The following is a 63,454-nucleotide window of genomic DNA, read 5'->3' as shown; positions in this document are numbered from 1 at the left end:
AGCTCTGCTTTGGGGATGTATGTCCAGGCAGCACAGCTGTCCACTGAAGCTGGGAGAGGGCAAGGGAGCTGCAAAAGTCATGATCAAAAGCAGGCTGGTGGCACCACAAGGACTAAAGGATTCCCAGGGGCCTGAGGCTGAGCAGAGGCCCAGGAGAGAAAGAAACAGAGAGAGGGGCTGCAGAAGCATGGCTGCTGTGAAATAGGCAGCAGGAGGCGTGGTGATGCTGCTGGGACTGCACCCCAAACCAGCCTCAGCAACACCTTTGAAAACTTACCTATGGCACGTACTCAGGATACTAATATCAGTAACAGTTAATAAAAGTGGTTGGTACTTGCTATGTGTTGGGCACTGCTCTAAAATCTTTTCATGCATTATCTCATTTAGCCCTTATGAATGCCCTATGCAAATGATATTGTGGTTGTCTCCCCCAGCCTCTACCACACTCCACCTCCATGGTGTAGCAAACTTGCCATTTGAGTAGGGTCAACCCTAGTCCCAGCTCTAAGTGTAGGAGTTGGCCCTGGTTGAAATGGGCCAATCAGGCCAATCCCATCACTCATGCCTGAGAAATTCCTTCTGTTTGGTCCAAACAAAGTATAGGACAAAATTTGGTTTAATGATGAGGTAAGAGAAGACCCCTCTTTTTTCTTTGTGCTAGATTGTGATATGTGCAGGTGTGAGGGACCGCTGGGATTGCTGGTAGCTGTCTTAGGATCACAGGTGAGCCATAGTGATGATGAACCAACATATCAGGAGGGCAAAGCCAAGAGAATCACAGAGAACAATCTGAATCCCCGATCAAACTATTCCTGAAACCCCCATGACCTTCAGATTTTCAGTCCTGTGAATTAATGAAGTCCATTATTGTTTAAGAGAGTTGAGTTGAATAGATTTTATTTTATTTTGGTAACTTGCAACTGCAAGTATCCAAACATATGTGGAATACAAGGCCCAGGGAAGTTAAATAAGTTCAAGTAAGATAAGTAGTAAGTAACGGAACTGGGATTTAAACCAAGGCAATACAAATCCAGAGTCAGTGCTCTTACAACAGTGTCAGCAAAACCAACGTTGGGTGCATACTGACCATGCACCAGCTCTCTGCTTCATCACTTTTTGTGTTATCTCACTGCATCCTCCAACAGCCTTTGGAGGTGGAAACTGCTATTATTCCTGTTTTTACAGATGAGGTAACCGATGCTTAAAACAGATTAAGTAACATGCTCACCATCCTGTAGCTCTTACGCAATAGAATATGGTTTGAATCCAGGTCTCTATGTTCAGAGTCTGTGTGAGACCCAGGGTGCTGGTCCTTCTTGCCAATCTGGTGAGCAGAGGCTGCCGAAGAATGACCTGGGACAGTCTGTTCCACTCCTTTAGAGGATGAATTTATTTCCAATTGTTTTATGCAGGTCAGTCCCATCTCTCCACGGAGACTGAAAAAAAAGGCGAGCATTAGAGGGAGGTGGGAGGCCGATGTTAGCCTGATGTTAGGAAGAACATTCCTATTATTTCAGTAATAGAGTGAGCTTCCTGAGGGAGCCTGAGATCTCTGTGGCTGGGAAGCCAGCAGGCCAGGCTTGCAGAGACCAGTGTTCCTGCACGACATGGATGCCGGGCTTAATAAAGGAAAGCCTGACGTTCTATATTCCTTAAGCCTTCCCCTCTCCAGGCCTCAGTTTCCCCATCTGTACAGTGGTTGGGGCAGAACTAGGTGAGGGCTGAGGTCTCATCCAGCTCTAACATTCGAGAATTCTGGAATTCCTGCAGGCAGTACTCCAGGCCCCAACCTCTGGCTGAGAGAACAGAGATGCGGCTGTTTGGCCAGCTTGGTAGAACAGTGGAGCTTATTGAACTCGCGGTTCCCTGAACAGAAACAGCTGAACAGCACACACAGAGAAGATAAATTCATCTGTGCGTCTGGTGAGAGTCACTGTAAAAAATGCAGTGCTGAGGGCCATCCAAGTGGAACCCATTTTCAACTCTGGGCTGCGACAGTGTGCCCAAATGACAGGAACAGCACGCTGGGATTGTCCCGCCAAAGCCAGCGAGAGGATGGTGGTCTTGCAGATAACAGTCCTCATTGACACCACAGTGACAAGCAGCCTTATGCAGTGGGGGCTCCTTAAAGCAGTTCCACTTCCCTTGCACGGCTGGTTGGGCTATGTTTGCAAAGCAAGGAAAGTCCTTTTAGAAATTTGCCTTGAATTAAACCTAACCCATTGTTGTTCAAGTGGCCAAAAGGTATTTATTTCAACAATATAAACACCACCCTCACAAAATTGTGAGCCCAGAATTAGAGTAGGGAGGCCTGGGGTCTCCTTCCCTGGATATCTTCAGGTGGGACTAGGCCGGGAGGTGGACAAGATGACATCATAAATTTTCTAGTGGTCACTCTGGGACTTTCACTCCACCCTTTGTTCTAATGACTAATGTGTGACTATTTTTAATGTGCTTTGGCATTTGCAATCCCATTTGACTTTCACTACACTCCTCTAAAATAAAAGGATAGCATTATGTAGATAAATAGTAGATAGATAATATTATGCCCACCTTAAAGGGGAGAAAGTGGAGTTCAGAGAGGTTAAGCGTTATGGCCCCTCAGTTAGCAGATGATGGCTCTGAGGCTTGAACCTAATGCCCCACAGCCCCAAATTCTGCACCTTTTTTCTAGGGCACACTGACATCCCTCCACCCTCATTTTGGGGGTCATGGAAGACCGATTTCTTCAGGCTGCTTTTCCATTTGTTTGGGGACAATTTAGAGCCACTGGAGCTGGATTAAAAACTTTGTAAGTGCCAAGCTTTGAAAAAATTGATATTCAAAATAAAAGCAATTTGAATAATAAAGTAAGTGTAAAGAAGGCCAACGAAGTTCTGACTTGTGCCATGATGGTTACTTTGATGTTTCAAAAAACCAAAATATCAGAAATTAAATTGTTAATTTTTCACATAGCACCTCTGCCTTCCCGGTGTTTTAACCATCCAGCCCTGAGCACTTCCCACCATCACAGGCTCTCGGGCCCTTCAGTTGCACTGCTCTGCACTGAGAGGAAGTCTCTGGAGATGTCTGTGAAATCGGCCAGGGTGCCAGGGTAGGAAGATAGCCCGTGTCAGAGCAGGAGGTGACTGCTAAGCAGAGACCAGGCACACCTGAGAGGGGTTCTGTGCATATGTGGGGCCTAGGAAAGCAGGAGGAACCAGGCTGCCTGGGAAAGCCTCCTACTCTTCCTTGCAAAGGGGGTGCAGGAAACAAGGTCGTGGAAACTGAGGCTCCTGCAGAGCTGTAAATTCTTCTCGGGCTTGGGAAATGCAGCAATGACTACCATCCCTGCCCTCAGGAAGGACATAGACCCCCCAAACGCAGAAAGGCCAGGGAAAAAGTGGGAGGTGGTGGAGATTCCCCACTCCTACTCCCTGGCGGAGCTGACTACATCCTCCAGAACTCCATAGGGCTAGGGGCTCCTTCCTGCACACTCTGATTTTTTCTAGACTCCAGCCTGGGGGTAAAAATGGTTGGAATTAAGTTCAGGGGTATCCATCAAGAATCTAACTGCCATATTTTCACGTTTTCCCTGTTCTTTGTTACCGCAGAGGCTGGAAGCATGCAATGGGAGGGATAAGAAAGAAGAAGATAGGGGAACAGCACCAGCAAGTGGTTGGGGAAATTCTGAGTCCTTTACTAACTGATAATTAATTGAATATTAATGATTAATAATTGCAAATTAATAAGAATTTGCAAAACTCTTTTAAGTATTGTAAAAATAAAGAGCTAATAAGTCTTTCATCCTCTGCCTCCAAAAGAAGTAAAACGTGTTTGTTTGGGAGAAGTAGCTTGCAGGCCCTCTAGTCTGATTCTCCCTGACATGGTCCCTCCTGCCCACACTATCTCCCTTGTCACTGAGCCACCGACTCTTTTAGAAATCCCTGGCATGATGGGGGCTGGCTTTTCTCTGACTGAGGGTGGGAGGGGCTAGAGACACTCTTTTGCTGGTGGAGCAGCCCAAGGTCCCTGATGACCCAGGGGATGGAGAGCTCCTTGTAAAGGTGGGAGCAGTGAACAAAGATGCCTTTGATCCAGGCCTTGGCAAAAGCTCTGAAGAGCCAGTGCCTTCGGCCCAGTCTCCTCACTGCCCTCATACCCCCAATGACTGCCTCGGGCAGACTACTGGCTCTGGCCTCTTATCCCCACATGGGTTTCTCATGCAGCTTTGTGCCCCTAATGCTGTAGTGAGGTGCCCAACTCATCTGAAACATCACCAGGGAAGGGGAAATCCCCTCAATGTCCTTTCATTCCTTTTCTTTCAATAGTAAAGACTTTGGAGTTTGACAGACCTGCTTTCAGTGCTAATTTCTGCCACTTGCTGGTCAAGTGATCCTGAGCAAATGACAGTCTCCCTGAGCCTAAGTTTCCTCATCTGTAAAATGGGAATTATGATATTACTAATTTTATTAATGCCTGGCACATAGTAAGCCCTCAACAGACATTGGCATCATGGTTATTGTTTCTGATATTCACCAAATGGGTCCATCGGATGGGAGAGCATCAGTCTGAGCCTGAGCTGGGCTCTTCATGGAACTGATAGGGTGTGTGGTTCCTCAACCTGAGGATATAGCAATGGGGGTCATGTGGGGAAACTTCAGGAACTAGGGGAAAGGTGAGGTTAACACCAACCTTAGATGACTGAGTGGACTGTAACGGCCATGTGTGTTCCACTTACAAAGGACTTGATTCATATAGCGTCCTAGAATGTTCAAGAAGTTTGCAAGAGATTCCTAAGTTTTGAAGGGGTTCAAGGGACCTATGAGAAGATGGCTAAACTTATGAAATCTTTGTCCAGCACATGTTTTGCATATCATTTCAGTGGGTTTATCTATGGCCCTCAGGTTTACTCCTACTCAAGCTCTTCTTTCTTACCTTACAGTTCAGAGTGAAGTCCAGAGGGGTTAAATAACTTGCCTGAGTTCCCACAGCTTGCTAGTGGCCTAGTTGTGACTTGAACCAGACTTTAATAGTCCTTTCTCTTCTTCCACTGGAAGGCAATGTCTCCATGCTGTTCTTTGGTCAAGGTTGTGTTTACTTCCTCTCCTGGGCACTGGGAAGATTTGCAAGTGCCACCAAAATGGACTGCCTGGGGTCCTGAGGAGGTTGTTCAAGGGTTAACTCAGGTGGGTCCAGGGTTGGGTAAAAGGGACGGAGAAAAGCAAAGCCAGAGCCCAAGCTAAGAGCCAAGAGGCACCCTGGACATGGTGTAGAAGGGTTAACAGGGCTGGAGTGTGGCTTTGTGTGTGTGTGTGCTTGAGAGCAATGCTGCATGTGCAAGGGTGCACGTCCCTCGCTTGCGCTTGTCGATGGTACAGAACCAAGACTGCAGGCCAGCCTGGGAGAGAGGTGCTGCGGTGCTCCCACTATGAATGGGCCTCTGTCTTCAAGGTTGTGTGAGCCTCTGTGTGCACAGGTCCCATTAACTCACCCTCAGCCACATGTGGAAAGGGGAGGAGAGGTCCAGAGAAGTCCAAACCACTCAGTGTCCTTCTGATTTTAGAATGAAGTAGAAGACACAGCAGAAAGAAATTACACAGACTCAATCTCATATATAGAATAGTCAACACACACACACCCCACCCTTCTGGTGCCCTGTCATAACCTACCTTATCTTCTCAACCCTATTGTCAACCTCCTGTTATCCAGCTGAGCACTTTTGGGGGGGAAATCTTCAGCTAATGTCCTAAAACATTCTAGAAAGCCGACCCTATTTGCTTTTGTGTCTGCCTCCCTTGTGCCCGTGAGTCTGGGTGTGGCTGCTCTTTTCCTGCCTCACGTGAGGCTCCACCATGCACACTCATACCTCCATCCCGTCGACTGGCCTCACTTGCACCACTGTGCCTGAGATGAACAGGCTTGGCTCAAGTCCTGTCCTAAACCCCATGTTCCCACCACCTCTTCTAGTCCTCTCTGAGCCAGCCCCTGTTGCCCTTGGCTGTGGTTTGTTTAATGGAGTGACTCCTGTCTGGGAGAAACTCAGAGCTCATTACACAGAGAGACAGTTGTCCAAGCTTGCTATTTTTTCACCAGAGAAGCCAAACCACAGCGATGGGCTCAGTGGCCTGGCTGGGTGCCTTCCACATTCCACCAACTGCTAGCCTGGCCTCCATGCCCCTGGCTGGCCCTGATTACCAGTGGCCTCTGGTTCAGGACTTCTAGTTACCCATTGGGAGACCGCCTGGGTTGGAGTCTGGTCCTCTACATGAGGGAGAATGGAGGTCTGGGTTCTGAGGAAGTAGCTGAGAGTGAGAGAGATACACTGGGGATCAAAGGATAGGCCCACAGAGACCAGTGACCATACCAGTCCCTCTGCCTGGCACAAAGTAGGTTCTAAAAGAATAAGTGAATAAATGGATGGATGAATGGATGGATGGGTAGGTAGATGGATTGATGGGTGGATGGATGGAGAGTTGGGTAGATGGGTGCATGAGTAAATAAATAAAGACTCTTAGATACCTGTAGAATTCTGATAAAAACCTAAGCTGACTCCCTGGCCCAAATATGGGAAAGAAGGAAGGAGAGACCTAGGTCTAGAAGGTGCAACCATCCTATCCCCGAATTTAAGGGAAATCTCTCAGCCCAGATCCTTTATGGTGTGTTTTTGAGACTCTTTTGGAGGTCTGGGGTTGGGTAAAACCAGCTTTTTCTCCATCTCTGTGTCTACTTCTCAGGCCTCTTTTTGCAGAGGCTGCTTTGTCCACTAGAAAAGGCACTCTACAGTTGGGCAGAGCACCAATGAGTCCAGGTGGAGGTAGATGGGAGGAGATGCAGCTCATGCTGCTGGGGTGACAGGTGTCATGAAACTGGGCCCTGGGACAACATAGTTTAGGCTGGGGCTAGAGCAAAGTGTTATGTGCTTGAACCAGGAGATGGAGGGAATTTCCAGCACCTAAAACACAGGCCTGGCATATAGTAGGAACTAAGTATTTATTTATTAAATGTATGAGTTAATAAATGAATGAATGAATGAAATATTTCTATGTCCTCTTCTCCCTGGCTGACACCCCACAATCCTTTTTCAGGGGGTAGATAGGATTCTCAAGAGCTCTGGACCACTGGGGACTTTCCTCTGAGGGTAGAATGAACCCGGGCCAGCAGCCCTGCTGAAGGAGAAAGGGCAATGTATGCACCATCTCCCCAAGCTCTCCTAGCCACCCCACTCACTACCCACGGCTCCCCTTCCTCTCTCCGCTCTACTTCCCCAGCCCTACCACCAGTTACTGTGGTGTTGATCCAGAAGCTGGGAGCACCAGGAGGGAGCACAGAAAGTTACCCTGTGTGTGTAGGAGTGAGTGTGTGTGTGAGACTGTGATCGTTTCAAGCCCCCATTGGCTGGGGTGTAGGATGGCACATGGGACTCGGGGCTGCGGGGGTGGAGGTTGGTCCTCTGGTGGAGAGAGTGGCTGGCTGACAGAGATGGGCAGTTCCACACCACCAAGGCAAGAGCTGTGGGGTGTGGGGAGTCATTTAAGAGTCCTGTTGTTCTGGCCAAAAGGTGCTGAGATCTCCAGTGAAGGAAGTGCTCAGAGCTCCTCAGGGGACCTTACTGCTGCAAAGTGCTCCTGAAGTTTGATCACTATTCTGTGCTGCAGTTTGCCTTGGCAGAGTCCAATGGGAGACTTCCCTCTGGATTAGATCTAGAAAGCCAGAGTTTTGAGGCCCAAAGAGGCTTGCCTCTCTTTCAGTGACAGTTGAGCCCATTTTCTGAGCAGACACAGGAGAGCTGTTGGCCCAGGGTAGGCAAGGAAAGGCTTCCTGAGCCAAGGGAAAACAATTAGGAGTAATTACCATCAAGAGAGGCCTCCAGTGAGGGGTGAGGGTGGGAAAGGCCATCTGTTTAAGAGGAAGATGAAAGTGGCAGACTGATTTGGGGAAGAAATAGGAGAGAGAGGGTGGGAGGAAGGGTTGAAAGAGAGCGTGTCCTGTATTTCTTCTCCAGTAAGAGAGGCAGGACCCCTCCCCCCTCAGTCTGTAGCCTGAACTAAATTCGCCTTTACAGGGCAGACAAGTTCAGTGTATGGGGGTGGGAGGTAGAGGAGAGAGGGAGGGCACAGGGCTCTGCATTCCTGGGATTCTCAAACCAGTAGGGATGGCAGAGGAGACTCCATACACAGGAGACAGAGCGTGAGACACAGACAGAAGTGAAAAGATAAAATGGAGCACCAGAAATGTCTCCAGAGGCCCTCTGTAGGGACGAGCTGATCTGCTGCATCTCACTACCTCACCAAGGTCAATCTTTAGGTTTCCTCTTTCTGAGGACCAGAGACCTTGAGGGAAAAGAGTTTTGCTAATGTGGGCATCCAAGAGCTGGGGATGAAAGTGGGAGACACAAGAAAAAGAATAGTTGGGGAAAGGGTTGTCATGGTTGCAGAGAATTCCTTGATACCCTCTGGAGAAGCCGAGAGAAAATTATCTCAAAGGCAGAGGGATCTTACCATTCCCCTTGACCTGCCAAACGAAGGGGAAAATACAAATAAGGACCTCAATCCTGCTCACAAGAGAAAAGAGGGATGGCGCGACTTTGTGGACCTCATTGAAGGTTCTTTCTTTGGTTTCACTTTAGAAGAGCCCCCGTGAAGTCCAGGGCAGGCATTTTCCCTGATGAGATGAAATGATGTTGGCTGTGTGGAAGCACCAGATCCTAGTGCTTTTAAGGGCTTTGGAGTCATGTGCTCTTGGCTTGGAGTCCCTGTTTCTATCACTGACAATCTGTGAGACTTTGGGCAATATTCAATCTCTATGCTCCTCATTTGCTCATCTGAGAAACAGGGATATTCATAGTACCTACATCATAGACTTGTGAGGATTAAATGAGGTAGTGCATGTAAAGAGTTTGGCATATAAGTCTGGAGCCAGGGTCTCAATAATGTTTACTGCTATTATTACTATTGGAAGAAGATAGCTCTAACTGCTAGGTGGACAATTAACTTGAAACCAGAGACCCTGAGGCTTCCAGTCATGAGGAGGTGAGAACTTGGCACAGTTCTATCTGGAGGCTATCAAAATGGAGGTCAAGCACAGCTTCACTTCATTCAGTTCATTCATTCCTTCAGTGTTCCCTCCTCCAACTGTTCTAGGCACCTGAGATACGTAAAGGACAGAACAGACATTTTTAGTGAGAGATGGATAGAACAAATCAGTCAGTAATATAGTTAGATGCAGACAAGTACCACAGAGAAAAAATGAGGGTGAGGAAGCTACTGAGTGTGAGAATTGGGGTGTGGGATGACATCCCACCAGAGCCTAGAGGAAGCAGTGAGTAGAATGGCCCTGAGGTGAAAGCAAGCGAGGCTTGTTAGACAAAAACCAGAGGCCAGTGTGGCTGAGGCTGAGTGGGCAGGGGAGCGGTAGGGACGCTACTAGAGAGGCGGTGTACTGACAGTGCAGGGCATTCAAGGCCACTGCAGACAGAGATAATCGGCTGGTGATGGGGTGATGGGAAATGGGAGGCAAGGAAGTCAAACATTTTTCCTGGGGTTCAAGAAGAGTGTCTAGAGAGCATTTCTTGAGGCACAGGCACCTCCACCCCCTTCCCTTCATAACTTACTATGGAGCCCAAGACCAGGCACCCAGGGAGCAGCTAGGGATAGAGGCTGACTGTGACTCCCAGTCGGGTACAGATCCCCACTCTGAGAGACAGTCTTTTCCCTGTTTGGTGATAGTGCAGAGCCAGGCAATTGTTAGCTATCTTTAACCACATTCGGGCATCAGAAAAAAGAGGGTGGCCAAAAGGTTTCCCTCCTTGCTCCAACCATTTTCAAATGGCTGAAAAATCCTAACCATGCCTAAAAATGTTAGAACTCAAGAACTTCCTGGAGACTACACGTTTCTCCTAACCCAACACAGATAAAACCATTTCTCCAACACAGTAGATTTGTGAAAAGTTGGTGCTTTCTCCTGTTTTACTCTTTTGATTGTGAGTTTTACAGGTAGCAGTGGGAAGTACTTCTTTAAGGTTATATTGTGAAGAGAAAGGCATGTGGGAGAGGTGCAAGGAGACAAGGGACGCAGTTAGCAGGGTGGCTTGGAAGTCCCGAGTGGTGTGTTTGGCCTCAGTAGGGTTCTCTGGCAGGCCCCACAGACACGTTTGGTTTTTAAAAGTGCCAGAGAGCCACAGATTTGCATGTTATTTGCGTTCCAGGCTTCACTTTCAGGTATGTGGAATGAAATGAATGAATGAACAGTATTCAGACTCTTGGTTAAAGGGTGGACTTAGAAATCCAGACCACACTGAGGATCCAATCACTGGTCCAGCTTGGATCAGGAGACATACACACAGACAGAGACAGAACAAACAGTCACAGAGACAGGGAGACAGTCTTAGAGAGACAAACACCATCAAGTCCCTTTTCCCAGGGAGTTCCCAGTTAAAACACGAAAGCAAAATCCACAAAATTTATCTTAAATAAATCAACTTTTTAAAAACTTGGGAGAATCACACATAGGCAGATAAAGGCAACATCATCCCTGACCGATCTCCACCTCTGCCCCTCCACCCTCCACTGCTGGCTTTGTTCTGAACCATGTGCCTATGAGTCTGCCTTATTGATAAGGAACATTGCTTGGTGTCTGCTTAGCCTCCCAAATTAGCTGGGCTATTAGGTCTATAGACTATAAGACCCTGGAGACAAGTCAACAACTATAAGACTCTGAGGACAAGGTGGCTTTTATTTCCTTGGTCAACCCATCTCTTCACTACATGCTTCAGGGTCCCCAAGTCCAGTGCTTAAACACATTCTTATTAATCACTTAGCACAAGGGGCTAAGAATATCAGGAAAGGCAAATGCCTTTGAAGGGAAGGGCAGAGAGAAGGGACCCAAAGTCTCAATCTGTATGGGATGTAAAATATCATTGGAAATAAACAGGATTGAGAAAACCACATTTCACAGGAAGATGTGTGGTTAGAAAAAATATTTTGATGAGTCCCTTGGGATAGAGACTGAGCCCCCTGAAGGGTATGCTGAACTGCTGTGGAAGGTGTTTTTGTTAAGGGCAGAATGGGGCATTAGGTTTGGGGCCAGAGATGAACTGTTTGGGACCACAAAAGCAGTTGCAAGCTGTCATGAGCACTCCTTCTTCCTCCTACCTCTATAATGTCACTTTTCTAAATACAGTAAATAAAGTTATCCATACCTCATCCCTGGCAGGCCAGAAAAGCAGCTTGCACTCCTGGTTCGAAAAAAAGCACCAAATCATTCATCTGCCCTCAGTGGCTACATCTTAGTCCATTCTTGATGTAAAATATGGATTCAATACAAATAATATGTGGAGCTGTATTATTTTGTGATTATAAGGACTGCAGATGTCCAGGTAAGAGATTTTAAGATAATGTGATCAGGGAAGGATTCGAGGAGATGGGATTTGGGTGTGTGTGCAGCAGGTATTGTGAAAGGAATAAAATAAATGGAGTGAGGGGTGCCCAGCAGACTGCACTCTGGGCTCCTTGTGCGCCACTCTCCCACTCTTTCCTTTCTTAGCACTTGTGTTCTGCAAAGGACAGGGAAATCTCCAGAAGTAATTGATGGCTATTTCTCAGCTTCAAATGAAGAAAAGTCTGCAGCTAGGGTCTGTTGTTTGGATAAGACTCTGACATAGGCCTTAACTCTAAAACCTAGCCAGTGTTAGTTCTGGCCTTTAACTTTGAATCTCCACCTTGACTGATTTCTATTCCCAGCAGCATTATCGCCCTTAATAATATTCCAGAATCTTAGAGTTTGATGATACCCTGGATGTCGGATACAACCACTCACACAATTGGAATGATCCCTGCCATCTCCCTGACAGGCCAGAAAGGTAGCCTGAACTAACATTTCTTCAAGTCTCATCTAGTTCAGTCTCCTACTTTCTCTTTTCTCTCCCACGGGAGATGCACGTATGAGTTCTCCCTTATTTTAATGGGTGACCAGCATGACCCTCTATCCCTTATTTCCCTCTTCACTTCCAAAGCTGGGAATGGTAATTAAGTGTTCTTTTGGGGGGGGGGGGACCGGTAAGGGGATCGTAACCCTTGGCTCGGTGTCGCCCGCACAACGCTCAGCCAGTGAGCGCACCGGCCATCACTATATAGGATCCGAACCCACGGCCTCGGCACTCCCAGCGCCGCTGCGCTCCCAGCACCGCACTCTCCCGAGTGAGCCACAGGGTCGGCCCTAATTAAGTGTTCTTAATAGACAGATGTTAGGATTCAGCACAGGTGAAATAAGGCTGTAGACTGTAAGGAAGGATGCTGGGCTGAGCCTTACTTGTCCCTTTCCAAATTTCAGGATGAATTAGAAGCTGTGGGACATTGTTCCTGGGCAGGAAAATATGGCACCTTACGCAGGAACTCAGCATGTAGCCTGAGTCAACAACAGGGCCTGAAAGCTTAAAATCTCCTTTGCAACTCTCTTGGGTATGTAAACTCCCAGGGTGAAAGCATCATATTCCCATGCAGGTGGAGCAAGGGAAAAGACAAACCCCAAATGTCAGTCATCTCTCCACTCTGGTAAGACATATTTAAGAGCTGGAGGGACGGCACAGAAGGGCCAATGGCTAAAACATTAAAAATATTGGGGCTCTTAAATGAACCCTCCCCTTCTCTACCCATTAAGAGCCTTTTATGGGCCATGTAAAACCAGGCGATGATAAACACGCTATGGGATGGGGTCAGTGGAAGTGCTTTTTCTGCTTTTCCAGGTTATCTCTGTTTCTACCCCAGGACCACTAAAACTTGTGGCAAACAATGCCGGGGACAGTGGGTAGAAGATGCTAGTATGATTACAGTGGCTAAATAGAGAAGTTGATACCACATAGAAGTATGAAAAACCTCATCTATAGAGGAGTAACCTAAAGAAAACGTCCAGGCTGGATGAAGGAAAAGTACTCTTACATTTAACCCTCAACAGGGCTCCTGGGAGCAACAGTGAGTCCTGGTGACAAATGGAATGTAACTAGCCTCTTCGCACCAGATCATGTGTCCTCGAATGGGCAGGAAAGATCTGATGTTCTCTGTACAGGGTCCAGGAATGACTGTTGGAACTGTGGTTTCTATTGAAGGCTCTATATTCGGCATCTAGTGCTTATCATCCCTCAAGTATTCCTTTTTAAAGGGAGGTAGGTGATTATAAACACTGAGAACAGGGGAAATGGCAAGATAGGAGAAAAGGAAAGCAATAGGCTTATGAAGTTGAAAGCAATTTAAATAAGATATTGGTAACATGCCCTTGGCCATGAAATGCAGGGCCCGCCCCCCACCCCCCATCAAAGCCCATCCTAAATGAAGGAGAAAGTTTCCAGATCATAGGCCTGCTCTTGTTAGCTAGCTCTCTGGAAAGAACGGCCCACTATATAATTCTGTATTTGGTTCCCCTTGAGCTACCCTGGGCCACAACCTATGTCTCAGCTTACCAGGTCTGAGGTGGTAGGGTGGTCTCAAGATCACTATTTCTACCTTGCACAAAACTATATTGGTCAGGAAAGGGGGCCAAGTTCAGACAGGCTTAACAATTCCTTATATATTTTTCAAAGTGCTTTTGTTGCATGTTTCATTTTCCACTACACATGGCAATAAATATTTGTTGCTTTGGTCTGTACAAAAAGTCTGTGAGGAAGGTAAGACAGATGTTAACTAAATGGACAAACAATAAATACAGAGAACTATGTTGTTCTGAGTCCCTCAGACAATAGTGAGAGAGCCTGAAAAACTTAGGTCATTGGAAACCATATCACCATCTTTCAACTTGTCACATAAATACACTAAGTACCAAGAATCAGACAATATTCCAGGAGTATTACAATGAGTCTGCAAGCCATATCTTTCTAAAAGAGAATGTGAAAGGTCCCAGCAACTCATATACATAAAGCTATTTATTTCCCACAGAAAACACCAAAAAAAGAAAAAAGAAAAAGAGAAAGGAGGAAGGAAGGGAGGGAGGGAGGAAGGAAGGAAGGAGAGAGAAAAGGAGAGAAAGAAAAACACACAAAAGGTGGTCTTCCCCCAAAAGGCAGGCAGTTATGAAAAAGGTAGGACATCTAGTTGCTGGAGTGGAAACAGTAACATTCAGTTAACAATGGAATATTTAAAAAAAATAGTTTTCTTTTCAAATTGTAACTGTGGCAAAACATAGAAAAATGTACTAAACAAGCTTGGTATAAAACAGAGTAAAATTTTCAAATAATCCCAGGGAGAAAGCACAATGCTGGAAAGGATTGGATACAAAGGGAGAGGAGAAAAGATTTCATACAAAACTACCTATTACAATACAGAAAAAAGTATAAAATGTTCCTATTTTGGAACTTAAGTACAAAATGACACTGGCATTGGATCATTTCACTGTCTAAGCCTGAGGATCTCTCAGTGGAAGTGGGGGGCTGGGGGGGGAGAGATGTTAAAAAGAACAAAAAGAATAGCAGTTTTTAAATCTCAAACTCCACCCGTTTTTCAGCTAAAAATCTCATCTTCCTCTGTAACCTCTACCCCTAAGCCAAAGTTCATCCAGGCCTCAAAATATTCTGTTAGAAAGTCCACAGACATTCTACACATAGGGGCTGGGATATCTGTGTGCTGGAATTTGGAAAATGAAAATAAAACTACAGGCTAAATGGTGAACACATTCAGTCTTAAAAAAAAAAGAAGCTCATCCCTGTGAAATATATATATATATTTAAATATATATATATATATATATATATATATATATTAAATTCTCTGTGGTTAGAAACATATTTAAACTAACTAGCCACAGCCAAACTAGACCTGCATTTATTCAACACTGGAATTCTATGCTAAAGACTGAGGTCCTTCTTGGTCAGAGAAATAGGCAACGGTAAAAGTGGTGCCTTGCTGCTCCACTGAACCACTCCCTGGGTGGGTCTTCCCCATATCATGTGTTTTTAGCACATACAAATCCTTGTTTTTAAGGAAAGTACTGTTGGAACTTTGAGGTCTGCCCAGGGCTCATGTACTGTGCCTCAGGAAGGGATAAAGCTTGATGATGAAACAGCCTTGTACAGAAGCAGATGGATTTCACATAGGGCATAGAAACAGGAAAAGTTGTGGAGGAGGGGGACTTAATGCATGTGCCCCGAAGTCCAGTTTAGTCACATTCCTGACTACACATCTTGAAAATCATATGTGTATGTATATGTGCACGTATATGCTGGTGGTTTTTATCCCTACCTTTTGCTCACGCCCCTTCCTGCTTCTTAGTAAGGCCTAAGCACAAGAGTTTATATGAAACCAAGATTCTTTCCAGGCTTTTCTCAGTCCCCTAACGAGGGACTGAGTGAGGCTAGAGCCCTTTGAAAACAAGACAGCAGAACTGAAGAAGTGAAAAGCAGTCTCTCTCTTCAGCTTAGGGATGTCCCTCACCCCTTTCACAGCACCAAAGTTTCTTTGCAAAAATATTATCTGAGATACAAAAGGAAAGGCAGATGTGCTTGTGAATGCATCTCGCCAGGGCCTGGTCCAGTATCAAGGGCTTTACAAGAACAGAGGGTTGGGAACAGTTGTTTGCAAGGTCTCTGGCTGTAGACAACAAAGAGCTGGTCCCCCACAAGGTCACTGTCTGCTAACTGAGGCAGTCTTCACAAGAGCTTTCGGTGGAGGATCTCCCAGACCATCCGCTTCCGGAAGTATGGCATGTGTTGCTGTAGGGACACAGAAACACCCTTTATTTTCATTTCTTTTACCTAGACCCAATTCCTCTTTTCCCGTAATCTTTTCTTTTCACGGTTTTCAACTAACATAGTCTCTGTTTCTGGTCTTTCAAATTGTTCATTCTTGATTATATGTGTTTTTTTTTCTTTTCACTGCTTTTTTCTACTGCTATTTTCCATTGCTGTAGCCTTAGAAATTATACTGCGCATTGCCAGAAGTCCCCAAGCTATGCTCAAATGTCTCCAAGAACTTTGAGAATGGTGACTATCCAGTCCACTATGTTGAACTTTTGAGAGGCTATGAGTCTGCAGCCTGAAAATAAAAAGCGCAATTCTTGGGGAAAGTGTTAAGGGAACTTAAGAGTAAGCTCAGTCTGGTCTAGACAAAGGGCTATGGTGGAAAAATATGGTAAAGCCACTGATTCAAACAGAAGTAAAGAGTTAACTGGAGAATCAGACATAATCTCTAGTCTCAATTCACTTTGGTCTCTGAAGGACCATGTGAACAGAAATGACCAATCATACACTAAGAGAAGACTGACCTGTCATCAAGTGAGGGGTCAGGGAGAGCAGCATAACAAATTATACCAGGAGACTGAGGTGTGGCCAGTTTCAAAACCTGACTTCTAACTAAGTACAGGAAAACTTGCTCTGGTCCCAGTCCTCTGTTCCTTACAGGATTTGAGGTGGGTTGGGGAGAAAGGCAGAGAAGACTCTGCTCTTGACCAGTATTCTTTTATTACAATATGTGATGTATGGTAACCCAGGATGTGGCCAATATCACTGTCTTCCTTGTGATGCGGCACAGGCAGTAACCAGTGTTATCAGTCATAGGCTGAAGCATGCTAATGGTCAGGGCAGAGTCCCAGAGGGAGAGCAAGTGGAGAGAAAAACATCTCTGTAGGGCAGCTTGGAGACAAGGTGAACCTACAGCTCCCTCCTGTAGGCTCAGCTCACCTGAGTGAAATTGATTGGTCTATCTTTGGTAATACAATCAGCATATTTGCAGGCAAACATCCCACAGTCACTTCCATTCATCTGCTGTGGAATTTCCTGAAAGACCAACAACAACAAGGTGACATCTTTCCAAGCTTCTTTCCTTCTTACATTAAAAACAAGAAACAAAGAATACAGATTTCACAGGTTTCTCTGAATTTTGAACAGATGACCCTGGTCTCCCACTCAGGACAACAGAGGCTCAAAGAAAAAAACACAGTATACTTCATTTAATATCACAGGAGAATATCTGACTTCCATGGCACCTAGGGGTATATAGGTTTTTATAAACTGGTCCCTCCCCCAACAGTCAACTAATCAGCAAATGTTTCCCGTAGGAGTGAAAAGCTTAGCAACAGCTGGGGAAAACCTAGTTCTACATAAGAAACACATTTCCAGTTTTCCCACAAATAGCTTAATCTATGTTCCCCAAGGAACCAAAACACCAAGCTGAAGGAATATCCTTTTAAATAGTTCCAGAAAAGGAAATTCCACAGCTTCCTTCAAAGTCTAAGTATCTCCCACTCTTGACAGGAAGTTCATTGATCTATCTGATAGATTGCCCCCATTTGTGCATGTTTTTGGTATTATTGAACTTTACTTAGATATAAAAGTTCGCTGAGAATCAAGCAGTAAAATCCTTTCCTCCCCAAACACCTTACTCTTAGGATTTCCATCTCATCAAGATGAAATGTACCTGGCTTTTCTTGCTGAAGAGTTGCCAGCCATTGGTGTCAAATTCTTTCCTTTTCTTGTCAATGCTTTCTTGCTTTAGGTATTGCCTAAGGAAATTGGGAGAGAATGAGATGATCTGTGGAGAACACTGATGGCGGCTGCCACCCTATGAATGGGGCTGACAATCCTTAAGAAGAGTTTCATCTGCTCTTCCGAGAAAAACAGTATACAGTGCTGAGCAGGGAATGCTGGGACTGCTAAGCTTCCTCCAGAGTTGTGAGTTTGCCTCTCACAACTCCTACAATTAATGCCTATTCTGTCAACCCAAGAGGAACATGACCTCTGTCTCTGATATGTAGGCTCTTTCTACCTACTGTTCCTCTTGAGGAATAATTTTTTATCCTTTCCCTTGGTTTATATGATCCTTTAGAACTCAATCTAATGGATGAAAAATGTTTCTCTAGCAATAGAAGTATTTATTTACTATTATTAGGCTTGGTTCTCTTGTGTGAAAATTCAATCTAAATCAACAATTTATTGAGTGCATACTTCATACAGAGCAGTCTTTTTTAAGTTTAAACTGCTCACCATTCAGGAACCTACCTCCTCCTGCCATCAGAGTGTTACAGTGAGGAATAGGTGTTTTAGAAAAAGATAACAGGTGGGGTATAAAGAGATTTGCATTCTGGTTCCCAGCTGAGCCACTAACTACTAGGACCTGGGCAAATCAAAGTCACCTCTGTGGGCCTCAACTTCTTCATCTGAAAAATTAGTAGGTCAGACTAAATGATTTCTAAGTAGTATCTATATCCCTATCTGCATATCCATTCTATATTTTAGTGCACTAGGACAATAATTACTCCCATTTGTGCGTGTTTTTGGTATTACTGAACTTTACTTAGATGTAAAATATCCATTCTTACTTAATATGAAGATTTTATTAATTACTCCAGTGAAGATATCAAACACTTGAGTTCCACTGCTGGAAAAACACAACATATACCTGACATTAAACTCTTCTGTCCTCAACTCCCTACTTACAAGAGGATCCTGCAGGCTTCATTGTTTATCCCTCCCATAGAATCATAATAGGTAATATTCTTCTTTCTAAAGTCCACAACCTAGGAATAAGAAAAAAATCTGTGTGTTATAAAATGAAGAAAATTAGTTTCCCAGCTCTTCCCTGCCCTGACCCATGGAACCTTCTGCCAGACTTCCTATGAAATCATGACAAGTTTGACTGAAACTCTGCAATATATTATGCTTAATGTGCAGAGGAAAGAAGAATGAGAGGATTATTTATTGTATTAGCTCATTTCTGTTGCTTATAACAAAATACCTGGAACTAAATAATTTATAAGGAAAAACGACATTTATTGCTTACAGTTTCTGAGGCTGGGAAGTCCAAAGTCCATCTGGTGGTGGTGACAGTGACCCAGGGATCTCACATTGCAAGATGGTGGAAGCAGAGAGAGCAGAGCAGAGACTAACCTCCTCATTCGCTCTTTTTAAAGCCCTTAGAACCACACCCCTGACCACCATTTTTAATCCATTCACTACAGCATGGTCCTACAATCTAATCGCCTATTTGAGGCTCCACCTTTCGATTATCATAATAGGATTTCCCACCCTCTTAACAGTCACAGTTGGGGCCAAGCTTCTAATACATAAAACTTGGGGGACACAATGCGAGTTCCAGTGAGTTTTGGGGGGACATGATTCAATCCACTATATTTATATAGAACTATAATGGGGGTTGATCAATGGTGGCTCCATTATTGCTCTGAAACCTTTTTCTAGCGTTCAGGTTCTCCCTCTGCAAGGTGGGTAACAGTAAAGAAAAAACATGCTCTTCAGAGAATATAAGTTGAGGATCCCAAGATTATTTCCATATAGCTTGAGAAAGATGGTGAAGATTCTGGGTTGTTTCTTTACATGGAGAATTTCCTTTTTGTTTTAATGCTTTTCAAACGTAATTCAAAATAGACTGTGAAATAACTATTATTAATACATTAAGCTAATGCATCCATGCTTTCAGAGTCATAAAAAACACTGAACTACCAAGTATGCAAGGTAAGTCATGATTAGGCAGAATAGTCACAGAATCTGAGTGGGCAGCATCCAGAAATCACTTTTTCTTCCCATGCCTTGCCTTGAGGTTGTTTAGACACCCTATAACTCCCTTTTAAATATTTCCAGAAAAGGAAATTCCACAGCTTTCTTCAAAGTCTAAGTATCTTCCACTCTTGACAGGAAGTTCATTGATCTATCTGATTTTTAGCCAACCCCCTATTAAACACTACTCTTTCGGTAAGCAAGTGAAGATGTAGAACTACTACTCACTATCCTCTGTGTTCTATAAGTACATAGATTTCTTTTAAATTTTATCAGAAATATAGGAGATACTCACAGCTAGACACCAGTGCACTCCCAAGTGAATGGGCACCAAAAGAATGTCAACAGAAAATACATCCACTTTCTTTGTCCAACGTTTCACTGCCTGATAACCAGCTGTTTTTAACTTAGTGAAGAAAAAGGTATTGAATGCATGCACACTTGGCAATCCTTTCTCTTTACTTCGCTCCATCAGCATATTCATGTAGAAATTGATGATCTGTGGGAAGAAATTATATGTATTAAAACAGACACTCAGGTCTTTCAAAATAGTTGTATTACATAGGGAAAAAGCAGTTGCAGTATTGAATAGCATACATTATTGTTTCCTAATCAATTCAATTAAGACTTCAACATTCAACAGCCTTATGTCTCTGTATCAAATTCTGACCAGACTAGAGAGGGTTGAATGAAAGAGAAAAAGGGAAAAGAGAAAAACCTGATATATATACTATGGGGTTGGAGATACAGATGTTGGCCAGACTTGTAGAAGACTGAGGGTTACGTCAATAGACTGGAGAATGAGGAGGAAGTGGTGTGAGAAGGTGTGGCTTAGAGAAAAGGAAAGAAAGTAGTACAAGCAGTTCAATAAGGCCCATTAGCAGTTACTTTAATTTACTGAGATTGTGTGAGCAACTTAAATAGATCCTGAGCTCAGTCAGAGCCTACTATTAAGCTAAGATCAAGAGTTCAAACCTTATATGAGTGTCACCTGGTTTTGCACAAAAAGAACTCTGGTCCGTGGGTGAAAACTGCCTTTTCAGTCTAATAAGCCATCTTGCGAGACAAACCATTTTGGTTTCAGTAGAACTAAGTGACAGGAAAAACCATCAATTGTACTGGAAAAAAACTGATAGTAGCTCAGCAATGTCACCTTTATAGAAGCAGACATGGATGTAGTATAAAAACCTACATTATACAAGGAGACCTAAAAGTCACAAACATGAAGAGTAAAGTTCTCCTCCAGAATCTATATGGTTAGCTTTCTCATCTTTGTTGATTTGATTTATGCCTTCAATATTAAGTGTGAGTGAAAAAAATAAAAATGCTTGATAGGGGAGATGTGTGATTCTTTCTGTTAATGAAACAATGTCTTCTCTAATAGTAACTGTGTTGTATATAGTTCCTTTAGGTCCAGGACTCCCTGGTACTAAATCTTGAAAGTTACTGTGCTGGAAGTTACTGCATACTTTATGTGGCCAGCTGAGGCCAGGCCACTGTCTGTCAACTACAAGGAATGAATGGGCTAACTGATCCACGGCTTGGAAATATGACTAAGAAAACAGGCGAATTTTTCAGAATGCTTTTTGGGGAATGGGAAAATGCCCCCATCCTTTGACAAATATTTACACACCAGGATGCCAGAGCAGTGAGTATTGCCCAACAGTAGGCAACTACATACTGGGAAGGCAGCAGGGAACACTGCCAGGAACACACCGAAGCATGCTCTAGACTAGAGAAAGGGCCTATACATGAAGATGCCTAGGCAGCTGCAGGGAAACCACACTAGCCATGAGGCAGAGCTCTAAGGTGAGGGGCGAGTAGGACTGAAGAAAGATACTGTTCTATCTACAGCTCTGATGACTTAGCAACAGGCCCAGCAGACCCATAGGACTCAGGCTGTGGCTAATTCTCTGCCTAATGTGATGCCCAATAGATAATTGGAGCTCAGTTGTTTCATATAATGATAATCAATCAAGACAATTAGAATCGTATCTTTCTCAAATTTAGGTTTTTGATCTAACTACACCCCTGAGGAAATGGTGCTATAGCACCATTAGGGTGCCTCTAAGTTTTTGAAGGTTTATGAATGCAGGAGGATCTGCCCACTAAGCACAGATTTCTAGGCTGTGAACTACATTCTCTAATGAGAGAAAAGCAGCAAAAATGGACAGATTGATTCCTCTGGCATTCTACTCATCACATAATGTCAGCCATGTTATGAGGCTAACCCTTTCAGTCCAAGGGGTAAAGTGAATAGGCAGAACACGTGCCAGTCACTATAAGCCAAACCTTCCACAGCGGCAGAAGAGTTACATTATTATAACAGGCAATAAAGACTGAAGGGAGAGGTGAAAGGAATCAGGCAGAGAGATGACAGACAAGTACATGAAAGCCACAGAGACATATCTCCCCCAGGTGTCTAACAGAGAGGTACTACCTTTGGGATAATTAGCCTGAAATAAGAAAAGGACAACATAAACAAGTGTCATGTGATACTTGCACATGACTATCCTATGTTTCAGGAAAGAGTTCCAGAAACCAAAGAAGTTTAGCTAGACTTATGCAACCTGAGTTTTTATTCTTTCTTCACCGTGAGAGGTGAACTCTAAATCTAAAGAACAACACTGCTGAACAACAGAGAACTAGTGATTGGATACCATGCCATCTATTTCCTTTGAGAATTCATCTTCCATTGCTTTTGTCCTGCCTCCAACCAAGGTTTCTCCACTGAGAGGGAAATGGCCTCCTCCAAAGTCAACTAGTTAGTTAGCACTAAGGAGTGATGTGAGTTCTTTTTCATTTCCCCTGTATCCCAGTTTGAGGGAGTTTGGTGGCCTCAATGTTCCCTCCCATTAGCTGAGGATGTGTAATCTGACATCTGAGGCAGAATTTAGATCCAAGTCTCTCTCCTCAGTTTTTCAGCTATTACTATTTGGTCCAAATGAGGAAATTTGCCATAGTTCAGCCAAGACACAATCATACCAAAAAAAATAAGCTAGAAGTTTAGAGAACAAAAAGAATTCTACACGTCATCTCACAGAGGACTGAAGATGAAGGAAAAAGAAATGAGAGATGGGATCCTAGGGTTCAAGATGAAAGACAAGCAGTGATCGTCACAGCATTTGCTTGTATTTTGTGAAGCCAAGGGTCCCTCCCCCTCCATTAGCTCTTTCTGCACACAAGACTCTGAGCTCCAGCAGATCCTAAATTCTTTTTGAAACAGGGAGCTAAAAGTAGATCAGCCCTGTGCCTACTGTTTGTCTTGCCAATACACCACCATCTGAGGGCTACTGTCAATGTTGGTCCATTTGTCATCCTTTCTGGGCTCATACTTGCCTCTGTTTTCTCATTGTGGCTCCTGGACACTAAAGAGCTGCCCTTCCTGCAGCCTTCGCCATGAGCGTCTGCTTGTCTATGCAGTCCTGTTTGGGGATGTGAGGGTTGTTTATAGTGTCTTGTTCCCTTGTGATTTTATTTGAAGAGCTGCCAGGCTGAAGCTGAAAAAAGCTTCTCTTTAAAAGAAAAGCCTACGACGTTTTCAAACTAAAGAATCAATCCTTTTCCTGTATGTTACCACAATGACATAAATGACCATTGCTATTTGTATCTTCCTTCTTGCCCAGTCAACCAGCCAAACTTGTTTTCTCATGCATTTAGAAGTAAAACATTTCACTAACAGTAAAGTCTTGATTTTTAACCCTTCCCATGTTTATACTTTGAACCCTCCTAACTGGCTTAGAAAAGAAATGTTTTAAAAGTCCTGGGTATAACAGTGCTCCTGAACAGAGACTAAGACAACTTTTAAGGTGGACAAAAGCCATTTTTCCAGTTTTATCTCTCTCGATTTTCACCTTAACCTTCCCATTCTAATTTTTAAATTAAATTTATCCTTTTCAAGGAACTGGTAAAGGGACATGAAAATCAACTGCATTATATATTGATAAATCAAAATCAAAATAAATAAATAAATTTATGGATAAGTACATAGTTAAGTTTTATGAATGTTCCATGTGTGCTAAAAATAAATGAATTTTCTCTATAGAAGGGAAAAAAAGTTCTGTATAAATATTATGTCAAGCTTGTTCAGATATTTAATTTCTCTGTATTTATTTTTCAGAGAGGAATTCATTAAAATCTTCCACGAAAGCTATTTATTTTTCTCCAAAATTCTGTTGTGTTATTTGCTAGATCTCACGGCTATATAATTATATATGTTCTCATTATTGTTACATCTTTTTGTTTACGATTATATTTACTTTGCCCCTTTCGATGTTTTTTGTCTTAATTTCTAATAGGTCTAATATTCAAAGAGAGCTGCCCATATTCTATTTTGATTAATATTTGCCTGGTGTATTGTGGATACATACACCTTCTTTATTGTTGAACATTTCTATGTCACTTTGTTTTATGCATGTCTCTTGTAAAAGATTATGTTGCTTTTCTGATAATGAAAGATCTATGACTTCTTTTCTAGCAAAAAAAAAAAAAAAATTATCCTTATCAATTACAAAGCCCAGAAGACTAACCAAAGAGCAGCACTTAAATATATGGTTCAGAAGGTCATTCACTCAGAAGATCTGACCTAATATTACAGAAACCAAGAAGGCAGGCTTCTCTCACTGTGAACATGCACATGAGATTTTTTTTCACATGCAAATTCAAGCAACAAATGATCAGAATGACTACCAAAGTTTTAGAGAAAGACAGGCAGGCAACACCTATTTTAACAGAGTCATTTACGGAGAATGACTATTCTTCATGTCACCTTGCATAAATCCCTGGTTTATCAGGGCTAGTTCTATTTAAAAACACTTCAAAGAAGTAAACTATAGCAATGTGGAAGCCAGTGAGTCATGTTGGAAACACTAAAACTTTCATTTTGGTCATTTTATTCCGCATTTAAGAATGTATAGCATATATGGTAGATCCATCATATTCACTTAACTAATTTATCTTATTTTGCCCATTTTTTCCCTTCTTATGCAATGTATTTATTCCCTAAGGAAAGCTATTCCCAGTGCTAGGTTTGTCTACTTGGAATTAATGTTTTGCAGGATGATTCCTCTCTTTACTGAGCATCACTCAGATTTAACTACTCCTCGGAAACAATTATCAGGCTATGATACTACCAACTCCCCATGTTCATCAAAGATTTGAGTTCTGAAAGTTAGAATGCTAGACATAAAAGTATGTGCTCTTGTTCCAGATCCTGATTCTGCAATAAAAATCAGGTGACCTTGGTACTTCCTTATAAAGTCTTACTTCTTACCTTCCCACTATCCATCACATAAGTATACTTTCTCTAAACACAAGGCTATTGTGATGCGGAATAGCTGAAACATCTTTTTTCTTTTATCCTGGCTCAGTGTAGTTACAGTCTGCTATGTAGATTATACCTTTTTTTGCGGGGGGGGGGGGGGGGGGGAGCAGCAGGGGCAGCTGGCCAGTATGGGGATCCGAACCCTTGATGTTGCTGTTACAACTCTACTCTAACCAACTCAACTAACCGGCAAGTCCTGTAGATTCTATCTTAATTCCCCCTTCACCACCTCCCTGTCCCCCGAATTTTTTTGAGTTTTCTCCTCATGGCCTTTCCCTAGCCAGTAAAGTTAGAAATATAGTATCCCAACAGTACAATTCTTTTCTACTTTGGAAACAACTGGTAATAATTAATACGATCTGTAAGGTGGAACCAAAAAAAGAGACATGTTTGCTTGCTGTCTTTCCAATTCATCCATGTAAATTATAAATTAGTAAGGAAGGATAAGGAGAATAGAGTCCTGGAGGGAAAGTAAAGAGACAGGAAATGCTGTAGTCATCCTGCTTCTCCATGTGGGATAGGGGTGTGTAAAAAAAGAAAGTGTTTCCAGCTAACAAACATTTGGGTACCTGGAATTCATCTACCCATCCCAGTCTTCTATATCCTTACTGATCTTCTGTCTACTTATTCTATCAATTATTGAGAGAGGAGCGTTGAAATCTCCAAAAGTAATTACCAATTTGTTTACTTCTTTCAGGTCTGTCAGTTTTTACTGTGCGTATTTTGAAGTTCTGTTCTTAGGTGTGTACATATTTAGGCTGTTAAGCCTCTTGATGACTGAACCTTTTATCACTATGAAATGTCTCTCTCTATCACTGGTAGTATTCCTTGCTCTGAAATCTACCTTGTGTAATATTAGTATGGTCACTTCATCTTTCTTTTGATTAGTGTTTTCATGGTAGGTTTTTTCCATCCTTTTACTTTGTCTTTACATTTAAAATGGTTTCCTTTGGACAGCTTTTTTACCTAATCTGACAATCTCTGCCTTTTAATTGGATGTTTAAACCATACTCTCCAGTGTGGTAGCCACTAGCCAAATATGACTACTGAGCACCTGACATATGACTAATCTAAACTGAGAGGTGCTGTAAAGTGTAAAACACACACCACATTTCAAAGAGAAGGTAAACAGCTCATTAATAATATTTTAATATTGATTATATGCTGAAATGACATATTTTGGATATACTGGGTTAAATAAAACATATCAAAATTAATTTCACCTTCTCTTTTTACTTTTTTAATGACCACTAGACAACTTAAAATTAGATATGTGGCTCACATTATATTTCTACTGTATGGTGCTGATCTAGATAATTTACATTTAATACTGATATGGTTGGGTTTAAATCTACCATCTTGCTCTTTTTTCCTATTTGTCCCTTCTGTTCTTTGTATCTTTTTTCTTCTTTTCTTGATTTCTTTTGAATTATTTTTTAATTCCATTTTATCTCCATTATTGGCTTATTAATTATACCTTTGTTTCTTGTTTTTATCTTTTAGTGGTTGCTCTAGGATTTACAATATGTCTTTATCAGTCTATATTCAAATAATATTACACCACTTCATGTAGAGTGTAAGAATCTTATAATAGTATATACTTCCATTTTGTCCCCTCCTTTGTGCTATGATTATCATAAAAAAGGGTACTTCAAAAAGTTTGTGGAAAAACAGAATTAAAAGATAATACCACAGATGACTGGATAAAGAAAACATAGTATAAATACATAATGGAGCACTACTCAGCCATAAAAATAATGAAATTCTGCCATTTGCAGAAACATGGATGACCCTGGAGAAAATTATGTTAAGTGAAATAAGCCAGGCACAGAGAGAACACAGAAATACTGCACATCTTCACTCATATGTGGAAGCCAAAAAAGTTGATCTCATAGGAGTAGAAAGCAGTACAGTGGTTACTAGGGACTGGTTGGTGCGGGGAGGGGGGAGGAGAAAGGCGGATGAGGTCAGTGAATACAAAATATTAGAGAGAGAGGAAGTATAGGATCTAGGGTTCTATAGTAGCATAGGGAGACTACAGTTAGCAACAAAGTACTGTATATCTTTAAATAGCTAGTCAAGATGACATTGAATGATCCTAACACAAAGAAGTGACAAATGTTTGCAGTGATATATGTACTCACCCTGATATGATCACCACACACAGTATGAATGTACCCAATTACCATACTGCACTCCATAAATATGTACAATTATCATGGGTCAAATAAGAAAAATAAATTAAAAAGAGAAAAAAAGAGAGAAATGGAGAGTAGACTAGTGATTTCCAGAGGTGGGGAAAGGGGGTGAGGGCAGGAAAAGGTTGGTAGACTGGTACCAAGTCACAAAATTACAGTTAGATAGGAAGAATAAGTTCTGATACCCTAGGAGGACAATAGCTAATAATATTGTACTATATATTTCAAGATAGTCAGAAATGAGGATCTTGAATGTATAACCACAAAGAAATGATAAACGTTTAGGTGGTAGATATGCTAACTATTCTGATTAGATCATTATGCAATATACACATGTATTAAAACAACAAATTGTACCCCAAAAACATGTACAATGAATAACATTTTTAAATTAAAAAAAAAAATACAAATCTTCCCATAAACTTTTTGAAGTAACCTTGTATTTTATGTACATTATAAATACCACCACACATTTAGTTCTGCTTTAGTCAATTGTCTTTTAGAGCTATTAAAAAATGAAAGCATTTTCACTGCTCTTCCTTCCATTTACATACTGACATTTCCATTTGATATTTTTCTTCGGCCTAAAGAGAATATAATATTTCTTATAATACAGGTCTGTTGGTGATGAATTCTCTCAGCATTTGTTTGTCTGAAAAAGTATAGCCTTATTTTTTAAAAGATATATTTGCTGAGTACAGAATCTAGGATGACAAATTTTTTTTCTTCAGTACTTTAAAGATGTAGCTACATTGTCTTCTGGCCTATGTGATTTCTGACAGTTATTCTTATCTTTGTTCCTCTGTACTTAATGTATCTTCTTCCCACTGGTTGCTCTTAATATTTTTTTCTTTATCACTGGTTTTCAGCAATTTGATTATTATACATTTTAGCATGGAACTTCTTCTACTTGGGGTATGCTGAATTTCTTGAATTTGTCAGTTTATGGTTTTCAGATTTGGAAAATCTTCCACCTTTATTTCTTCAAACACTTTTTCTGACACTACCTATGCCCCCACCTTTCTTTCTGGGGCTCCAGTTACATGCTTAGACAGTTCAATGATATTGTCCCACAGCTCACTGATGTTCTTGTCATCTTTCTTCAGCCTTTTTTCTATGTTTCATTTGGGATGGTTTCTATTGCTGTATTTTCTTCTGAAGTGTCTAATCTACTATTAACACAATCCTAGGCATATTTTAATTCAGATACTACCATTTTTTATCCCCGGAAATTCAGTTTGGGTCTCTTTAAAATATTATTTTCCATTTCTCTCCCCATAATGTCCATTTTTCTCTACCTACCTGAACATATGGAATATTTATAATACAGGCTGAGTATCCCTTATTCGAAATACTTGTGACCAGAAGTGTTTTGGAATATTTGCAGAGTATATACCAATTGAGCATCACTAACCTGAAAATCCCAAACCCAAAATGCTCCGAGTATTTCCTTTCAGTGTTATGTCAGTGCTCAAAAAGCTTTGGAGTTTGAAGCATTTTGGATTTCAAATTTTTGGATTACAGATGTTCAGCCTGTACCTGTTTTAACATCCTTATCTGCTAATTCTATCACTTTGGTCACTTCTGGGTGTTTCTAGTGACTGGTTTTTTCCCCTTGTCATAAGTTGCATTTTCCTTCCTCTTTGTATTCCTAGTAATTTTTGATTGAATGCTGGACATTGTGGACTTTATGTTGTTGGGTTTTGTTGTTGCTGGGATTTGTTGTATTCCTTTAAACATTGTTGGGATTTTTTTCTGTGATACAGTTAAGTTACTTGGATCAGTTTCAAGCTTTTGAGACTTGTTTTCAAGCTTTGTTACTGTTGGTCCAGAGCAGCCTGTATTCTTGGGTCAGTATGGCCCCACTCCAAGGGAATACCTTTCTGAGGGTTCTATTCTATGCCCTGTGACTTAGGAGGTTTTCCCACTATTACTGGTTGGAAAATGAACAATTCTTGGCACTTGTGTTTGTTCTGAAATTGTTCTAATTCCTTCTTTCTGGTGGTTCTTTCCTCAGCCTCTGAAAACTTCTCATACGTGCATAGATCAGTATTCAGCCAAGACTTGAGGGGAACACTTCTGCACAGGCTCTGCCAGCCCCTCGCCCACAATGCATAAACCCCAACCCAGTAAGGTGGGGAAATTATAAATACATCCCTTCCATTTTCCTTCTGTCAGAGATCACTGTCCTGTACTGCCTGTTAACCAGTGTCTGAAAATTGTTTCATATATTTTATCTATCTAGTTTTCTAGTTAGATTGAAAAGGTAAATCTTGTCCCTTTTACTCTATCATGACCAGAAGCAGAAGTCAGTTCTATTTTCTTGTACATCTAAACCATTTCCATGTAATTCTAAATTTATCTGATGTCTTATCAAATAATCCTTAGGCCCTCAAAGAAGCCAGAATAACTTGGCCATAAAGAGAAACAAAGCCCAAAGCAGTCCTCTTCTCAGGATCATTCACCTAAAGTTGTAATAAATTCCAGAAGTCATCTCTATCTTCAGGAATTAATAATTTCTAGTATTAACACTCCTTTGAAAATACTTCCTTCTGTTTCTTGATAGACTTTCAATCTACTTTTACAACTAATTCCCCCTCTCTTTAACCTTATCCTTCTTCTCTTAATTAGATATTTCTATTAATAACTAATCTCCTGACCCAGCATAGAAATCCCTATCTACAATGTCCCTGATTTTATCAGCCTCCTTTTGCATTCTTTACAAGTCAGCTAGTTCTCACATCCCTTTTTTGAGAAGTTACATTTCCTTTATTGAGGTAAAATGTCAATCTCATCAATCATTAGTCCTTGGAAGCTATAGAGAATTTAACTGAATTCACTTCATAAAAATCCATTCATGAAAAAAAAATTTGAAAGTCTATTGTGTGAACAGTCACTGTGGTCTACTTTTCTTTTAGGAAAGACACCAGGGAAAGGATAGATAATGGCTTTCTGTACTTATCCCAAATATAAGATGTCTAGATCTTATTTTCCTTATAAACTTAATCTGATCACTTTCACTTTCTGGCTCCTATATTCCTTGTCTGTGAAATGTTAAGAATAATGTATCAGTCACTGTATTTTGGAGAAAGTTTTAATACATCCCATAAAAGTGATAAGAGATATGAAAAAAAATTGGTTATTAATGAAAATATCTATTTGAGGTTAGGAGAACAGGACTGACGAGAGGAAAAATTACTTAAGTAATGATACTGAATTCTATTTCTCAATTGTGAACTCTCAATCTTCTTTAGGAGTAATGATACTTTATTCTTTTGAAGACAGAGTTCACAATTGAGAAATAGAATTCAGAATCATTACTTAAGGATATCTACTAATACTCCACAGAATGTTAGCTTCTCAAGGGCAATAACTTTGAAAGTCTGAGAAGTATGAAAATTGGTGCTTTTAAAAATAGTTATCATCATCATCATGGACATGTAAATTGGAACTCGCTTTCAAGTTTAACATTATTCTGAACTCAGAAGAAAAGCAATGCCTACAAAAGTTATGGGTAGGTGTGGCAGGGATAAGATAGACAAGGAATCTTTCCTTCCCCTTGTCTAAATAACGTAATTTCCATTAACTTTGCTTGCTAGAAATCCAGCCTCTGATGGGCCCAGGGAATGGAAAATATGTCCTCTTGAATGCTGCCTCTGTAAGGGATCTCACTGAGGTAACTGCCACAGTAAATAGCAAGAACTCAGCTCATATACTACTCATTGCTGCCCCCTAGAAGGCTGTGCATAATTTACGGAAAACAGGTTACAATCTCTTTAGAATAACTGACTCCTCCTCTCCAGGAATGGCAGGCAAAAAGTGGCTAAAGATCACAGATCAAAAACAACTTAGTGGATACTTCTGACTATCCTTGATTTCCATTTATCTCTTTGATTTGCTGAGCCCCTTTTTTCCCTATTATTTGCTCCAATGTTCTAATATCTGGGCCAAAAGAAGCAAAAGGGGGGGGCGGTTCCCCTAAAGACAGACAGTATCAAACTATGCTTCTTGGTCACAGATATTATATAGGGAGTGACGAGCTTCTGAAATTTTTATCTGATAAACTGATCAGTGGCAAAGAGAATGGGGCTAGTCCAGCTCACCCTAGAGAAAATCAACATCCTGGGCATGATATATGGCTCCTATATTCTATACATACACTTGATCCTAAAACAGGACACAATTTAAGATTCTGAGGCAGTATGATATAGTATATAAGACCCAATGCTTAGGTCTGAATCTTTGCTCTGCTACTTATTAGCTATATAACCTTGCAAGTTTCTTTATCTATAGAATAGAGATGATAAAACTGTCATATCTACCTCCAAGGGTATGGTGACAACCATGTGAGTAGAACACATAAAATACTTAGAATAGTGCCTAACATGAGGTAATTGCTCAACAGATGTTAACTAATATTATTGTTTGGAAGGTCCTAAACATACAAGAACAGGATATGGGTATCTAGAATATGTGGTGCTTAGTATACCAAGAATCTAAATATCCTCTATAGCTGTGAAGCTTGAGAACACCCAGATCAGACAGGGATGCGCCTAATGGGCCTAAGAAAGGAGGTACTTAGGAAAAGATACTAAACCCAGTTCTCTTCTTTTGCTGTAAAAATATCCTTCTGAAATAAAACAGGCTTCTACAGGTTTAAGAATTGCACAGATCAATTTAAAGATAGTAAAATTAATATACTTAAAATAATTGGAATCAGAAGGCGAGGGCCATAACTTTTTTTTTTTACCCAATACATCAAATATTTAATAATATAACTTATACAATGTCATTTTAAAAAACATCACATATAAATGGAGGCTATCTTAGAAAGCTTATCACTCATAATGTAAGTAACCTAAAATAAGTAGAGGAAGAAAATAAAGTAGAACTGGATTCTGATAGAGAAATCCCAAAGTATTCCTTCATGCTGCAACATATTTGCTCAAAAGATGTGAACTGCAGGGTAGGTGCCTTAAAGAAAGTGAGAATACCAATGAGTAAATGTCCTGTCCTTCAGTGTCCAAATCTTCAATACAAGAAAAGGTAAATTCAGTGGTTCTCAGATTTTAAAAGTACATAGAAATCACCAGAGATGTTTGTTAAAATTGCAAATCTCCACCAAACTCCCTCTGACTTAGCAGGGAGAACAGAGAGGCACGTGAGAGGTGATTCTGATGCAGGTCATCCGAGGACCATGATCAGAGAACAGTAAGATAATGCCTTTAGTTTCTACTTAATGTTCACTTACTATTTGTACATAAAAATACTTGCAAGATTACCTCATCATTGAGCCAATTCAGATGGTTTAGAGTTTGAATATCTTTGCGTGTAATGGTCAAGCGGAATGCTTCACTAAGAACTTCATCCTGGTTCCCATTACGAAATACATTCTTTATTTCTTTCTCCATTTCCTAGGCAACCAAAAGGTATCAGAAATCAAACATACACAGCTTCAGACACACTGGATTTCTCACCAAGCCCCATACAATCCCCAGAGCATATTTATCACTAATCAATTGTTTTATCAACTTACTGATAATCAATTTAGTTCTGTCTAACATTGTGGTTTCTATTCCTTCTCAGAAATTTCCCCTGGTTAGTTCCTTCCATCCCACCTAATCATCCCTTCTCTTTTTCAGCACAACATTGAGACCCTTGTTTCATATTAATTCCTATTCTGAAATAACCTTCTGATATCAAATTTTCTAAGACCATGAGAAGACCTAACTATATTTTATATCTCTGATCCAAACCCTTTCCTAAGAAATAGAATCTTTTGCAAAATGTAATAAGGGAATAAAGGTAGTGTCTTTGAGACATTATTTTCCTAGAAAATTTTGTATTCTTAAAAATGTAAAATTATTTTTTTAAATGTAAAATATGGAATCCAGTACAACTATAACAAATGTGTTATGCTCCACAGCTATATGACAGCTTTTCAAAGAGAAGTAGGGATTAAGAAACAGATTATTTAAAAACGTACATAGACTTCTATGTATTTCCAAATTTTCTATGATGGGTTTTTATTACTTAAAAAAAAAAGTAAATCTCAGCTAACAATTTGATGTCAAACTGTTGTACATGTGCATTAGGTAAAAATGCACGAGATAAAATACAAATTTATTAAATGCTTTTTCACTGAAGTTACTAAAAACTATCTATAATTCTTTCATCAATTTTCAATAATCCTTTAAAAATAAAGCCAAGATTGATATGTAATACAAATGAAAGCAGAAATATGCAATAAAATTTAAATACCAGGTATTCTACTGCCTTTATGTTTAAATTTTGTCCAGAGAATTCTTTCTAAACATAATACTTGCTAGTATAGAAATTTATAGTATGCGATTTACCTCTGTAATTTCAGGAAACTCATTCCCACTGTCAGTTAACTTATGACCTTTTTTTTCTGTTTCTTGAGTGATTGTGACAGGGATCTCCTTTTCAAGAGGTACACGAAGATGCAGTTCTACTGAATCATGTACTGAATATTCCTGTTCCTGCAATCTCTGAAAGACAACTTTAGAATAAGTAGGATAAAGAAATCTACTATTTGTCTCATGTACACTTGAGTAGTACTGGCTGGATAGACCAAAAACATATACCACTTATGAAATGCTGTGCTACCATATAATCTTGCAATTACAACAGCAAATTACCCAAATCCAGATAAACTTCCAAAAGAGTTTCAATTTGGATGTGCTATTTATTCACAATCTTATTCAAATTTTTTTTTTACCTGGTTCTGAAGCTGTAATGTCAGTGCTTTCTGCTCTTCAATCTGACGCCATCTTTCCCGTGCTCGAGAATCATAAACACTAGTTCTAGGAAATGAAAAGGAAAGTGACACAAATGTAGACCACCCTCTTAGCATCAAACATTGTTGATACACAGTGAGTATTAAATACAGAGTAAATATAGACCTTCACATAGGAAGTCTAAAATCCTTACACTAACTTATCACCACACATATATATATAGAACCACTGATGTTGGTGTTATCAACACTTGCTCTAACCAACTGAGCTAACTAGCCAATCCTCCACACTTAAATATTTTAAGACACAGACTAAAACCACACGGCATTATTGAAATTATTGTATCATTTTTACTGAAATGATTAAAAATATTAGTGTATTGCTAAATGTAAACAGATGATTTATGAGGATATTTGTAAATGTGCTTCTAAGATTATGGTGAAAAGTGAAGTTTCATTCTGGAAATCCGAAATTGGGATTGAATCTCAGAGGAGAAAATAACATATCACCAAAGTTTCAATTCAAATATTGTATTATGATGTATTGTTTTTTTTTAATCATCAAGACCAGGAGTTTGGATAGCTTAAAATGAGTTCCGAAACTGGAGACCATATATTTTCAGTGATTTTGCAAACTCCAGAAATATGAATTAGTCAATAAATTAGTTTTACCAATGTCAGATTAAGGGCATTTATTTTCCTTTCTATACAGTAGCTAACTTTGAAATATTTTTCCAATTCAATTTAGCTTCAGCAATTGTTATAGATTTAATAAACCTAAGTATAGAAATATCCTAACCCTAACAGAATTTTAAAAATCCAACTTATAAGTGTAAGTAGGTAACTCTTATTGACTAAATATATGCAGGGTGACGAGCTAATTGTTTGATTTCTTCTAACTGAAAATGAAATGATTGAGAAGGAAAATAAATAACTTACAATTCTTTGATCCACAGCTCTGCCTGGAAGAAAATAGGACTATGGGTGGGAAAAGAAAAATGTGACAAATGAGCAAGAGGCTTACGAAAAAATTCAAATGTTTTCACCAACAAAAGCAATCATTTAAATAATTTATAAGACTGCTTTACAGATATGCAATAAATAAAAGGTACCTAAAGATATAAAATATTTGTAACTGGAAATTAAAGAAACACAAATGAGTCATTTGCATACATATTAGTTAAAAAGACCTAAAGTTCAGCAGAAATAAATTAAGTTTAGCATAGCTCCCTACTTGCATGAGAGACCAACATTATGTGAAAGAGCACCATCACTTGTCTCAAGATAATATATTAAACAACAACAGTACTCTTCCCAAATCGTTCAGAGTTGAGATTTATTAACGATTTAGTCAAATCTTATGAATTCTTAGACTTCTCAGTCTAATTGAATCAAAACACATTCAACCAAATCATAGTAAATACTGAAAATCCCCACCTACAAAATAATCCATATAACAGTGAATGAGATAATGAGCCAATGAGCCAAAGCAGCGAATCAGCAACACAACTCCATTCCAAAAATGAGAGGCCAATTCTACTCCATGTAGCTCTTGCTGACAACCCAAGTGAATAATGCTTAGGAGAGTCACAGTCATGTTCATTGTCCTAGGGCCTCTTGGTTTTTTTTTTTTTTCAAACTTCCTCATCTCCTTGCAAGCCCCTAACTAAGGGATCTATCATAGAAACAAACTGAAAAAGGGTGAACACTTTTCCAAAGAAAACTTTTAGATACATAGAACAAGTAAACCGAGCATCAAAAGGGGAGTTAAAAGACCTGGATCTCCTGAAGGTGTCTGTCCCTGATTAGTTTTACAACACTGAGCAAGTCACTTCACTTTTATGGGCCCTGGTTTCCAGATTTGTAAAGTATGGTGATTAGAGTCCCATTAGTTCTCAAATCTCTATCATCCGTCCTAGTGAGGGCAAGAACAAGGGCTCTAAAGTTATCCCTTGATCCTTAGTCTAACTGTTGGGAATGAGTACAGTCCACCCTCCACATCCTCTGGTCCTGGACCTGCAGATTCCACCAACTGCTGATCAAAAATATTCAGGGGAAAAACCCACAAAAATAACAACACAATAATACAAAATAATACAAATAAAAAACTCAATACAGTATAACAACTATTTATGCAGCATTTACATTATAATAGGTATTATAAGTAATTTAGGGATCATTTAAGGTATATAGGAAGATGTTCATACATTATATGCAAATATTACACCATTTTATATACAGAACTTGAGCATCTGTGGGTTTTGGTATATGTGTGGAGGTCCTGGGACAACAGTCTTCCCAATCATCTTGAGGCTGGGATTTGGCAGTGAAATTGCTGTTCTATTGCTTTCCACTGTCCTGAGGTTAATGAGGGCTTATTCACCTGGCACAATGAACAACTGATGTAACAACCAAGATAGCACTGTGAGGGTTATTTAGTGTAGGAAATTAAAAACAAATTAATATGAGAATACATTTATTACATAATATAAAGATGTTAGAAGAATCACCCAGAATTTCACTGTAATGGATCATATTATTCAAATTTGTCTGCTTCCCTTATTAAAATATAAACTTGATGAGGACAGAAATTTTTGTTGTTTTTGTATATTACTGTATCCTCTGTAACTAGAATAGTGCCTATCATATAGCAGGCACACAGTATTTGTTAAATAAAAAAATAATGTAGAGGCAAGAACTTCTCTTCAATGGATTAAAGTATCCGTTGCTGGCTCAGGAAAGCAATGTAGAAGAAATTTGTTTTTCCAAAGAGATTACACATTATTGCTCACATAATTGAGGCATATGGTAATAATAATAACTACAACTATTTTTTGAGCACCTCCTTAGTGCTCTACATGTAAAACTCTGCTCCAGGGCTGGCTGGTTAGCCCAGTTGGTTAAGAGTGTTGATAACATTAAGGTCCAGGGTTCAATCCCTGTACCAGCCAGCTGCAAAAAAAACAAAACAAAAAAAAACCCCCTCTGCTCCAGGTGTTTTAAACATTAGTTAGGCCTCATGATAATCCCCATATTATTTAAACCTCAATATAATATGTAAAAAGGAATTATTGCTCATATTGTACAAAAAAGGAAACTGAGGCATAGAAGGATAATTTCTATTGGAAGAGCCAGAATTAGAAACCTTATCCGTCCAATTCCAAAAACTGTGTTCTTTCTACTAATGCTAAAATGCCTTTCAATAGACCAAAGCATTAAACAAAAAAGGAAACAAACAAGTACTTGGGCTACTCAAGAGAGCAGCATTTCAGTCTTTCTAAGAAATACATTTCTTTAACAAAGATTTATTTACTAAGACCTATCACATGCCATGTATTATGATCAACACTAGTTGATAATTTCAAAGATATAGTAACAAACAAGGTATGGGATGGAGGGAAAGACTAATGTTATCTGAAGAAGTCAGAGAAACCTTCTGAGAAAAAAATAGCTCCTGGCTCAGATTCTGAAAAGCAAATTAAGAGTTTACCAATTACACAAGCAGAGAAAGGGAATTCCAGGCAGAAGAATCAGAAAGTATAAAGGCACAGAGGTATAAAACAGCATGGCACAGTCTTGGAAGGGAAGATCTTCATTGCTGGAACCTAACTGAGAGGCAGCAGTGGGAAATTACAATTAAAGAGCCAATCCAACCAAGCCTTGGGAGAGTAGGTTCCAACTCTGACAAACAGCATCACTCAATCCGCCTTACCCAACAAACCATTTCTCCTTTTCATCTCATTCTTCAGTCATTGAGGAGAAATTCTCCACAAAAGAAAGGCAGTTTTAGAAAAGAAACATCGAGAGAACACTCTTTACCAGGGATCAACTTCTTCCCAAGAAAGAATATCTACTTTTGTGCATTTCATACAAAACATTTTTATAAGTGCTTTATCTATAAATTAATCTTTGCAACAACTCAACAGTAAGGTATTAATACTGGTATTTTATTGACAAGAAAACTGAGGTTCAGAAGAGTAACTTGTCCAAAGTTATATGAAGCCTGGAAAAGCCAAGATCAGAAGCCAGGCCTGACTCTAAAAAACAAGTAAAAACTAAGGAATTAAAACTGTTAAGTCTCCCTGAGAGATTTTAAAATATCTAGAGCTTAGAACATACAGGGGAGCTGCAAAGAAGTAAGGAAACTGAGATAAGAAAGAACATTTTACTGTTCCTAATCCTCTCAAATGGAAAACTGATATTATTGCCATTCTAGCAAATGAATTGCCAATTCCATATATCACAAAGACATAATAACAATTTAAGTAGTAACCCACTGGATTACAAAAGTAGTACTGGATACCTCAAAAAGAAGTAAAGTTTCATATAGAAGATCACATTTGAATTGAGACTTAAAAGATAAGAGACTACTGACAGATGGACAAGTTGAGGTAGGGAGGACATTCCAGGCAGAAGAAACATCGAGTGTGAAGGCAAGAAAATGCATAAATTTACAAACTGAAAATAGTCTAGCATATAAAACACATGAAAGAGTCCCATATTTACATATGGCTCCCTCTCTCACCTCCATCATGTCTCTTCTTAAATGTCACTTTATCAGAGACTTATCCCAACTACCATAGTGTCCCCCCAACTTTAGTCTATATATTACCATGCTTTATTTTTCTTCACAGCACTTATGTTTATTTGTTCACTGTCTGTCTCCCGCCCCTCCCCTCAACTAGAATGCAAGCTCTCTAACAGTAGGGACTTTATCTTGTTCGCTGCTGTTATCCCCAATGTCTAAACTAGTACCTGGCAAACAGTAGGCTCTCAATAAATACTTGTTAAACAAAAGAATGTGAGATAGAAAGTGAGACTTGTGGAGGAAGTGCTTTGCATACCATAATAAGGAGTTTGGGCTTAATTCTATGTCTAATAAGCCACCCTTTGAAGGAATTTAATAAATGATCATTAAACTTTTCATGATGATCAGAAAAGAGCTTTTTAGAAAGCTCACTTTGGTTGCAGCATGGGAGATGGACTAAGAATAAAGTAGAAGCATGGATTAGAAAATATGGTATGGTGGAAGATGGGATGAAAAACAAAATAGAAGCTAATGAAAGAAGACCAATTAGAAAGTCATTGAAATAATTAAAATAATACATGAGAGGTATGAAATGAGGCAGTTTTACTTTTATATTATGTTTCTCTTAGTGATGAAATTATGACTGAAGAAAGGGAAAACAGTAGGTTAAGAATGATGTTTTTCCAAGGTTTACCTGGGAGTTGGAGTTTGGGATTCTTTCACTTTGAGTAAAATCACAGAGTCTGATCCTAAACAAAGAAACACAAGAGCATTTCACTATTAATAAAATTCCATAGTTATATTTTCTAGATGTTTTAGTTTAAAGTTCCCATACTTTGTTATGTTCTATTTCCACAAAAATAACATAACATCAGGACAAAGGTAAGACGGAAGAGAGAGGCAGACACATTTTCATTGAGACCAGAAATAGGTCTAAGTGAAGAGCCTGCCTCATAAATAAGGAAGTCACTCTGAAAAACAAGCATATTTGCCCTTCAGCATCTACTCCTGGGCTGTGCTTGCTCCCTATGCTTCCACTTTCTGTTTCTGGGGAACAAGAACATGCCAGTATTTCTTAAAAGCCTTTAGCTCATGATCTACCATGAGACTAAATTAGGTGAAAGAGGGAAGGGTGTGAGGGAGGGGGAGGAGGTGGGAGGAAGGGAAGAGAGAAGAGGGAGAGACAACACTGTAGGAGTCTAAAAAGTACACATTTTATCATTCTGTCACTTATTTTCCATGTTGAATACTCCTCAAAGGCAGGAATCATGTCCTTCTAAAGTGCTATGATCAGAACTTCATTTAAAGTTTTTATTAAGTGCCGGCCCGTGGCTCACTCAGGAGAGTGTGGTGCTGATAACACCAAGGCCACGGGTTCGGATCCTATATAGGGATGGCCGGTTAGCTCACTGGCTGAGCGTGGTGCTGACAACACCAAGTCAAGGGTTAAGATCCCCTTACCGGTCATCTTTAAAAAAAAATAAAATAAATAAAGTATTTATTAAATGGTACAAGGAAAGTAATTAAACAGTACAATGTAGTATATTTGTTCCAGTTTAGCTGTATCTAAGTATCTCCCACAAAAAGATTGTTTCTGAAGTTAAAGGGTTTTTTGGGCTTTTTTTTAAAAATGAGAGTTCTCAGTAACTCACTACACAATATGTAATACAAGTTTTCATGGATATGTATAGCTACGTACTGATGCCATCAAAAATTTTAATCCCCAAGTGAGAATTTTCAGAAAGTGATGAGTAAATTAAAACAAAAACAGAAAAACCCCCAAAAATGACCTGAGGAAGGAGAGGAGAGCCTTAGAGACTGGTGCTTCATCTTTCAAAAGATCTCTAACATCTAACCACTTAAAACAAGTTTTAGGCTACATACCTAAATACATACCATAAACATATACATAATACATACCTAAAGAAGGGGGACACTAAGGAAACAAAAATACGTATCATAGCAAAACTTTAACTGGAATGCTAAGAGACTGAATATTTTGGTTAGTTGAAGGTTAGGTAGAAACTTTTTGTTTCCAAAACTTGCTGACAACCACTCCAAAATGCATAAACCTACTATACAGGTTTAGAAAGTATTACACGGTAAGTGCTTATACTTCAATACTTATTTGATGTTTCAAATCCCCTAGAACTTCAGAGCACTTAATTTTCGTTGTAAACTAATAGAAACAGAGAAAGTGCTGAAGTATTGGGCTGAATGTACTCTGACTAGACTCTGCTGAAGAAGTTAATTGTTTAAATAAAATATTATATCAAATCTTGATGTAAAAAAAAAGAATATCTTATTTGTAGGTTTAATTTACTCATGACATGGTTAACTGAATTATATGTATTTAAAGTAAGTTAATTAAGTTATATGTACCTGTATATTACAATATTGCCTGCAATAGGTACAATAAACAGTTAATTGGCTTTTAGGATTAAAAATATACAATACCATTTTTACCTTCAGATTGTGTATGTGAAGCTGGTAAGTTATCTGGCTGATGTGGAAGAGAGTGGTGATGGTGGGATTGATGGAGAGGATCAGAATCTTTAGATCCAAATGAAACAACATCTGGGGTAAAAGACGATAAGGAATATAAACTATTGGACAGCTGTTCCTGGGTAGTTAAAATGCTGGCAGATCCAGATGATGAAGTATCAGAGCCAATTATCTGAGATGCACAAGAGTTTCCATTTTTAAATAATGAGTCTTTCAAGGTATTCTTACTGGAACTAAGACATCTAGATCTAGCAAGAGAAGAATATAGTTTCAATATCAAATAACAAATTGTAGAATTAAATTCATCAAAAATAGGCTTCTGTGACTCACAGGTGCAATGGAAAATGTGTGGTGGGTTTTGCTACAGAAAACTGTTTCCCTGTGACCATCTGTAGCAGCTGTCTGTAAATCTCCCTTTCCTCTTCTTGAACTGTCTATAAGAGAGAAAAAAAAAATCTTAAACACAATCTTAAATCCAATGAGGCAAGTATTTCTCAAAGTAGCATCTAGACAGAATCCTGGAAGCTCTGCCAAAGCTCAGGGCGAGTCCTGAAGATAATTAAAAATTATGGTACATTAAGGATATTCTAAAAAATTATCAAGTGTGTATAAGAGAAGTTGAATAAAGTAAATATCAAATAGTGTATTTTGGAAAATTATGGGACACAGACGTAAATAACAGTGCAGAGATACTACAGGATAAGAAACCAGAAAGCCAGTAGGCAATCACTTTTGATTAAAATGATAACAGTCCCAGAAATAAAACATTTGAGGACCTCTAAATTAGGATTCCAACAAATCCTTGATTCTTGATACCTGGAAGAAAAATCACAGAACGGTCAAAATCAATTAGAGTGGGATAAATTGCCAACAGTTTTCTATGCTACACAAGTGCAGATATTTTCCAGAGGTGGTTTTCATCTCCAACACTATTTTACTTTTTTTTCTCTGTAAGTCCCAATACTAAATTTAGGAAAAAACCACATATTCCATAATATTCATTCATTCACTCGAACACATACTATGTTCCAGTCACCAGATACTGTATTGCATAAAATAACGTTCCTGCCCTTGTATAGCTTACACTACAATTAGGTAATGACAAACAAAAAACTAGTCAGGTAGTATGAAGAAAATTAAAGAGTAAGGAAATAGAAAGTGATGGAAGGGAAACATCAGGAACAGGTAAGATCTCTCAAAAGGTGACATTTCAGCAAAAACCTAAACCAAGGAAAGCAAGTCATAGAAATATACCAGAGTATTCCATATAGAGGACCAGCAAATGCAAAGCCCCTGGGACAGGAATGTGCTTGATGCATTCAAGAAATAGTAAGGTCAATGAGAATGGGGAGAAGAGTAGGAGAAATGAAGTCACTTGGCAGAGAACCAAATTACATAAGTACTTGTAACCATTGTAAAATTACATAAATACATGTAGCCAGTGTTCACTAAGTAACATGCCCCAGTAATTTTTAGAAAAATTTTCTATATGGTTTAATAAAACCACCAATCTTCATAAAATAATTTTATACATTGTGGCAGTGTTAGTGCACTGTGACATGCTATCCTTAAACTTGAAGAGCTGAGTGATAAGAAAGGAAGAACTAGTTGAGCATTTGGTGGAAGAACGAACCCAAGAGAAAAACAAACTTGCAATGTGCTTTGTGAAAAAAAAGAAACCCCATTATTTTATCCCTTAAATATTAATATCGTACCCCAGATGATGATGGTCTCCTTTTCCAGTGTTTGTGAAGAGAGTGTCTACAGTATTGGGCAGTGCTTCAGTGACAGCACACAAATTATGGTCAGAAAAAGATAATGACCAGGTATAAAATAATATCAATAACCAAATCTGTATTTTTTGGCTATTCTACTGAAGAGGATATAAGCATGAGAAACAAATTTAAAAACCTTAATTATAATAAATCCTCCTTTTTTAAAATCTAAAACTGCCATTATGAAAATTCTTTAAGTAGAGAGCAGAATGAAGCATCATCACAGATTATTACATTGTAGGAGATGTCTTTGTCAACCAGCTCTTTCCCTGTACACAGGAAAGCTCTCTGGGATTTTACTGACCAGAATTTTTGAATACTCTCCAATATAAATTTTGACTCCACTTTTCCACTATATCAAATAACCTAATCACAGTGCAATAAGGTTAACAATAGGTTGTTTTCAGGGGTGATAAGATGACAAAGGTGAAGGGAAATCAGACCATCTGGGTCATGGAAACTAACTCTTAACTAAGCATTTTAGTTTATTTTCACTGTCCTACCAAACTGGATTAAAAAAACAAAAGCTTCGACTATATTACCACATCATAGAGAGGAAAGGAGAGCAGACAAACTGGTGTAACAGGTTACTTTGCATAGTATCTCTTGGTACTAAGAGAATGTAAAAAAAATCATTCCCATCACATAAAGAGCTCTAGAGAGCATTGAGAAAAGTGAGATAAAAGGATCCTTGTACTACCCTAAAGACATCAACCACAAAAACCTTCTCTCCCCCCCATCTTATAGCAAAATGTTTTCCTAGAATAAATTTTTATACTTATAAATAAGATGTGAAGAACCAAGGGACTATAAAGTAACTTTGCTAATACAAATTACAAGAAATCTAAATTATACCAATGTAAAGAACTGATTAAAAAGCTGATTTAACACACACACACAAATGACCCCACAAACCATTTTCTCCAAAAACATATCTTCAAAGAAAAGCTCTTATCTGAGCCTGAACAACCTCAGTCATTAAACAGAAAATGAACAGAAATAAATTTCCATATTCCAAATAATTATCCAAGGTCCCTTTAAGCCTCATAGTTTCAGTTTAAACTAATTTACAGTTTTAAAAGGTTAAGGTTAAGAACTTTTCACTACTCTACATGTTAATTTGGAAGTCACAACAATTTTTTTTTAAATGATAGGAGGCTTTTTTGGTTTTTGTTTTCTTGTTTCATTAAAACAAAAAACATTAGGAATGTTATATTCTATTTAGAAACATTTTTGACAGGGAAAGGATAGTTTAGGCAACTTTCAAAAGAACATATACAGTCTTCCCTTCATATCCACAGGGGATTGGTTCCAGGACCTCCACGAATACCAAAATCTGAAGATGCTCAAGTCCCTTATATAAAATGGCATAGTATTTGCATATAAGCTACACACATCCACCCATATACTTTAAATCATCTCCAGATTACTTACAGTACCTAACACAACATAAATGTTATGTAAGTAATTATTATACTGTATTGATTTTTTATTTGTGTTTTTTTTTATTCTTTTTTTCTCAAATATTTTCCACTTGCTAGTGGTTGAATCTGCAGATAAGGAACATGTGGATGCAGTGGTTTGACTTATAGTATTTGGCTGGGGCTAGACGATTACCTCAGCTGGTTAGAGCATGGTGTTGATAACACCAAGGTCCAGGGTTCGATCCCTGTACCAGCCAGCTGCCAAAAACAAAACAAACAAAAAAACCATTTGGCTTTACCAAAACAACATGCGAAAAGGAAAGCCACTTGAAACGTCAATCCTTTTTAGAGCATCTGGTACTATAAAGTAAAACATCTTTTTCTATATCTTGTTTATTAAACTGTTTTATACTGACTAAGAAAATTAGGAAATTGAGAGGAAAGGAAGCAATATTTGGATAATATATTAAAGTTAAGGAAGTTGGCTAAGGTTACATTTTAAAACCTAATAAAGGACCAAGGAATTTTTTTAAAGTGTAAGGGTAATTAAGGTGAATTCTATTCAGGAAAAAATGTGACAGATTCCCACAATTAGGTGATGTTTTTGTAAGAACACCATCATAAAATGGAACAGTAAAATTAAAAAAACTTAACAGGGAACACAAAATAAATTTTAGCAAACTTGTAAACTGTTTTGTTATAAATTACCCAAATAACCTTTTAATTTTGTTTAAAGTAATAGCTTTACATCATATAAATAAATTTGAAGTATGAAAAATGCACAATTCAACAATTTTCTGTTAAGTCCAAAATGATTGGTTTATGGCAAAATTGTAAACCAAGGCTTTTTTTAAAAAAAGAATAAAACCATCACTGCCATCTATTACAAAAGTTCAGCATATTAAAATGTTGCTCAATAAGTTGCAGAGAAGCAAGTCTGGAAGCAACATATAACCAAAACGAAACGACTTGTGTTTTTACCATTTTATATTTTTATTGTCACTAGTATTTTTTCTTTCCCAGACAGAAATTTAACCCTCTACAACGGCATCCTCTATAATAACACAATCTAACAGAAACTTCCATGATAATGGAAATGTTCTATATCTGCACTGTTCAATATGATAGCCACTAGCCATATGCAGCTAATGAGCACTTGAAACATGGCTAGCATAACTAAGAAACTAAATTTTAAAATTTATTTAATTAGAATGAATTTAAATAGCACTTAGTTGGTAGTGGTTACACTACTGGATAGCACAGCTCTTTAATGTTGCCCTTCGAATCAGCCATTCCACAAGGCCACTACTTGAACTCTTCTTCATGTGTTCTCTTCAAACCCCTGTTGTAAGACTGAACAACGCAGTAGTGACATTGCCTCAACTGTTAATTTTGTAGATGGCTTCATATTCTTGAAGTTGATGGACAAATGCAGCATTATGATTAATATATACTCTTCCTTCTTTAACATAATAAACAAATGCATCTCTTGGAGATCCCAACATTTCCATGGAAAATAACTTTTCCTTCAGTTTGTAAATTCCCATCAATACATTCTTTAGTCCCAGGGAAAAAAATGTATATTATCTGGATTGGCTGTAATATCCAAGACTAACTAACTAGCTAAATAATTTTTTGAAAGTCTGACAATAAACTTCAGTCCAATATTTTGTCTTACTCATAGTATATCCATTATTCTGTAGTACAGGTGGCTTACTTTTCATAGCAGGGGAATGTAGACCTTAAAACAACTGAGGTAAAATTTCTGCACCTCATTTCATAGGACAGATTCAACCTTTGGCATCTTCTTTGCATGTAGGAGGAAGGGGACTTCCAGATGCATGTCCTCCACTGATGCAGGCTGTGGCCTGGAGGGTTGGGTGGGAGGGTAAAACTACCCAGCCAGCCCAAGTCCTCAGGCTGACAGTAGAGATAAAAAGAAGGTTGACTAGGTGGTCCAAAGGACTGGCTGGTGAGTGAATGGCAAACTTACAATGAGCACACAGATTAAAGAACCTTGGTGGTCCAAGCAGGAGCCACGTGGGGCAGGGGAGAGTTGGGAGCCCTGCTGCTGCTCTCTCTTTCCTTACAATGTCTCTCTCAGTCTCACTTAGGCTTCCTAGTCTCTAGCATAAGCACAAGCCCTACAACTCCAGTAATTAAAAAATATATATTTATGCACGTAATAACTAATACACACGTGGATGGAACAAAATCCAACAGTACAAAAGGTATAATGAAAAATAAATCTTCCTTTCATCACTGTTGCTCAGCTCTTATCACCAAAGGCAAATATTGCCAGTTTCTTACCTGTCCTTTGCTCTGCTAAATGATTTACTAGTTCTGCCACCCTCCCCTTGAATATTTTAGATTTAATACAAACTTAAAACCAAAACAATGCACAGCATTTTTACTAACTGTATCATAAATAATCAAGTTTTGCCACCTAAGAGATCTTCAATTACCAAATTACGTAATTATTTACCAGGTAATGCTGTACTCTTGACTCCACACTCAGTAAGCTCCATTGGGCAGAAACCACATTGCTATGTTGTATAACAGAAAGCATACAAGACCAGACTTCTTCAGAAGATCTGGGTTCCAGGCTTGCCACTTCCTACTTGTGTGACCTCTGACCTATACTTTCCAAATCCATAAAATATAGATATTACCTCATCTCCATCTATTTCACTGGGTTAAAAGGATTAAAAACAATACATGCAGAAAGCACACTAGGAACTCTAATACTATGTAAATGTAAAGTCATTATTACTCATTTGTATCTCTACAGCAACCAGTCCAAACCTGATTAGATGCATAATAAATGTGTAACTGAACAGATATAAGCATGTTTCCTATTGTGCAAATTATATGCTACATTATATTCTGAAATTGATTTTTTTTCCTTTAGACTTACTGAATGAATATAACAACCCAAGTGTCAACCGAATATCCTTCTTTTTGGGAAAGTTTATGACCCCAAAGAAGATCTGTATCATAATAAAAGGATGTAAACTGCTTAACCAGCTTCTTGATTTTTATTTAATATTGAAGAAAAATTGTTCCTAGTGAGAAAGGCAGGTATTTTATCAAACCAAATTTTATCAAAACAAAAACTGTTTAGCAAGGCTAACAGTTTTGCCATGGGAAAGAAGACTTTAGGAAGGGTCTAAAAAAGAGAGAAGAGAAAAAGATTGATGTAGAAGAAGTCATTCATGCAATACTGAAGATTAAATAAAGCAAGCTGTCCAACAGGAATAGAAGAGGGTAAGAAAAATAATAAAGTCCTGATAAAGCACCTCTTTAATCCCTTAAGCACAGATGTTAGCACTCGAAAAGAGTCATTAAGAAAAAAAAAATCACAGAAAGAAGTAAATAGAATGGTTAGTAAACATCTCAATCAGAGGAAACAAATGGCTCAATGTAGGGAAAGATCTTGACTTTTAGTAGCTTTTGTTGCAGGTTTTCCTTACCTCTTCTGCTGTACTAACATGTCGCCTCGGAGTTTTCTTGGGGCTCAAAAGGCTTCGACGACATGAACCACCCCAAGATGGACTTGGAACAGGCTTAATAGGAAAAGATTTTTCATATGCAGACACATGGCAGTGATGGTTTGACTTTCCCGTGAAAGTGTTTGATAATCCACTAAAAAAAAAGTTTGTAAGAAAGAACAGTTAAGTAAGATAAATCTAATCTAGTGATTATCCTCACTTTCAAGAAATAACCAAAACCCAAATAAATAAATAAATAAATAAAGTGGTAGAATGGGATAGGTGAATCATTTGAGGGAAATACACAAGAAATGATATATGGGGTTGCTGCATCAGGTTCTGCCACTTAAAAAAGTCTTACATTGCCACACTATATCATTATCAAACACTTAAACTTGTATTTCTTGGGTCCACAATCTAGAATTTCTTTCGGTTAGAAACCAGTTGTGTGGTATGACAGAAAATATGTCAGACAAGCTTTCTTCAAAAAACCTGGGGTACAGGTATGCTAAATACATATACATTTTCTATTACTTCCTGCAGTCCCCTACCCCAAGACCTTTAGAGGGAATTACTTTAAGATTAAATATGTAAAGATGGATAAATCTGAAGCCTCTCAACTAAGCTTTTACACTGAATTTTTAAATTTCCTGAAAGACCAACAGAGGGCTCCCATCCTTCATGTTAAAAGAGCCAAAAAGCTTTCTGTTAGGCTGCATCACTCTGTGAATTCTATTTTGGTCTCACTATTCACTCTTCTGAAGAATTTTGTTTTTGCTTCTGCCCTAATCTAATGGGAAAAATAGGCATGTAAAATATTTCTGTGAACTCAAATATACGTCTTACCTCAAAGGCTTAATAACTAAGTTTTATCAATGTCCTTTTTTTCACTTATTATTACCCAGCAAATCTGACGTACTTACTCTTAGAATAATGAATTTTCTCTCTTTTTTTGCTGAGGACTCAGACTAGAGATACACAGCTGACTAAGCTGAATTCAATAAAATCAACTCTTTAAATCATTACATGTGGTCTGGATCCAAAGGAAAAACTAGATCTAAAGAAAATCAAAAAGCACATATATTCTCTCTTTAACTTTTCAAATTCTAATGATTTCTATGGGTGTTAAGAGTGGGGAAAGGGGCAAGGACTCCGAATTTCAGGGACAGCTATGTTCTTATGATGGGTGAATACAGCTAGGAAAGGATGGCAAAGGCAGTATAATCGTTTGGTAAAGATATAATGGATTTTCCACAATGTCTTTTGTACTTGTGCTTCCCAGAGTGTGCATGTGTGTGTTTTTAACATAAAAGACTCTTCTTTCTTCTAAAGAAATAGTACAAGGGTATCTTGCAATGCCAGAAAGCAAGGGTGCTACCAAAAATTAACGAGGTTGGGTCAAACAGACACAGAAGCAAGCTTAAGGGGGCTTCCACTGGCCAAAGTTATGAGAATGTATTAACAGAATAATGATTATAGTGGATTGAAACACACTGAATCCATAATGACACTCAAAAAAAGAACAAAAAATATTCATTTGAACCACATGACTATTAAAAAAAACTTGCTTTGTTATTGGTTATGAAAAAGAAAGATCTAATCATTTATCCTGCCTTTCCCATAGGAAATTTATTTCAGGGTAACCAAATAGCCCCAGCTAATGAAAAAAACCATCAGAGTGCTAATTAATATGTGAAGAAGAATGACAAAATTAGAAAATATTATTTCACTAACTCTAATAAAATTATTGTCAGGTAAGAATTATCAATTGATATTAATAACTGTTAGGAAAATGGCTGATATCAAGTTGGACATTTCATATGATGCCAAAGTAACATCATTCAGATTGTATTCTAGTCACGAGCAGAAAAACCTAACTATACAATTAAGCACCAGACATCATTTCCCTAATAATAGGAGAACCAGAACAAGATATTGTTTGTTTTCTAATGTGATATGACACAGCATCATCTTTTACTCAAGCCAAAAATCTAGTTTACAAAAAACATAGAGGATTGAAAACAAAATAATGATACCATGAGGAAGAAATCTGTGAAAGCTAAAATAAAAGGTAGAACATTATGTAGAAAAAAAGTCACGTCATAGAAAAGAGGATGGGGCAAATTACAAGAGTATGAACAATATAAACTTATTTTTGAAAAAAAAAAGGATAAAAATTAAAAATGAATTAAAAAATGTAAATGCAGAGAAAAATATTTGGAAGGATATGTATTAAGATATTACAGAGTTGATCTCAGGTTGGTGGGAATGTGATGTTTTATTTTTTATTATCGCTTATTTTCTAAATTTTTAAAAAGCATATGTACTGTTTCTATAATAATGTTATTTTTAAAAATAACAGTATGGCATTATTGAGTAAAAAAAAGCAATTTGCTGAATAACAACATATAGAAAATCTTTAATGAAGACATAATAATAGATTTCGTAGTATATATACCATATATATCACACTATATATGACTGAGAAAGAGTGAGAGAGAAACAAGCATAGGAAGAGGTTTAGAAGGAAACACACACAGGAAAGGGCACTGAGATTGTGGGTAGTGTTCAAGGAATCTTTAGCTTTACTGGTAATGTTTTAATTTTTACAATGTGAATGTATTAATGAATTCTTGTATAATTAAAAAAAATCAAGAAGTGGGAAAGATGATCCCTGGTTTACTGACATATGTTCCCAGAGTCCATGTGCTGATAATCATAAGGTAAAATAAAAGCAATAAAAGTTGGGTTCAATCAATATCAGAAATCTTAGCCTTGACTAAACAGGAAATTAAATTATCCCACATTCCCAAAATACATCACCAGAGCAGAATTTAAAAAGTCATAAATATTATTTTAAAAAAGAAATATTTTACTAACATTATAAAGTACCTGAGGGAAAAGTTTCTAAGCCATGCTTCATCTGCCTTTAATCACCAATATAAGTTCGGTGAGGGAAGAGGTAGGGCTTATGCAGTTGGGATAACTGGGATAAAGTTCTCTATTACTCTCTATTTTCTAATAGATAGAAGTATCTTACATCTAATTTACTAATGCCATGAGGTGCAGAGCTACTTTAATTTAAGTCATGGGAGAGCCTGCAAAATGTGCTGGTTTCTTTGCTACTTTAGTTGTGGCAAATGACTTTCACTTTAAGATTCATAACAGCCATACTGATCCTGAAGGGTCCCAATACACTCATATCCACCAAGACTTCCCTCAAAACACTCTCTTCTAATGATAAGGTTTGGCTGTCACCAAAATTTAGCACCAAGTAAATTAAAAGTTGAAAGTTTAAAATGGATTTGTCCATCTCTCTATGGTTTAAAGTCCAAGAATGATGTTACTCTTTAAAAATGCCAATGTTAAACTATGAGTGTACTTCCAAAAGTTGTTGGAAAAATAGAATTAAAAGATAATACAAATCCTTCCATGAACTTTCTGAAGAACCCTCATATTTGACAGCCATTTTCTCTATGTGAGGAAGGACGTGAGAACTAAGCAGACAAAATACTTACCTTGAGGTCTTTCGAGTTTCAAGGTAAAGACTTCGGCTGTTTCTCGATTTTTGCAAAGTTGAGCTTGATGCTGGAGTGGAATTTCTCCACTGGCCATTTGCACTCTGGGCATAGGTTCTTAAGTCGCCTGAGCCAAGAAAACTGTCTGAGGAAGGGTTTTCTAAAAAAATAAAAACTTGAATAAATTAAACAAATAACTACAGCTGGTTTTCTTAATGACTGTAACCATGTCCAACACTGTATTCCAAAGTAATGTGGCATATACACCATGTGTCTCATGGAAGAAAGATCCCAGTCTCAACTGCCAGTAAAGTCTGCAGTAAGGGAACTTCTACAAACTATAATTGATTCAGCCATACTAACCTGAAAATTGATGAAGGAGCTGAATCCTGCCACAGCCATGTGCCTTATCTGCATCAATGTGACTCCGTGGTGTCCACCAAAAGTCAACATTTTACCCCAACTATATCTTGCAAGCACTCCCAGGCCTGGGCCTGAAAGAAGGTAGGCCAGACCAGTAAGAAAGCAGGTGGAGGGCCAAGGAGAATTGTAATTCAAATGAACAATAGTTATTGCTTAATAAGCAGCTGGTGTCACTTTCTTCTTTTTAGTTACCATGTTCAAGACTCAGGGACTCCCTCAAAAAAACAGTGATAACCTAACTGCTGCTTATTCTGGCTGGCTTATGGCAGGAATGACCCATCATATGCATCTGGTTCTGGTATGATAATCTTCAGTCACTTAATGCCACAATCATCAGACATATCAAAGTTCCAACACTTGTGACTACGATCAGACTAATTAAGGATTATTTATTTAAATTTTCTGACTTGTGGATTACAAGCTAGGGTGACAAAAGCCTCTTGAAGGAGTAGTAAAATAATTTCTATGCCCTCTTCTCTCTATTAGCAGGATTGGACATTTTTAAAAAGCTCCTTCAAAATGACTTTAGACATTAGGCTACAGAACTCTGAGGAGCTCCAATGAAAAAATAAGAATCATAATTCTGTTTAATGCTGACATCATTTTGAAGATCCTCTTTCAAAACATACTATCATAGAACTCTGCACAATATTGTATATTTATGCTATTTAAAACATTTTATATATCTTGGGCTGGCCGGTTGGCTCAGTTGCTTAGAGCATGGCACTGATAACACCAAGGTCCAAGGTTCAATCCCTATACTGGCCAGCCACAAAAAAAAAAAAAAAAAAAAAAAAAAAAAAAAAAACCCAAAAAACCATTTAATGTATTTTTTTGATACTCCATCCAAAAAGTATGGCAGGCTTCGAAAATATAATTCTACATTTTCTTAAGTTAATTAGGATACCAGGATTTAGGGTAAATAAGACAGGCAAAAAGAAGCAGTCAGAGGTGGTATTAGTACCAGTTGATTTACCAGTGGATGAACTTAGTCAAATAATTAAAAATAAGTTAAATTTACTTTCAAAATGAATTATAACTTTTTTCCTTTGTAATTAGTATCTATGCTTAACATCTATTACTATTACTTTAAGGACAGAGGCATGAATCTCAGTAAAGGATCACAAAATTATTATTTTTAAATGCAAAATAATAACAATAAAAATCTTTGTCTCACATCTTTTGGTTAAAATTTGATTAGGTAATTATCTCACTAGAGATGTCTATTTGAGGAATAACTGTCAAAAAATGCAAATTACCCTGACAGGTGTGAAATTTAAGACCAAGGATAAACCAGAGTAGCTTTCTCGATGGCATTTGACAAACCCCAGCTTTAAACTGCACGGGAAAAGTACAGGATCAGGCAATGTGTTTATCCAGCATAAGGCTGTTTCGCCTCCACTCAGTGAAATCACTGAATAGTCTTCTTTTGCTCACGGATCAAGCAAACTTGAGAGGGACCATAGGGAGCTGTAGATACTTTTTTTTTCAGTGTGGGTTTAACCTGATATTCTGTCACCAGTAAGAGATCAGAGTTGCAAATGCCACAAATAAGATTTATTATGTGCATATATATATACACACACAAAACTAGAAAGAAATACATCAAAAATTTAGTTGTGGTTATGTTCTAGTGATAGAATGATGAGCATTTTCCTATTTTTCTCTACAAATTTTCTGCAGGGACAGACAATATTTTTTAGACATAATAAAATAAAAATAATAAAATAGGTATAACGTAACAGCATAATAAAATAATTATATTAAAAAAGAAGTGTGTGTCAGGTAATCACTTACTATGAAAGTAACAATCAATTGCTCCTGTTAACTTTAGAATTTATTTAGTTACTATAATAGCAGGATGCTTTAAATCATCTTACCTACTAAATGCTAGTTTGGCAACCTAATTTAACATATTTTCCAAAGATAAGACACTGATGATGAATTTAAGCATGAGCAAAATCATTTCTTTTCATCTTAATCTACTCTTCTTTGTTGTTTAGAGTTAAAACATGTTTTAATTTTTTTTCATTGTACTCTCAATAAAACTGAGAGGTCTTTAAGCTTGATTGTCACTAAGTTATTAAAGTGAAACAGTGAAATAAGCCAGGCACAGAAAGAGAAATACTGCATGTCCTCACTGATAAGTGGGAGGGAGGGAGCAAGGGATGGAAGCAAGAGAGACAGACAGACAGACAGATACAACAATCACAATAATGCACTGAACTTTCAGAAGGAGAGAACAGAACTGTGGTTAGTAGAAGTGGGAAAGGGAGAAGGGGTGGGGGTTATCAGAAATTGGTTAATGGGCACAAAGAATGATTAAGTTTTGCAATAATAAATGTGCTAATTGCATATTTGATAATTACATACTGTACACAAGTATCGATAGTTAATTCTATACCCCACAAATATGTATAGTCAATTATGTTTCAATTAAAAAAACAATGAAATGGTGTTGCATTTCTGCTCTCTAAAAATTTTTAAAAATCAAATCAATGTTTTTAATAGTTTAATCTTATGTAGATTGAGAAGCAGATTTTTAAAAGCTTGATCTAGAGAGAGAGATCCAATAAAGCAATAAATAAGAAGCTCCAGACCCTAGATTCTAAAGTTTGGCTTTTCCTGCTCATTTTCATCTTGGCTGAGCAGAGGAGAGCAGGGTGAGAGCGGAAACAGACATCAGTACAGTCAGGATCAGAAGACTAAACCAGGTAAACTGGAGATCCACATCTAGCCCAATCAATAGGTAAGGCTCAATGTGACTCACCACAGAAATCAATGTGGGGATTTTTAGAAAAGAACATATCCAAAGGCAGAAGCAAAATTCTGCAGGACTTGGAATGGATTGGAATGGGTATGGCCAAAAAAAAGTTTCAAAAAGTACAGAGTAAAAAGTAGCTTTTAATTAAAAGTATATATACCCTTGGCATTCACAGATTTAAAATTCTGATTGTTAGGGAGCAACTTTGGAGATCTGTGAAATGCCATAAGCTTGTTTGTTCAGGGACTAGATGAAATTTGGTAAAGGAACAAATCTGGATCCTCTGCCTCAACCTGTAAGTAATTTGTAGAATGGGTCTGATAGCCCAGCACCCCCATTTCAGTATGACTTTGTTACTCATTGCTGTTATTCTCTATGCATTGTCATGTATGCAGTAACTGTTATGAAGTAATTTTTTTTCATAAAAAGTGGTATTCAAGTGAGAGATAAACTTTAGTGAAAGATTTCTGATATGGGGATCAACTCATGATATAAGGATAAACACGGGAAAAACATAACTGTTAACAATTACATAACTTAGCAGAAAGCCAAGAATCTGGTCAAATATTGCCAGTCAAGAACTCAGATATACCCTTTGTGAATACCAAGGGTTTACTGAAATTTAAAAGAAAAGAGCTATATGAATATATACAAATGTGTTTAAGTCAGGTTACTAATAATAGCTGAAAATGGTGAACATGATGTGGATGTAAATTGTAAGAAAAATAATGAAGAAAATGAAGGCACAGACCCATTATCCCAAATCATAAACCCTTGGGTCCAGCTGTATTTCTGAATTTAAAATTTTTGTAATTTTAGAAAGATAACCTGGTATATTATGTATCACTTCCAAGTATAATCTGGAGCAGCACCCTGAAATCAAACATATTGATGTATCTGCAGCAAAATGTGTAAATTCTCATATTTACAGAGATAAATAAAGATAAAATATAAGCAGCTTCAGGCCAGTTCATGTAGGTTTTGCCAAGGAATGAATTCAGGTCAGGGCAGGTTTTGATGCCAAATGAGTTATGAAAAAAATTTTGATTTTCAGAGCTTTTCTGGATTTCGGAATTGCACAAAAGGGACTGTGCATGTGCATATGAAATCCATGGATTTGAAATCAATAGAAAATGATAAATACAAGGAACATGTAAACAGAGGGAAAAGTAAAATTAAAAATATTAAGTTAAAAAATATTATGTGTCAAATTATATAATATGTACCATGTATGAGGAGGGTCTTCAAAAAGTTCATGGAAAGATTTGTATTATCTTTTAATTATATTTTTCCACCAACTTTTTGAAGTACCCTTGTATGTACATACAGATATCAGAAGAGGCCACAGACAGTTGAGTTACAGTCGGGACTGGAGTATAATTTTCTACATAATTATTTATTATAAAGCAATTTTGCAGGGGAAGGGGGTGGCTGGCTGGTACAGGGATTGAACCCTGGATCTTGGTGTTGTCAGCACCATGCTCTAACCAACTGAGCTAACCAGCCAGCCCTAAAGCAATTATTTTAAACTTAAGGCAAAGATTCTATCCATTGGTAAATCAGCATATGAAATTACAAGCAAACACAGTCCGAATCCAAATGGAAATATTAATTATTTGATTCCATTAACAACTCAACTATCCTTCCTCTAGGATTAATAATGAGCTACCAAACCAGATTTCAGGCTCTCTGTTCATCAAAAAGAACTTTTCAATAATAATAATGACAGAAGAGTTACTTTCTGAGCAAATTAATCAATTTTTCTATATAAATTACACACATACTATGTGCAGACCACTGCCCACCCCAGGACAGAAAACTTAGTGCCCCAGGTAGGTAAAGTACCACAAACCTAAATCACATTTAAATATAATATAAATCTAAAAGAATATCATACTAACTTCTTTTTAGGGGAGATCTCATCTTGTTGACAAAGGATCCTGAGGAAGCCAAATAACAAGAATTACTATTTGCATTTCTTATTTATCACCTCTATTTATCCTTATGAAAACCCCATTGAGACAGGTTCAATGGTATTACTAGTATTCCCATATTTGTGGTAAGATGAGGAGACTGAAGCAAGAGGAATAAGACCTAGGAAGACCACTGTAATCTTCCTAAGTCATACTGCCAAGAAGCTAACCAACAAAACTCTCAGTTTCCCAAGGCAAAGGCAGAAGATCACTGGAAATCCAAACCTTAGGAAGGGGGCAGATGATAAGTCAGACAGGCCAAGGGGTAGGAATAGCCTAGAGAATGCTGAATTCTGTCATGGATGACAGTTAGGCAAGCCCTTGAATTTACAAGCATATGGCTGTGGCAGGTGCTAGACAGAAACATGTAGTTAACATTTCCTGCCCTGATGGAGGGACAAGCTTGGGCAGAAATAAATTTTCAGGTTTCATGGTTTCAAGAAGAATAGAAACTAGCTCTGTGGTTTCAATCAATGCAAAACAGATACCCTTTATATAACATACACATATCCCCCAAAAAAGTCAAAAACAAAAACAAAGCAGTATTGCTTTATATAATGAATATGCAGAATAGATTACATAAAAACCTTTTCCACTAAGAAATTATTATTTGGTTGAGACTAGATAAGTATTATAGCAACTACATAAATACACACAAAAAGCTTATTAAAATGTTTTAGTGGAGAAAATACCATCTGCTTTTGACAATGTTTTTACTTTTTAGAGACAGGAAACACAAACAATTTGCTAGGAAGAAATATGAAAGTTATAAGTGCCGTGACTTCAAAAAATATGTCATACCTGAGTAATAACTTGGATTGTAAGCTGTATTTCCTGTGGAACATGTAAAAGATAGGTCCAAATTTCCTTGCCTGGAAGGTAAAATCTAAACAAAGTATAAGATTTTTCTTAAATTTTATTTTTGATAATAACATAGAATAAAAATTTATAATAGGAAAAGTATCATTAAACAAGGCTATGGCATATTTCAGAACTTAATATAATTTATTATAAATTAATTAAACTACATACTAATACGAAAGGAAAACAGACAATCTGATAAAATGATTCAGGCTTTAAGGGGAAAAATGGGCAAGATAACTATTATATAACTTAATTCAAAGGAATGTTCACTAGAAGGCAAATGTGCATTTAGTATATCCTGTCTGAAAGCCAGTTGTAACATATATTAAAGAGGCTGACAAAATCAACCTAGTTTTGATTCTCCTGATAACTTTATGCAGACAGTTCTTAATCCCCTAGTACAAATCTGGAAATGTGTGGATATATATACATTATCAAAATGATTATGGGGGGTGGATGCTGCATGTATTTAGTGCCTAGGAGCCAAGGATGCTAAACATCCTGCTATGCTTAGGACAGATTCACAGCAAAGAACTATCTCATCCAAATCACTAATAGCTTTCCTATCGAGGAAGAATACTCAAATCTTAAGATACTAGTTTAAAAGAACACTGTGTTTTGGTAATTGTAATATTCAGAGGAAAAATGAAGAGTTTTCTAAAAGGAACGTTCTCAAAGAACTCATATAGCCTGTTTTGTCTTAACTTTAATATATCAAGCAGAATTCCAAACACTAAAATTATTGATTCTAAAAAGTTTACATCTATGCTTGTATTTTTGACTGTGGCATTTAAACTACATCAGATGAAAACTTACAATGAGCGAAAATAACTAGTTAATTAAGGGAAGAAAATTATTCCAAACCTGCTGCTCAGAAAGAGAAAGCTGGTCCTCTGGAAAACCTGTTTGTGGCAGGAGGTGGGTTTTGAATATAGAGTTGTGGTTCACTAAAGTTACTTCTCCAGCATCCATCCTCATCCTATCAGCAGTATCATCTGGGGAAAGAGTCTGGATTAGTTCAAGTCATATTAATACTTCAATAACTTTTTTCCTAGGAACCAATCTTTTCACCTATAAAAATGTTCCCAAAGAACAACACTGCAGTCAAATAAAACCTCTCCTTCGTAGTTAACCACTAGCAAGAAATTTTAAAATATCATTATCAAAAGAGGCCCATGTGCAGAAATTGGCTCATTTGGAACTGATTGAGATCATCTACCAAATAGTTCAAAACTTGTACAAGTATAAAAAAGTTTTTAAAATAATGAAATTTTCCCAAAAGACATTTTAAAAATGTTTTAACTGTAGAAAAAGTTTTGAATATAAAAAATTGGAAGAAAAATTTCACCATTCAGAAACAAACACTAACATTGATTTATTTCCTGTTTTAACTCAAAGAGGTGCTTTAAAAATTAATCCACCTGAAAACTTTTTTCTGTAAAAAGCATAATTTATTTACATGGCTCTTAACAGATACCAGCACAATTACTGTACTACTGTGGCAAAATCTTACTTTAGAACCATTTTTGATACCTTCATTACTATAAAAGAGAAACAAGTGAGAGGGAACTCAGTGACTTACAATGATAACAGCAATGAGAGAAAATGGAAACAACCAACCAGAGGGAGAAGGTTGACTAAGAACAAGGAAAACACAGAAAGTAGAGAGAAGGCTAATGTGAATTTAAAAGAAGCATATGGGATGTTATAAGATCTAACTATAGATTTTTCAACTTATTCCTAAATTGGCTATTACTTCTGACCTTATATTGATCCCCTTTTACAGACATAAAGCACTATGAATGAAATAGTGGAAAATGTTCCAATCACAATTAATCCTCAATGCCACAAGCTAAACAAAATATTTACCTTAATAAAATTATTTATCATATAGAAAGCAGTATAACATAGCACTAAAAAACAAAGACTCTGAACCAGAGTGCCTGGGTTCAAACCCTGGCTCTGCCAGTTATAGTATGTGACCCTATGCAAATTTCTTAACCTGTCTCTCAGTTTACTTGTTGATATAATAGGGAAAATGATACTACCTAGCAGGTACTATTAACTTATAAACACTAAGGTGTTTATAAGAATTAAATGAATTCATATGTTTTAAGTAATTAAAACAGGGCCTGGCACATAGTAAATATTTGCTAGTGTATATTTGGCTTTTCCAACACAATGATGAAAAAATGCTCCTAAACAACTCTGTAAATAATGTCCTAACCAAGAGGAAATTATGTTTGGTATACAATATTACATAATTAGGATTAAGAACTCTTTTAAAATTATTAAGGACAAAGATATTAATATTGAAAATGTTAGGAAAATCCACTTTCCCTCCAGCTTAACTAATCAGAGTAACTAAAAAGACTGAACAACTACTTTATAGTTAGTCTTACCCATGTCAAGTCTTTTCACATCACTGACTTTAGCAAAGATATGAAGTCCTGTAAAAGAAGACACAAAACAGAAACATTACATAGAGACATCCATTTCATATAATTATAGAACAAGAAACCTCAGAAGTGACATTTGTTTGTGTTCTTAATGGAGAAAAATCTGGTAAAGAGAGTAGACTTGATGGGAAATGAGGTGAAACTAAAACTGGCCTGAGGAACTTCCAAACATTTCTGCAACCTGTGCTACACTAAACAGCAATTACACATTACCCATGGAATCACAGAAAATTAAAGCAAGAAGCAAGTTGGGAGAGCCAACCCTTAGGAGACTGAGCGATTTGCATAAGGTTATATAAAGTTAGTGACTGCACTAAAATTACAATCTAGAAATTCTTCCCAATCCATTGCTCTTTCTATCACCTAATGCTAAACCATTTTATAAACAAGTGACAGACCTTGTGATGGTCCTATTAAGACTCTTCTTCCATACATTTTACTCAATGGCCCAAAATAAAGCTACTGATACAGGACAATCAAGGAGTACTTCACAGTTGTACTCCCCCTCTCCATCATCTATCAAACTGCTACAAACTAAAGCCCTTTTGCCCGCATAAAAATTACTTTCTTCTCTAATATGTCTATTTTTCTCAGAAAAAGAGGAAGTTAAAGGCCTAACTGCTTGGAACTAGGTTAATAAACACACCCTTGGCACATATACTTCTCAACAGATTTCCAAGAGGAGACGACTAGGGATGGTAATAGTCACACCTATATATATTTATGATCTTATCAGCATATTTTTAAAAAGACTGAGTACTTCGCTAACAACATAGCAATACTAGGGCTTCCATGTACTCAGGACACTGGATGATGATAATAGGTATTCTTTGTGGTCACAATAACAAAGTGCACACACAAAGGAACGCTGCTTGAGTTTTTTTGGCATAGCTATAACCCAAGCAGAGTAATCACCTGATCACCTAGTCTCGCCAGAGAGGATCCCCAAAGAGTTTAAGCTTTAGATTAAGGCTTCAAATATATTTCCAAATGCTCAACTTAAAATATTCCTTATGTAGAAATTTTCCAGGTCACTCTTTCCCCTTCTTTCTTCTTTAACAGAGAATTCCCTGGGTTCCAGAGTAAGGGGAAAAATATCTTATCAACCAATAAATTAGCAGTGCTTTTTTTTTTCACATTTCACTCTTTCAGCTCACTTCAAAATTGTCACCACTAGCCTTTTTTTTTTTGTATTAAAAAGAATGTCAATTTGAAAGTCTGGTGCCCAGTAGAACAATCCTATGTTAATGTCCTTCACATTTTGCTCACACAGATGAAAAGAGGGAAGTAAGCTAGAAATTCAAAGAATTTTAGAGATGATGGCCAAAGAGGTTAAGTGATTTTCCTGAAATCACACAGATGAGGCAAAGGAAAGACAAGAATCCAGGTACCCTGACTTCTGGAGCAAATGCACATTTCAAACACACAACTTCACTTTCTTTAACACATCCTCATTCAAAGATTCATGCACATTGGCAATTTAAAAGTAATCCCTAGCTAAGCCTGGGTAATCTACGTTGATTTATAATTTTAAATGATTAAAGCCCCACACTTACATTTTAATATTAATACATCCAACTTCTTCAATGTGCTTGTGATACTTTCTTTTAACCAGTCTACAATTACATTGGGAGAAGGGATATTTTACTCCAAGATTGAACATGAAATTCTGGATCTGAAATCTTTAATGCCACCAAATTTCCCCAAGCACAAGAATTCTTACTTTTAAGAAAATTATTCTAATAACTCATTTCCTACTACACACTGGCCATTTAATTTACTGAAAGAACATAAGTAGTTAGTTATTCAGGTAAAGTCAGGTTAACAAAAGGTAACAGGAAATCAGAGAGAAAAACAAAAAGATGACCAAGTCCTCACTGTAACAGAATGTAACAAGTACGGTAAAACAGTTATAAATTTATATACATGCAAAGAGGATTATAAAAGAGAATATCTAGGGCTATAATGAAATTACTAGAAAATACATACTGTGGAGAGGCATTGTACAATTAACTTTATCCAGGACCAAGATGTGGTTAGAATAATTTATAACATGAGAAGGGTGTGTAAGTGATCATGCGAATCACCCTACTCTGAGCTCTAGAAAACAATTATGTATATGACATAGTACAGTCTGTATTATATCATCAAGTGTTTGGACTTTTTTTTCCTTCTATTTTAACACGTAATCTCTCCCAATTAGACTCCAACACGTTGAACACCTTACTTAACACTCTAATACCTTAAACATTAAGGACTCAACTTCTTTCACACACATACATTTACTGTGCATCAACTAAATGCAGGGAGCACTGGGAATACAAAGATGAATAAGAAATTCCCTGCCACTGAGAAGCTCACTGGCTAGTGGGGAAAGCCAGATCCATAAACAGATACAAGACAGTAAATCTGGTGCAACTGGTAGGAGATGTAAGTTAGATGAAAGGAAGGACTTCCAAAGCAGTAGTCAAGAGTTACATCACCTTAGCCAGTAGTAGCAGAACCTGTTTTTGTATCCCTCCACTCCCTCTAGATTTAACTCATCACATGGGAGATATGAAGACCATCTTTGCAGTTGGGATAATTAATTGAAGTCAAGTAAAAATGAATGAGGCTTCCTAAAAGGGATTAGACAGGGGGAAAAAAGGGTGGGGGGAATATCTAAATTGGAAAAAGGTTACGGGATTATGCTTAAAGAGATGCTTAAGGTTCCACTGTAACTAATTTCAAAGTCAGTGTATTGTATATATATATAATATATATATATATAAAATGAAGATTTAGGAGAAGATGTGATCTAATCCATCCAGAATATCCAATTACAACAAAGACCCTAAGTTAAACGTGTAGCCTATAAAAAGGCTTTTTATAAATTTTACAAGAATCACCAGCATCTCAAATATAATAAGTGTACCAAACATCAAGTGAAATGACTTTAACAAGGCTGACTTGAAAGTGATAAAGGAGCAAGTTATTGCCAACAAGATAGCGGAAATACTGCAGAGGCACAGATAAACAGAAATCACCAAGCTCAAGACAAGAGAAACTGGGCTATATCCAGAGAGATCACGTCAGGGCACACCAAGAAAGAGACGGATCAAGGGAATTACCAGGAGGCGATGAGCCAGGTAAGCAAACTGTGGCAGTTAAGGGGATTTTCATAACCTGCAAGAGGGTCCAGGCGTTTCTTTCTGATGGCACTAGCGACATCACATCTCAGGGAGAAACCACAGAGTAAAAGAGTTGGAGAAATGTTTACGTGAGACGAAGTAGTCGAGAGGTATCATTCAGGTCTCAAAGAGGGCGGTATGAGAAGCAGGTGTGACAGAAAGCTGAGTTTCCCGGTGAAAACAGCTCTCCCTTGAGAGAAGACCTTGCTCTGGCGGGAAAGCCGCAGAATCCCAACCGGCCTTTTCCCCACAAGGAGGGCTGGGCACTGGGATGGGGCCTACTGTAACGGCAGGGAGACGGCCTCTATGAGGCCCAGGGTAAAGAGGCCTGAAGAAACGGCCTCAGGTAGCCTCCTGACTAACGGCCACCCGCCAGACCACGGCCGCCGGACAGCAGGGGGGAGGGGAGGTGGTCCCAGGGGGCGGGGCAGAGGGAAAAGCGCCGTCCCCACAGCGGTTCCCGCTTCCGCCCAGCGCAGCCCTGGCCAGTGGGCCCGGTCCAACACAGCCTCCTGGCCCAAGCTCCCTCCATCCTCACCCCTCCCCCAGCTTCCCGCCGCCACTCACCGAACCGGAACCGGCTGATATGCGAAGGGGTTTCCGGCCGGGCGCGGAACGCAAAACCCGGGAACAGTCGCGAACCGGAATCGCCTTCACAGCACCGGAAGAGCCGCTCGGTGGCTGCGGAGGAGGGGGGGTGGAGCAGGAGGTCAAAGAGCAGAGTTAAGAACTAGTGGAACGCCTGCGCGGTGTGGTGAGGCCTCGGAAGCCAAGGGAACGTTTGAGGCTTTAGTCGGAATCTCCCTGTTCC

At 38.3% G+C, this 63,454-nt stretch overlaps 1 protein-coding gene and 1 non-coding gene across 4 annotated transcripts; both read right to left on the bottom strand.

The window, feature by feature from the left end:
• Positions 1-15,391: 15,391 nt before the first annotated feature.
• Positions 15,392-63,246, bottom strand: SENP1 (SUMO specific peptidase 1). 3 transcript variants are annotated; one of them, XM_063076309.1, is made up of 18 exons: positions 63,211-63,246; positions 59,417-59,464; positions 57,879-58,009; positions 56,952-57,036; positions 50,991-51,150; positions 47,455-47,626; positions 41,113-41,216; positions 40,744-41,030; positions 38,972-39,026; positions 34,689-34,727; positions 33,732-33,816; positions 33,346-33,501; positions 32,272-32,403; positions 19,764-19,967; positions 18,395-18,474; positions 17,376-17,460; positions 16,640-16,735; positions 15,392-15,673 (listed from the first exon to the last, which is right to left on the bottom strand). In XM_063076309.1, the coding sequence occupies exons 2-18, from the start codon at positions 59,418-59,420 to the stop codon at positions 15,611-15,613; spliced, it is 1,938 nt and encodes a 645-aa protein (XP_062932379.1). In that variant the 5' UTR covers positions 59,421-59,464; positions 63,211-63,246; the 3' UTR covers positions 15,392-15,610. The 3 variants fall into 3 exon arrangements, with proteins under 3 accessions (XP_062932379.1, XP_062932381.1, XP_062932380.1); XM_063076311.1 differs by lacking the exon at positions 63,211-63,246 and adding an exon at positions 62,584-62,687; XM_063076310.1 differs by lacking the exon at positions 63,211-63,246 and adding an exon at positions 62,639-62,661.
• TRNAV-GAC (transfer RNA valine (anticodon GAC)) lies at positions 55,610-55,683 on the bottom strand. The gene has a single exon. It is a non-coding gene; the product is annotated as a tRNA-Val (tRNA).
• Positions 63,247-63,454: the final 208 nt, after the last annotated feature.

The sequence above is a fragment of the Cynocephalus volans genome, chromosome 12 (genome assembly GCF_027409185.1).
Source record: "Cynocephalus volans isolate mCynVol1 chromosome 12, mCynVol1.pri, whole genome shotgun sequence".
Classification (NCBI taxonomy): domain Eukaryota; kingdom Metazoa; phylum Chordata; class Mammalia; order Dermoptera; family Cynocephalidae; genus Cynocephalus; species Cynocephalus volans.
This window is presented reverse-complemented; position numbering and strand designations above follow the sequence as displayed.

Bases quoted from the DNA above. Each gene is read 5' to 3' on its own strand.
- SENP1 (XM_063076311.1), bottom strand. From the start codon at position 62,683: ATGTCGCTAGTGCCATCAGAAAGAAACGCCTGGACCCTCTTGCAGGTT. The intron at 58,010-59,416 runs GTAAGACTAACT...CTCTTTCCCCAG, and splicing joins TGTGAAAAGACTTGACATGG to ATGATACTGCTGATAGGATG. The intron at 41,217-47,454 runs GTAAGGAAAACC...TCTCTCTTATAG, and splicing joins ATGTTAGTACAGCAGAAGAG to ACAGTTCAAGAAGAGGAAAG.